Genomic DNA, 65742 nt, shown 5'->3' with positions numbered 1-65742 from the left:
GGTCTGTATTAAAGAAGTAGTATTGACATACTAAAAACTCACCACTTTCTAACTATTTTATATTATCTAGCCTCTGGAGTTTATTTACGTATATCGTATATCATATATCGTACCTGAATGGTGCACATACCACAGGCTGGTGTGCTGCTTGCATCTCTTCCTAGCTCCGCAGTCAATGGTTTCCACGGGAAGCTTGAAATAGGCCACAGCAGGGAGGCAGGGGAGGATTTACACCTCAGAAAGCAGCGAATGCTACAAATCAGGGCAGAATTTCAGAGAGCCAGTTGTTAAGCTTTTACCAGCACACCACAGGTATATATATGTATATATACACACACATACACACTTTGGTGCTTTGTACACATTTCAGGTTATACATTTGATTTTGTGTCCTATCCTCCCTTTCTGGAATTTTCAATGACATATCTGGGTATCTCTTATTTTCCCTGGGTAACGAAAGGAAGGGTGACCGCAGCTCTCATCTCCTGTTAGCGGAGGTGTTGACTCTGGTTTCATGGTTTCTCAAACAGAATCAAGGAAGGGGAGAGTTGATTTTTGAGTTCCCTGCTGAGGCCACCAGGGTCGCCCCCCTGGGAAAGGTGTGGGAGGAGACTTTCACTGATGATCTTAATTCTCAGGCTGATGTCGGATTGGTTTTAGGATCAGTGTTTCCAGGTACCTCTAAGAATCACCTGGGAAATTCTCAGGCTTGAGGCCCTGGAATGTGAATTTTAGAAAGAGGGAGGGGAATGTTCCTGGGAAATGCTGGCAAAGTGAAAAAGGCAGTTTTTGGATTCAAAACCTCTGCTTTGCCACTTTCTGTCCATTTGACCTTGGGTAAGTCACTGAAACTCACAGAGCCTCGATTTCTTTATGATTTGTGGGGGAAAATTAAAGCCACCCGGTATTCATTTTACTTTTGTAATTCACAAGCTGTCAACAACCTACAGGTCTGACATAAGGAGAAAAGGTAAATCAACTGTTATGTGTACTTACGCTACACTAAAATTCTTTTGAAAAACATAGTAGTGCTACCATTTACTAGGTAGTTACCACTAATAACAAATAACCCTAAAGTTACTGTAATTAGCCCTGTTTTACACCTGAATCTGAAATTTAGAGTTATTGAGTGACTTGTCCAAGATCGTTCAGAAAATAAGGTACAGAGCCAGAATTCCAACCCAAACTGATCACTCTCAAAATGATGTAGGCATTAGATGAGTATTTTCTTGGACTTAGATACTTCTGGAGATCAACAGGCTCCAGGGATTGTTGTAGGTGCTGAAGATACAGCCCACATGTTCATCTGCTATGCTTGTCCCTGTGGCCACAGCCCAGCCCTCCCCACTTCAGCGTGGAGCCCAGATCTCAGAGCCACCTCTTGCCTGCAGGAAACCACCACCCATCAGATGATTTTAGCTAAGTAAGCCCAGTCAGCTCCCCCAGCTTCACCATCACAGCACTGTCTGCAGGCACAGCCCTCTAGGAGCTGCGGTAAGGAGAGGCATCCTGTTAGCTCCCGTTCCTTAAAGATGGGGACTCTGGAGGGGCACCGCACCGTGCTGTATGCTCCCACGCCCATGCACAGCTTTCCCTGTGCCCAGAACTTAAACTGTTTGCAAACTAATCCAGGTTCAGTAATTAAAGACATTTTGGAAAGAGAGATAAGCATGAAGACAATGGCATTTACCCCCAATCCCAACACTCAGATCAGCGATGACTACTGTTAACACTGTAGTGGACATCATTCTAATTCTCTTTCTAATGCATAGAAATTAAGATTTTGTTACTTTTATCTTCAGTAAATGCCTCTAAAATTAACTTTGCAAGCAAGAAGAAAAGAATAACCACGACACCATTTTAGAGACAATGTGCTCACTGATTCATTAATAAACAAGTGAGGGTCTGTTATATGCCACCCATTCTTCCTGTGGCCAGGGAAACACAGTGGGCAAAAACCCATGGCCTTCCTGGAACCTGTAGCTTAGTGGGTAAGAGACACTGGGCAAGTGAACAAACACCTGTGGAAGAACCACTGGTGATGAGGGCTGTGAAGGGAAGGACGAGGTGAAGGAAGTGAGTGAATGCGGTGTGGAGCGAGACCCTGTTTACTGCCCTTCTGCAAATGTGCCCACAAATGTGGTATGAGTCAAAGTCCCTGGGCACGGGGGCCTGCTTGTCCCTTAACTCCACACAGCGATTTTGTTATTAATTGATATGGATAGATGCTCAAAGCAAGCGAAGATCTTAGAGGTGGCTTAATCCAATACCTTCACTTGATAAATGATGAAACTGGGGTCCAGGGGGTGACTTGGTTGGGTCAATGTTGCTACTTAATAATAGAACCAGGCCCAGAGGCCAGCTTTTTGACCCACAAATCCCAAATATTATTACTGTGGCTTCAGCTCCTTTTAGAGGGAAGTCTATTAAGAATGATGCTCTGTATCATTCCCATAAATGTGCCATCATCAAATATAATCAGCTATGTAGTATTTGTATTTTTCCCCTTGAGGAAAAATCTGGGGTAAAAGAAAGAACATGGGGTTTGATGTTAAATAGCATCCATAAGCCAATTGCCTCCTTTCATTAGCTGTGTGATGTGGAAAACTGACTCAATCCCTCTGAGCTGCAGTAGGTTCTTCATTAATGAAACCAGGATGCTTAGTAAACGTGGTTACTATTATTACAATGTTTAAATGCAGGAACCACTAAGGAAGAGATTATAGGACAAAAAATTGGTAGACATAGAGTGAAAATTTTTAACCTCTTAAACGCAGGGGACACAGAGTAAAACTTGGTGGTTGGGTTTTTCTTTCAACTGAACAGGGCTCTCGTTAGCAACAGAAACCCTGGCCAGTGAGTGCGTAGAGAAACACGGGTAACCAATTCTTCAGGTTGAAGGCAAGTCACTGTGGTTTTTCTATTTAAGACATGGAACCTTTCAGTTTTCTTTAGTGCCTTTTTAAAATTTTACTTTATTTATTGCATCATGAGCTACGTGGGAGTGGTTTCATTTTTACCATGTGAACTGGATTATCCCACTGCAAATCTCCCCTGGGTTCTTGGAAAAGTATCTGAAACTGATAAGAAATAGGGCATTTTAAGGAAATACCCCAAGTGCCTGTGGAATGTTTCACATCGCTAGCAGAGGCTTCAGAGAGATCTTAACTGTCTCCTCATAAAGGTCAACTTAAAGGCCTGTTTTTACCTCTCAGGGACTTACATGGAGTGTGGATAATTTAGAATACTGGAACAGACCAGACAAGCCTAATCTGCAATGTCTTGGAGCCTTTGGCTCTGAGGCTCAGGGGCAGGCTTCTCTTTTCCTTCTGGGGGGAAGTGATTTGAACCAGAAATGTGGGATCCCACATGACGAGTGGGGCCAGACTTCTTCCTGGATGGCAGTTCCCTTCCACCCAGGGGCAGGTTTCCTCTGCCTTGCAACTCTCTGGCAGGCATTTCTGCCCCCAAGAGGACAGCCTTACTGAAGCCTTAGCAGCAGTAGCATTTCACAAGGGGTGGATCAAAGAGCCAAGTTTCTCATGGCTCTGAGAGGTAGGAAGGGGGTGGTAGCCAGAGAAGAAAGAAACATGGTAAGGCAAGCTCCCTTCTTTCTTGCCTCCTAAAAGGATATTGTATGGCTGCCGCCCTCCCTTCCTCTCTTCTCCAAGACAAGGAGACACAAGTTAATATTAAATATGGCAAGAATATAAATGCCTAATTCTGTAACGGTGACTAGGTGTCTGATTTCATACACTTCTTGGGATCTAAGTTCATGGAACTCACTATGAAAGATGGGATCGCAATTAAAACATATAAATGAATGGACAAAACTCTTTGTAATCCAAGTAAAAAGTGAACATGTAAACAAACACAGCACAAAAGCGTTCTTCCGTTCTCCATGAGAAAAGCAATAGCAGGATCAGGCGAGATGTTTTTCCCGGGTAAAATAACCTCCTCAGGAAAATGCACACGGCGTTCCATGAGATCACGCACAAGCACGTAGTGAGAGCAGTGCTTCTCAGGCTTTAGCATATGGAGCAGTTTGTAAAAAAAAAAATCCCACCCCTCACTATTCTGAGTAAATCTGGGGCGCAGCCCAGACATCTGTATTTCAGAAAGCTTGCCAAAAGCTTCTAAAGTAGGACTCAGGTCCCTGGACCAACTTTGGAAAACCTAGCCTTCTAAAATGAGAAAGAACTTAGTGTGGAATATACAAAGTGAAATTCAAGAACATCAGTGCCATATGCCAAAACCCCAGGTTCACATTTTAAAACACTTGCCTGCAGACACTTTAAATCTAACTGATCCTTCATATTCTCAAAATAGCAGCAATTACTTAAGAAAAAATCACAGGGCTAAGAAAAAACAATTGTCAACAGCTACCTACTTTTACATAAAGCATCTCAAAGGTCAGTGAAGGAGATACAAAATGCTTTAATGAAGACAACCTTTTAGTTCAGAGCTCTATTTAATTCACTGAATAGAAGAGATTCTTTTGGTCCTAATAGAAATGTTTCTCCTTTACTTGTGGCCTGTTCAAAAGTCCTCGCATGTTCTGAGGTGCTTGGATTACTCTTTCTTAAAGGGTCTTTTGTAGTGTGCATTAAAAAAAAATATTGTTAATATATTACATTTCCTTCCTCTCTCTCTCTCCCTCTTCCCCTCTCTATATATATTATATATATAGATACACACAATATATACATGCACATTTATATAAATAAAACAAAATAGCATTCTTCTACAAATATTGAAACAAATATTTTTATGCTACCATTTCACTTATTCATCATGAGCAATTCATATCATCTAATAATTTTTAAGTGCTTTTTGGTGACTGCGTATTTGTCTTCCACATGACACCAGCTAGGGTGAACAGCCACCCCAGTCTGAGGACTGGTCAAGTGGATTATTGGTCATCCTCACTACTAGTCCACCTTTCCTTGCAGCCTTTTTGACCTTCGACAAGTTACTCTACCTCCCGTGTCTCCATTTCCTCACCCATAAGAAGGGAGAGCAATAGTTTATTTTATCAATTCTAAGATGAACTTTTTTTTCACATTTTAAAATCTCTGAAATTGGTGTGCACCTCACCATGGGTATGAAGAAGTGTGGTGTCCTATGTTAACTGGCAACATTCTTCTTAGTGGTGCATAAAATAATGGAGTACCTTAGACTAGATGAAATACAGTAGTAATACCTGTGTCCTTGGGTTTTGCGAGGTTTAACTGAGTTAAAAAACATAAAATGCTTGGTACAGTGATTGGCTAATAGTAACCATTTAATAACAATCTATTAGAATTCTAATTTGTGGATGGATTATCACTGATTTCTCCAGTCCCTTGTTGGATCTTTAGATTGTTTCCAATTTCCTTGCCATTTTACATTTTATTAAATATCCTTGTTTGTAAACCTTTATGTGTATCCCTAATTTTGACAGATTTCTAGAAGTGGGATTGTTAGGTCAAAAGCATGAGCTTTTTGAAGGATGGGCTAGCAATCATAGTGATCAGAAAGCCAGTCAAGCCTGGTTTAGAATCACCACCTACCCTGTGGCCTTGGTCATTTACTGAAACTTTGTCTCAGTTTTCTCTAAAACAGGGATAATAATAACATTCACAGGCATATTGAGGTTTAGATAAGGTGATGCAATTAGACACAATATAGCACTGGCACACAAGAAGTTCAAAATAAATGTAAGCTATTTGTATTGGATAAGGAGACACCCGCAGCACTGCGTGGCTTCAGCCTAGCTTTGGAAAGGGCTCATGGACTGTGGACACCACCGGTTTCAACAGTGACACCATGTGGCCATAAGACAAACTAGCAGCAGCAGGAACTAGGTGGGATCAGGAAAGATCAGATTCATCAGTTCTTTCTTCTGTCCATTTGGATGGCAGAAGTCCCTGCCTAGATTCTTGAACAGTCAAAGAGAGACAGACCTTAGGAAAGAGGTGATGTGCCCTGCTGGTCTGCAGCTGACAGCCTGAGCGACTGCTTTAAATGTTAAAGGATGCTCTCATTTATATCTCAGGCTGGTGAAATGGTTTATCCTCATTTCTACGGAAACAGAGCAAGGACAGTTTCTCTCTCTGTGTGATGTAATGGTGAGAAATCACTTTGGCAATTTTATTTGTACCATATAAATCCCAGAAAACTCTAAGTCTGGATTTTAGTGAAAGCTTGGAATTGGCATGTGGACACCTGAAATGTAATTCTTCAAAGGGCCCCTGGCTTGAACTGCTGGGGAGTTTAGAAGAGCTACAATGTGCATATTGAGCACATTGTATATATATACCTTGAAGAGCTGGCTCATCAAATGATGATTATACATATTTCATCAATTTTATGTCAGGGAACATTATGTAGATCTTAAACAATTGCACTGTTTCTACAATCTATTCATCAAGATAAAAATAAAAGAAAATATTTCAAAATAAAGCTTTTATTTTATATACATCAAGTATATAAGTGTCAACAACTATAGAGCTTCAAGTGACACAGTTGAGAAATTGCTATTGGTAGCAAAACCAAAAAAACCTAAAGGTATGGGTGAATTCAGGGAATGATCAATCTGAATTATAAGAACATTGTGTTTTATAATTATAAAGCTTTATATAATTTTTAAATAGACTTTGGTCACTTTTAAGAATTTAATAACTGGGTTAACAAAGTTACATAGACGTTCTAAAGTGTTTAAAGGTACTTACATTCCTCCCCCCATCTATACATGGCACAAAATTTAAAAGCTACAAAAAGGTTGACAATGAAAAGTCAGTCTCCCTGCCTCCCCTGATCAACAGATACCCAGTCCATCTCCTCTGAAGCAAACTGTATATCTGAAGACTAGAGACATTTTTAATTAAGATATATTTTAAATCTTTAAAATAAAATTTAGTATTAACATGTTTAAAAGTTCAAAAGGTACAAAAGTTATGGAGTAAAAAATTCCTTTCCCACACTCGTCTTCTAAGCCACCCAGTTCCATTTTCAAAGTCAACCAAGGTTACCATATTTTTTTGTGTATTTTTCCAGAAATAGTCTGAAACACACAAGCACATGTTTGCGTGTCCGTGTACACAGTATTCTATCCCTTCTTTGATTCACCTAACAATTTTAATGCTGTATCTTGAAAATAATTGTAGGTCAATAAATAAAGAGCCTCCTCATTGAGATACTTCAAATGGAGTCGAGAGGTCACCCTGGAAGGTATTCTTAAGTGCTATATAGATATCCCTTTTTAATTTTTGGTGTATTGGAATAGCTAGAAGGAAATACTTGAAACTGCTGAACTGCAACACAGTAGCCTTGATTCTTGAAGATGGTGGTGTAACTATGTAGCTTACATGGTGTGACCGTGTGATTATGAAACCTTGTGGCTCACAAACTCCCTTTATTCAGTGTAGGGACAGATGAGTAGAAAAATGGGGACAAAAAGTAAGTGAAAAATAGGGTGGGATTGTGGGGGAATGGAATGCTTTAGGTGTTCTTTTTTACTTTTACTTTTATTCCTATTTTTGTTTTTTAATATTTTGGAATAAGGAAAATGTTAAAAAATTGACTGTGGTGATGAATGCACAACTCTATGACGGTACTGTGAACAAGTGATTGTACACTGTGGATGACTGTATGGTACATGAATATATCTCAATAAAACTGAACTTTTTAAAAAAAGAGCTTCCTCATTCACTTAGGTTGTTTCTTATCTCTTGCAATAATAAATCTTCCACAAGATCTAACAAGTTTATCCATAGGATAAATTCCTAGAAGTGAAATTGATAAATCAAAGACTATATGCATTTGTAATTTTGGTTAGTATTACCAAACTGTCTGAAGGGCATTTTAAATGGTTGTTCTTCAAATAGTTCAAAGAAACTCATACACAGTTTATAAAAGGTAAACTTCAATCTCTGTCCAATTTATCTTAGTTACAAATTGGTAGAATATTAATATAAATTTACATTGTAAAATCATAATAAAAAGGCTGCTGAAGGAAGCAAATGAAAGATGACTATCAGAGCAAATTGAAAGGAAATAGGTAAGATAGTGTTGTTTTCAAGCTTAGGATTCTATGCCATATGTCAGCCCAAGTATTTTTAATTTTTGTCTATGAATTCAATGTATTACAGAGCTGCTGTATTCCTATTGCAGGAGAAATGAGTGAACTCTAACACCAAATTGCTCAAAATCTTCAGTGTGTTAGTGTATGTGTGTGTGTTTATACATGTCTTTACCTACTCTCATGATTTACTCACTCATTCTCATGTCCATCTTTCTCTCCTCCTTCTTGATAATCATCTGCTTTATACTTCTTTTCTTCTTAGCATTTCCTACCAGACTGAAATTATTTACTGACCCCTCTGTTCTCCCCTGGAGCGTAGGAACTCCTTGAGGGTAGAAACATTAGTTACTTTTCACATGAATCTTACATGACTTATAGTTCTTAGCACATAATATTAACTGAACACGTGCTTATTGAATTCTAAGTCTTTGTGATCTGACTAAAGAGAGGATTCTGGCATCCATTTCTGGCAGTTTTAGCAGAATAGAACGAGAAAAGCAAGATGTTGAATTTCTTTCCTAATGACACATAGTAAGCACTGGAATCCAGATGTCCTGGGAATGCTTTTGCATGATCTTTAGTCACTTTTCAGGGAACACCAATTTTGTGCAGCGCACTAGTTTAAGATTTGAGGAACAGGACTACAAAATTTGCTCTTTGGACTTGAACAATGAATAAATTGCTGAATATATATTATATAAATTTATGTAAATATATATTTCTGTTTACCTGACATATAAGTCGATCTTTTTACATTTGTTAGTTTATAGCATGAGAAAGGGGTCCGTAAGTTTTCCCGGCTTGTGTGCAATGAAAGGCTAGGAAAAGTCAACTGTTTCATTCATTAAGGACAATTTATACTCAGGACTCTTTCTTTATTAGTTGACACAACTGAACTGGAAGGCAATAGACACTTTTTTTGACCTTTAATCGAGCACTCAGGTATTTAATAACGGAGATTGGGAACTTTTCAGCATTAAGAGCTGTGTGCCTCAGATCAGAGGGCAAAACATCTGGGGATGTAGGGTCGGGGGAGGATGAAAATCATGGACTGGGGTAGGGTGAATGACATACTGCCCCAAAAGACGTTCTTAATCTTAATCTGCACTTCTGTGGGTGTGAACCTACTGTAAATAGGAACTTCCGAAAATGTTATTTTTAGTTAAAGTGTGACCCAAATGTTATTTTTAGGTAAAGTGTGACCCAACTAAAACAGGATGGGCCTTAATCTGCATTACTGGAGTCCTTTATAAGCAGAATAAATTCAGACACAGTCAGAGAAAGCCACTGGGAGGAGCCAGAAGTCAGAAGTCAACAGAAACCGGGAGAGCAGGCACAAGGAGAGAGAGATGGCCATGAAATGGGGGCAGAGATGCTAGCCAAGGAACCCCAAGGATTGCAGCAAGCCTGCGCCAGGATGTGGCAGACTTCGGAGAAAAAACTTGGTCTTGTTGAAGCCATAATTCTAGACTTCTAGCCTTTCAAACCATGAGCCAATAAACTCCTCGTTTAAGCCAACCCGTTGCGTGGCACTTGTCATAGCAGTGCTGGCAATCTAAGACCTGGATTGCCAATTTTACTTGGAGACAATTTGAAGGGAAAAGTAATTTAACTGTTCAGTGAGTAAGAGCATTATTCTTCTAGTGCAATGAACATGTAAATATTGTGGAGAAGGCAAAATTTCCATGATTTTAAAGATAAAGGACACAATGTCATGTAAATTGTAAGATTATGATAGTCCAGGCCTTTCACAAGTCCCAGATTACAAGTTGCTTTCCTCAGATAGTAACATTGGCCCTGCCTCCTCAGCTCACTGAGTTGCTCTTAGCCAATGTATTGAGCTTTCACCATGAAAGTCCTTGTTAAACAGTAAACTAGGATCTGAAAGGCCTTTAGCCAGGTGACCATATAATTCATTGTCCCTATTGGAACACTGTGAGGGCAAAAATTCATAATATATGGAAACCACCTGAAGGTATGGTCCCTGGAACCTTAAATCACACACGTTCACATTTTATCAAAAGACTAGCTTAACTTACAATAAGTATTTTCTGTAGCCATTGAAATATAAACACAATTCAAGAATTTACTAATTATTTTTCTACTGGCTTTCCAATCTACTTAGGATTCTCCCACACTTAATGATAAAAGGAAAATCTGCTTGTTTATTTTTAAAAAAGTGAATAAGTACGTAAGGTAATAAGTCTCTCATTTCTATGCATCTCAGCCTCTATTTCCCTCCCCAGAGGCAGGCAGTACTGATAACTTGGAGATAATCCTTCCAGACATTTCAATGCATAGACAAACAGTGGCCCACCACTCGGGAACTGTATTTCAGAGGCTTTTCCCAAAGGCTGATGAGTATCTTGGCTTAGTATACTGTCATACACTGCACCTGATTGATAATTATGGTCTGATGTCAAAATAATATTTATAATAACTAAAAAGTATAGGGCAGACAAGCTTTAACCTAATAAATCAAGGCTTTCATCTGTATCAAATACTCAGTAATATCTGGAAGTTTGGTTCTTTCTCCCCATGTCTGAGAAAATCTATGCGGGCAATTATTGATAGATAGCGATATAGAAACAGATATAGATATATAGATATATAGAGAAACCTGAGTGAACTGACCCCAACTAACCAGAACTCATAGAAAAAAATTATTTGCACTAAATTTTTCAAAGAGAGGTTAGTAACAAGAGAATAATCTGATATCCCTTGGGCATAGCTATTTATTAAATATTGAGTGGATACAAATTAATATTTATAAAATTGTGTAGAGTAAAATGAACTGTAATACAATAAACACTTGTGGCACCCCCCACAGAGCTTAAAAAATAAAACATTGCCAATATCTTTGACGTGTGCTCTATTCAATTTTTTAATGACAAAACTAACATATGGATACAGGCTTGTAAAAATGTATATAATTCAGAATTACATAGAGTTAAAATTTAATGGCTTCCTATGGCCAGCGGTAACTTCTAGACAAGGCACAATCACTTCGTAATAGGGAAAGAAATCCATAATATGTCTGTGTCTTAGTTTATATAACCAGTTACCTATTGATTGATGTTTAAGTTGTTTTCCTTTTTTTTTTTGCTTTTACAAATAATGCTGCAGTGAACATCCTTGTACATAAAACATCACACGCTTGTGCAAGTCTATCTATAAGGTAAATTCCTAGAAGTAGAAATGATGGACAAAAGGCATGAATGTGCATTTTAAATTTACAAGGATTTGCATTGACTTCCTGTTCTATAGCATTAAAAATGCTTTTCCAAGTAAATTAATTGTTTCAACTGTCTTCAGGAAATCATCACACATAAGCACCTGGACCCAAACTTTAATTTTTAAACCACGACCTAGTAGACTATGCTCCATACAAAGATGGCCTCTTTGTATGGAGCATACACAGTAGATAAGGAGAGCCTTATAATGTCAGGCCACCAGGCAGATTTTCCTGGGGTGAGCACTTTATTATTCTGATTTACTACAATTCATTCATTTAACAAATATACCACTTACCCACATCTGTCTCCATATAATCCACACTCCTACGACCACCCCCTCCATTCTCTCTCTAGACCTACTCACAGACACAGCTAAGCAAAATTCTCTTCTCTCTCCAATAACATGCTGTTCTTCCTGCTACTGCTCCATCTCTCTTCTCACCTTTATAGTAAAACTCAAAATAATTTTCCATACTTTCTGTTTTTAGTTTATCTCATTCTGTTTGCTCTTGAACCCATTCCACACAGGTTTTCACATGAATCACTCCATTAAAACTGCCCTTTTCAGGAACATTAGTGATTCCACATTTCCTGCCTCATCTTTCTTCATAGCACTTAGCATCTCTGACATAATATACATTTTACTTGTATTTATTTATTGAACATCTCTCCCCACCAACTCCATAAGAGCAGGGTTTTTTTTTCATTGCTGTATTCCCAGCATCTAGAACAGTGCCCAAGTGATAACTCAAATATTTGTTCAATAAATAGATAAATGAATTTGTTTGAGATTATATTCTAGTTGAGGGAAGACAGACAGTAAGCAATCTAAACATGTAAATATATGTTATGAGACGGTAATACATGCTGTAGAGAGGGCAGGCTAGGAGACAGGGAACACCATGCCACGGCTGGGAAGGGGGATGGATTACTCTTTCTTAAGGTGAACAGAAAATGCTTCTGTAATTAGGCAACTTTTGAACAGAGACCTGAAGGCAGTGAGGAAATAAACCATGAGAGGGTAAACTGGTCTAAGCAGAGAATACAGCAAATACGAATGTTCTGAGGTAGGAATCTGTATGGGTGTTTGAGGACTATCCAGGAGATTAGTATGGAAGGAACAGAGTAGGTGAGGCAGCCAGTGGCAGGAAACATGCTGAGAGAGGCAGTGATTGGAGGCCTGCTGCTCACATCAGGTCTTGTAAGATTTCAGCTTTTATTCTGGAGTGGGAAAGAAGCTCCTGGAGGGTTTTGAACAGTTTCTTGATCCCAACCCTACAGCAATTGTGCTGAGAATAGACTGTAGGGAGAAGGGTGGAAAGGGGCAAACCAGTTAAGAGATTATAGCAAAAAAATAGGTGACTGAATTCAGCAACATGTAAAAAGGATTTTATACCACGACAAGGTGGGATTTATCCTAGGAATGTAAGGTGGTTTAGCATCCATAAATCAATTAATATAACATACCATATTAATAGATTAAAAGACCAAAAACATATGATCATCTCAATAAATGCAGAAAAAGCATTTGACAAAATCCAACATACTTTCATGATAAAAATGCTCAAGGAACTAAGAAGAGAAAGGTACTTCTTCAATTTGATAAAGAAATCTATGAAAAGCCAACAGCTAACATTATACTTCCCAGTGAAAGTCTGAATGTTTCCTCCGTAAGATCAGAAATGAGACAAGGATATCTACACTTGCCACTTCTGTTCAACATTGTACTGGAGGATCTAGCCACGGCAATTAGGCAGAAAAAGAAATAAAAGCATTCAGATTGGAAAAGAAGAAGTAAAACTATTCCTATTATCAGATGAAATAATGTTGTATATAGAAAATCCTAAGGAATCAGTAAAAACTATTAAAACTAATAAACAAGTTCAGCAAGGTTGCAGGATACAAGATCAATATGCAAAAATGTCAATTTTATTTCTATACACTAGCAATGAACAATCTGAAAATGAAATCAAGAAAACATTTCTACTTACATTTGCATCACAAAGAAAATACTGAGGAATAAACTTAACAAAAGAAGTGCAAGACTTATTGCACTGAAAACCTAAAACTGAAAAGCATTGTTGAAAGAAATTAAAGAAGACCTAAATAAATGGAAAGACATTCCATTTAATATTAAGCTGAGCATACTCCCCAAATTGATACACAGATTCAGTGCAATCTGTATCAAAATCCCAGATGCCTTTTTTAAAATACAGAAATTGACAAGCTGCTTCTAAAATTCATATGGAAGTTCAAGGTACTCAAAATAGCAAAACCAATCTCTAAAAAGAACAAAATTGCAGGATTCACACTTCCTGATTTCAAAACTAACTACAATGCTGCTATAATCAATATAGTATGGTACTGACATAAGGAAATAGATAAAAAAAATAGAAGAGAGTCCAGAGATAAACCCACTGATTTCAATTGATTTCTGATAAGGATGCCACGATCATTGAAATGGGAAAAGGATAGTCTTTTCTACAAATGGTGCTGGAACGACTGGATATCTACATTCAAAACAATGAAATTGGATCCTTACCTCACATCATACACAAAAATTAACTCAATGAATCATAGACCTAAATTTAAGAGCTAAAACTGTTAGAAGAAAATCTATGAGTAAATCTCTGTGACAATGTGTTATCTAATGGCTTCTTAGATACACGACACCAAAAGTATAAGTGACAAGAGAAAAAAATAGATAAATTGGAGTATATCAAATTAAAAACTTTGAGCTGCAAATAATACCATCAAGAAAGTGAAAGCAACCCAACAAATGCTTTGTTGTATCTGCCAGCAAGAGCATATATCATATAAAAAGAACTCTTAGAACTCAATCATAAAAGTCTAATAACCCAATTAAATAATGGGCAAAGGATTTGATGGACATTTCTCCAAAGAAGATATACAAATATTCAATAAGCACATGAATAGATGCTTAACATCTTTAGCCATCTGGGAAATGTAAATCAAAGCCACAACGAGAAATCACTGAATACCCACTAGGATGGCTGTAATAAAAAAGATGGACAACAGAAGTGTTGACAAGGATGTGGAGTAGCGGGAACACTCAGTCATTGCTGGTGCAATGCAAAATACTGCAGTCACTTTGGAAGACAGTTTGACAGTTCCTCAAAATGTTAAACATAGAAGTACCCATATGACTCATCAATTCCATTATGAGAAAGGAAAGCATATGTCCACACAAAAACTTGTACATGAATATTCATGGCAGAATTATTCATAATAGCCCCAAAGAAGAAACAACCCAAATGTCTATCAACTGATGAATGGATAAATAAATGTGGTATATCCATATAATGGCAATAAAAAGGAATGAAGTTCTATACATCCTGCAACATGGATGAACCTTGAAAACATTATACTAAGTGAAAGAAGCCAGACATAGAAGATCAAATATTGTATGATTCCATTTATATGTTATCCCCAGAATGGAGACAAGAAAATATATTAGTGGTTGCCTTGGGCTGGACTGGGAGGAGGGGGGATTGTGTGCAGGCACAGTTAGGAGGGAATGAGGAGTGACCGCTAATGGGTACAGGTGATTTTGAAGGGATACAAATATTCTAAAATTGTGGTGATGGTTGCACAGCCTATGAATGTACTAAAAATAGTAAATTCTACACTTAAATGGGTGAATTGTGTGGTATGGGAATTATATCTCAATACAGTTATTTTTAAAAATCCTTAACACATCTAGGTGAGGGAGACCATGGTGGCTTCTACAGTGGTAGCAAAGGATGTGGCAGGAAGTAGTCGAATTCTGAATAAAAATTGAACATAAAGTCATGAATTTGCTGATAAATTGGATTTGGAGTGTAAGAAGAGAAAGACAGGGGTCAAAGACAACTTTTTCTTGAGCTGTTGGAAAGGAGTTCTTATTTGATGAGATGGGAAAGACTACTGGAAGGACGGATTTGGGGGTGGTACACAGGTGTCCTGTTTTGGTTGTGTGAAGTTGGAAGTGAGTGGAGACTTCAGGTAGACATTTGGTATAACACTGGATTTTGGAAGAAGTTTGGGAAGAAGTTTAAGCCAGAAACAACAACAACAACAAAATAGTATCTGAGGCATGAGTGTAGATAGTACAGAATAGATGGAGATAAGTTTATATAAGAAGCAGTATGGAATAAAGGTTAAAAGCAGATACTCTGGAACCTGGAAACCTAGGTTCAACTCCCATCTTGGACCCTAACTGGTTATGTAACTTTAGGAAAGTTACTTAAATTCTTTATGCCTCAGTTTACAACCACAAGTAAAATGGGGATAATAATAGTTCCTACCTCGCAAAATTGTTGTAAGGATTAAATGAGTCAATATATGTAAATCACTTAAAACAGTGCCTGGTAAAATAAGTGTTGTGTCACTTGCAATCTAAGTTCTGATCCTCCCATTCTTTCATTATTGTAATTGATAGGACACAAAAACGCACTCCGTTATCTAGTTATTTTGCGGGGGAGTAATTTTAAGTACACTGTATTCAATGCATTTTGGAATTTTTCAAAGATCCTCTTGTATCTTTTATGGAGGACAAAATAACAGCATTGGAAGTCAGACTTAAGTCATTTCTGAGCCTCATTCACATTCTTCTGTAAAATGAGAATAAAATGCGATGCGTAAGCTAAACTCTATAAAATGGGAACACGACCACTTCCCTCACAGGTAAATAGTTCTGTGAGAACGGAATGGGTCATGAACCAACTTGAGTTACTTTTTGTGACAGGAGAGACCTGGAATCCCAATTCAGTGCTCCTTCCTCACGAACTAGCGCTGTGGCTCTAATCTCACCTATTTTCAGTGAGGTGCGGCACTCATTCAGTTGGAGTCTTCATTAAGGCAACTGCGGAAGAATGGGGGTAAAGCAGTCGGAAAGCACAGGCATCTCCATTCTAGTTTCGATCCTACTATCTCCTCGCAGCGTGAACGTCTCTGGCCTAATTTGACCCTCTAGGCGTCCCATCGTCTTCTCCTCAGAGCGCATGCGTGGAACTTGGGTGACCGTCTCAGGACTTGTGCTGCTTTGACTATGGCGGCTCGCGGCGTGGGGCTCTGGACCCGTTTGCCTCTAGGTGCCCAGGCTGGAGGTCGGGTCCAGCGTCCTATCCACAGGCTTCTCAGTTACCCTGGAACTGTGGCCGCAGACCTCAAGCGAGAAGAGCAGCCTTCAGGGAACGTGGAGACAGGTGATGGCGCCGTGTTCTCGGTTTGCCCTGTAGGCCCTAGCCGCAGCAGGCGAGGGAAGGGGAACGAGACTGGGAATCGCCGGTGAGCGTGGCCTGTGAAACACCCAGGGACCTTTGGCAAGAGAACGATGCTGGGTCGCGATCGTCTCTGATCTCATTAGGGGGCCCTGAGGCCGCCGCCATCGCTGGCGGTGTAAGTGGGGTTTGTGTCGCTTCTTTCTTCTGGGCGAGTCCTGTGCTACAGTAATGAGATTCTCTAAACTAATGTGAAATCCAATTTGCTAGCGTTTTGCAATTTGGCGAAATCGTATTCCCATGCATCAGCCAGTTGCTTTATCGTTCATAGTTGTATCTGATTTCGATACCCGTAAGATGTTGCCATAGGCCGAGCGTGGTTGAGGCTTGATGAATTATCAGCATTCTTGCCTCCCTGTGCAATTTACTGTCCTTCACCTTACTTATTCTTTTGACTGTTTTGAGCAAAAATCAACCTGATATAATAGCTGTGCACCCACTGGAACACGTTGTTGTCCCGCGGGGGCTCTAAATGTATATGCTTCTTATGTATTGAGAGGAAGCCATACTGTTTACATTAGCCTGCATTTATTGAACTCCTCTGTGACCCAAGAGGTGTGTGTATAGTTACTTAAAATTCTTACAGCAATCTTACAAGAAAGTATCACTGTCTCCATTTTACAGGTGTAGAAAGAGGCTCAAAGAACTAAGTAACTTGTTCAGAGTTACAAAGCTCAGTAATTTGGACCTGGAGTCAAGTTACCAAGTAAAATGTGTGGACTTCTGCCACTTTCTGAATGTAGATTTAAGAGGTGCACTTACTTCTGGGGAACCGTTGTAAAGACAACTAAACAAGTAAAATATTTTCCCCCAAAAGATATATTAGGATTGCCCTCCTCATCAGACCATATAAAAGTTTTATATTGAGAGGGAGGGAGAAATGCTACTTCATATGACATTTTATTGATACTGATTGCATTGTATTTAATAGCAGCTGCTTCTGTTAAATATTTTTAATTAACCCAGAAAATTTGAGTAATGAGTTTTCCAAAGTAGCTATTATATAATCTAACATCTGTGTAGTGGTTTAAGGTTGAGAATATTTTCATATGCTCTTTGGGACATAAAACAATCCTATAAAGTAGGTTTGGAAGGATTATTATTACTCCGTTTTGTGGATGGGGAAACAGGCTAGTGAAAGCTTACCCAGCTATTTAGTGGCAAAATAAGAATAAATCCCAGGTCTTCTGATTCCATCACAATACTCTTCCCACTTACTACAGGTTTGTTTTTTTTTTTTCCCTTCTCCTTCTTCTTGAGGAAATGTTTCATTTTTTATCATTAGGGTAATATCACTGGGACCCATTGTGGGTCTGTAACAAAATCCTCATTTGTATTTCTTTTCCATTTTCAAAAAGAGAAGAGGGTAATTACACTTTAGTATACCGAAGTGAAGACTTGGAAGCCTAAAATTTTATAATTAGAAGGAATTTGAGAAATTTTCAATTCAGTTTTTTTTTTTTTTACTCAGTATGAGAACTCATTGCAAAACATTACTAGAAACATTTTCAAGTAACAAGGAACACACTATCTCATTGGAATAATGAAATATCTCAGCTTATTCCATTTGTGGTGAGGTGCTAATGGTTAGGAAATGTTTATAATGAACTAAAATCTATTAATTTCCCATTTTTGTCTTTTGGTCTTAGTTTTGCAGTAGCTTTCATGTGAGAGTCCTTTAGCTTGCTCTAGTAGAAGGAGGCCTGATTTCAGAATAAAAGTAGTGTACTGTTCAGGAGTCTCTTGGATGTGGGTGACACAAACTGAACTCAAATTAGCCTAAGTGGAAAAAGGAGAATGTAAGGGCCCATGAAACTAAACCAGAAAGACAAAGTAGAGCTGCTCTAGGGTCAGTTGATAGATGTGCTTAGTGTGAAGAATTGTTGGCTGTCCTTAGCTATTATTTGGTTAGCACATTATCTCAGGTTCATTCACATGGGGGAGAGGGTGGTGGGCATGGTCACCAACAACTCGATGTTCACATGCTTGCAGCATTCGCCAAAGGGAAGAAGAAAATTCCAGGGAAGAGCTTTTAATTGATTACATGCTTTAGATCCTTTGGACATTATGCTCAAAATAATCCAATAATCCTGGCTGTCTAATGGGGTGGGAGTAAGTGTAATGAATAATTTTCTACAAGCAGGGGTGTGCTGTTAGCAGAACTAGGGGAGAGGGGTAGATGCCAGGCTAAGGAGGCTTCCCAGCTTATTAGGTGTTTGACCTTGTACAGTTTCCTCATCTGAAAAATAGTGGTGATACCTGAAAGATTGTGAGGTTCAGGAGAGAGTGCACATTTGAAAGTGCTTGGAAAACTGTCAACTACTGCACAGATCATATTTGAAGATAGCTCTCATGTTCTCATTAGTTTTTTTCCAAGGTATAGATGTGGAGTTTGTGGTAATTATGTTTCATAGTTTCCAGACTCGTCAGCACTGTCACTCCTTTCTGGATGTTTTCTGGTTCGTTAATTGCCTTCATGTTCGTTATGTCCAGAACATGGACATTCCTTATGTGATCTGGCCAGTAAATGGTAAAGAAGTACTGTTATCCATGGAATTTAGATTTTAAAAAACATTTATTTTAAATGAATCCTGACATTATGTATATGTAGCCATGTGTGTGTGTGTGTACACACACACACACACACACACACACATATATATATATAGCATTCCTTTGACTCATTTTGAACTTCATCAAATCAAACTTCTAGGCTTTTTTCATATGAACTGCTGCCAGGTTCATATTCTTTTCCCCTACTTTATGCTTTTTTTTTTTTTTTTCTTAAATTCAGGACAGTATTTAGTTTTGTAAATTTTTTGTGTGTTAGTTTTTTCCTACCATGTTATACTGTCAAGACCATCGCAAATTTAAGTCTGTCATAACATATTACCACTTACTAGTTCTTCCTTTCAACTTTGTATCATTTACAGATTTGATAAGCCTTTTGTGAGCAATAAACTTAAGCTACATTCAATTTTTGTCCCTCCTTCATTACTGTATTGTGTCAACATCATTCTTACCTACTGCTGTTCAAGCCCCTCTGAGTGCTCAGTGCTTTAGATCCTTCCTCCCTTTCTTAAGCATGCTGCTCTATCTTTTATCAGCCTTTTCTATCTCAATCTCAAACTCTATTTCTGCTCTTCCCCAGCAAGCCAACTCAGGGATATACTTGCATAAATGTGCAAAGATACTGTATACAAATGACAAAGCAATATTGTTTATAGTGATGAAAAACCAGTAAACCACCTAAATATTTATCAGTAGGGGGTTGCCTAAATAAGTATGGTAAATATATACAGGAATACCTACACAACCATTAAAAGAAATGAGATAAATGTATATCAACTCACATGGAAGGATGTCCTTGATATATTACATTTTTTTAAAGCTGTTACAGACTAGAATGTATAGTATGATTTTAATAATTTCAGGTGTGTAAAAGATGTTTACTTACAGAGAGATACAAATATATATATGTTTAGATATGCTTTTAGAATGTCTGGAAAGATAAGTACCAAATGTAATGGTTGGCTATTATTAGGGGAAGAGGACTGTAAAAGGATTTATTTGATTCTGTCTTTATTTTTACAGTAAGCAGTTGGATTTCAGTCTAGACTCAGAGTAGGAGCCAGTGAATATCATCTAGGTGGTGATTACAACTAGAATGGGGGGTGGGGGTGAGGGGGTCCAGGCAGAGCTTAGAGCATAAGGAGAGAAGGAAATAGGGACTGTTTGGAAGGTCTGTCAGTGGGCTGAGATCAGAGTGAATGAAAATATTCTCTGTCCTCCTTATCGAAGACAGGTATGTTAAGTAAAGATAACACATGAATTACTTTGTTTCATAGATGTTAAAAGTAAGGTAATTCAGAGATGGGAGAGATTGATTCTTCCTTAGAAGGCGGAAGTCTTCCCCAACCTCTGCAAGATTTGGAGGAGCAGTGGGAGGCAGGAAATAAAAAGGTGGGCATTCCAGCCAGAGGAAAGAAGACACAGTTCACAGGAATGTGAGGGTGTCGTTTGTGCAGAATACTGTAAGTGAAAAGTGCAAAGGAGGAAATGGTCGAATTTGCCATTGAAGGGGAAAGGTGGGACAACTAACAACCTAAAAGTAAATTGCAGAAATTCAGTGTTTGCTTTAATTATGCTCCCATGTTGGGGAGTTTAGACTTGATCTTGAGGACATCTGGAAGGCTACTGAGAGGTTTTAAGCAGGGAAGTCAAAGATGAAAACTTTCTTTTTAAAAAGATCATTTTATAAAGATCACTTTGAGAAGGCAAGACTAGAATGAATGTGACCTGTTTAGTAGGCTCTTGCAGTGATACAGGACTTCAGTTAGGAGGGTGAAGTTAGGAATGGAGATGAGGCCATATATCTAAGAGCTGTATTTTCAGCATCAAGTACAGCCAGCATAGAAAAGATGCTCACTATGCATTTGTTCAGTTGTAAATTGTTGGGAGGATCAGAACCGAAAAGTTCTCTGGCCTGCCATAAATGAGCAGAGTTCAGGGCTCAGCCAATTCTTGCTGTCATTAGCCTACATTTCTGTCTCTTGGAGGATGTCTTGGAGTTTGCTGAAATCAAGATACAGTGTGTAAAAGTATTTCCTTGACCGATCAGTTTTATAACCTTTCAAAAGAAAATGAGGCTAAATGCCTTCACTGATTTTTATCCATCAGTTACATTTTCTGTTCTGTTTAATCTCTTGGGCATTTTCTTGAGGATATTGATATCAGGCTTGGTGGTTTATTATTTTGAGAATCTTCCATTCTAGACTTCTAAAAGATGCACTGAACACTTTAAGCCACTATCTGTAAGTTAAATATCTTGGGGAAAAGTGAATTGAAGTAATTAAGTATTTGCTTTAATTATGCTCTCAGGACTTGATTTTTTTCCCCTTATACTTAGGTCACTTGTTGATCTTTCCTTTGTGGCCAGTGGATTATTAAAATTTAATTCTTGACGATCACAGCTCTTGTTCCCTGGGGTTGTAAAACCTCTAGCCTCTGGAGTGGTTTTTAAATGAAAAAAAAAAATTACCTTCTTTTTCCTTAGAATTATCATGCATGGCAGCAACTAGGTTTTAAATTCTTTGATTTCCCTGTAGAACAGAGCTCATGATAGTTGGTAACACGGAACTTGTTTGAGCCAGATCAATACTCTTGTTAAAGAAAAACTCCTCTAATAACCACAATATAGTAAACTTCTAAGCTTATTGTCTAATTTTACTCAGGTTAGCAATAACTTCTTTAGGCTTTGGAATGTTGCAGTTTGCACAGGTTTTGTATGTGTTTGTGGAAGTATTATATGAGTAGTTGCGCTTTTAAAATTTTGTGGAACTCTTCGTTTTTAGCACAACTCATAGAATATAATGAATCAAAATAGAGAAGATGGACAGTTCTGATGATAGGTACAGGAGAATGGAAAATGCAAATTGAAAGTGGTATAACAACACTTACAAAGGAAGAGAAGAAAGATGTGATTAGGATGAAGTTGATTTTAAGTCAGATATAACATTTTTATAAACCTTAATAAAATATGCTTTACGTTTTGTATGTGTGTGTGGTGGACATGTTTTTTTCTCATTATAGGCTCTGAAGACAGGACTCCCCAAAAGAGATTCTCTGAGGTACAGAAAGAAAGACGAGAACAGGCACAGCGGACCGTTTTAATACATTGTCCAAATAAAATCAGTGAAAAAAAGTTTCTCAAGTATTTATCCCAACATGGGCCTATTAATAATCATTTCTTCTATGAAAGTTTTGTAAGTATTTGAAAAACAATCTAACTTAACATTCATGCTTTTGAAGGGTAAAGTTTCCCTCTAGTTATTTTTGCTCTGTTGCCTCTTTGCAATATGATAAAGTTAGATTTAAAAAAATTTTTTTTCTTTCCATTTTTAACTATCTGTAATGATTTTTGGGAGTGGGAGGAAGCATGAGAATAGAAATCCTTACAGCAGTATTACAGAATTATAAGTAAATTATCACTGAATGATTCCATTATTTGATTACTTTAGGTAGTCACATTGTCTTAGGGATAGAGGCCAGTAAGAGGGGATCTTTGTTTTGCCTTTTTATTTCAATTTGTTATTTCAGTGTTCTTTTTGACTTTTCTTAACTTTTATCTCTTTGAAGGGTTCCTTTTCTTACTCTGCTTCTAATGATTAAAACCTTTGCTTGTGTCTGAAGCATATCATTTGTAAATGAGAACATTAATATCTTTTAAAGTTGTAATTGTTCTAAAATATGAATGACAATGCTGTTTAAATATGTCATTGCAAAATGTGTTCTGTTTTTCTTATACTTTTGATATAGGGTCTCCATGCAGTTGTAGAATTTAGCCAAAAGGAAAGTATAGCCTCACTGCAGAATGCAACTCGCACTCCAGGCCTGGGCACAGAGGCTGTGATTCCATTCAGATCACGTTTCTTCAATTTAAAGTTGAAGAATCCATCGAACCAGACTTCTGAACAGTCATCTCTACAGTGTAGTGATCAGTCACCTCCTTCAAGCAAGAGACTTTTTGAATTACTTCATTACGCAGAAAGTGTAAGCTTATGTAGCTGTATTTCCCTAACCTTTAACAATATGAGTGCAAATATTTTATTTATATACACTCATACATATGTGTACTTGCAGATGAGACATTGTTTTATATATTATAAAAGTTCTTAGGATAAAACAGTCAACCAAAAAGATATGTTAGGTAAAAAGTGAAAGCAGTCCTTCCCTGCTCACCCCATTTGTACTCCTCAGAGGTAACCATATCCTTCTGACTTTTTTGGCCTTTGAACTCTTCAGAGTTTCTTTGTCTTTAAATATGGACATAAAATTGTGCATGCTATTCTATAAATTTTTAAGTATCTGTTTCTGGTTGTACCACTTACTGTGTTCGAATATTATTTGTATTTGTCTCAGTTTTTCTTGCTGAAAGTTGTCAAAGGTTTAGCTAGTTTAGTCCTAGTCCTTTCAAAGAATCAGCTCATGGTTTTATTTATCCAAATATCTTTTTTTAAAAAAAATTTCTAATCTTCTAAAGAATATACAGGGTTGTTATTCTAAGGAATTGCAAGATCTTGGGCCTTCATTACTTGGATCTTTGCTTATTTCTAACGTGCCTTGCCTTTTAACAAAGGTTTGTTTTTCTTTACCCATTTAGCTTAAAATGTCTGGTTTTGTAGTTGTTTTGACTCTTTTTCTAGAGCTCTTGACTTTTTTCGTTTTCCTAAAACAACATTTTATATTCTTTGCTTAAGAAAAGTAATAGTTTTAACTCTAGCCAACTTTTATTTTGCTAATGTCATTCCTCAGTACTTTATAAAGGGTGTTTTAAAAAACCTACTTTTAGGGCTGAAGAAAAAAATAGCGTATTTTCAAGGTAGGTCTCCAAAGCCATCAAATCTCTAGAAGTAAAATGACTGTTATTTTATATTACTTGTACATTGTCCATATTTCTTTGGATTTTGTTTTGGCCAGCTAGATAGACGATCAGCTGCACACTCTCTTGAGGGAATTGCAGATAACAGAAGAGAACACTAAGCTCCGATATCTTACCTGTTCTCTTGTTGAAGACATAGCGGCTGCATATTTTCCATACTGTACGGTCAGACCCTTTGGCTCCTCAGTGAACAGTTTTGGGAAACTAGGATGTGATTTGGACATGTTTTTGGATCTAGATGAACTTGGAAAACTCAACTCTCTCAAGGTAATTATATCTCTTTAGAATGCTATAATCATTTAAATATAAGAAATTAGAGAAGTAAGGGAAATCTTTGAACTGAATGAAATTATAACTTGATAAACTTAGTGAATATTGTGATTAAAGAATATGGTTTATTTGATATTGATTCTTTGGAATTAAAAAGTCTTTGTATTGGTCTAATATGTGATCATTTTTTGTGCATATTCTATATATATGCAGTAAATGTGTTTATTTGTGTTGTTCAAATCATCATTATCTTAACTAATTTTCTATCTGTGAAATAGTTACTGAAATGTTTTTAAATCTCATGATTTTTGGTTTCATTAATTAATCTTTAAAATTCTTTTGATTTTTGTTTTATTCAAACACCATGTGAGATACATAGGGGAATGTGATTTTCATATCTTCTTATTGAGTTGTTCCATTATCATTATGTTCCTCTTCATCTCTATACATTTTTCACCTTAAATTCTATTTTTTTCTCTTACTAAGATGGTCGTTTGTCTCCTATATCTTCTTCCATTTCTTTGTTTTCAGCCATTATATGTGTTGTTATATTTTGGGTGTTTCTCTTATAAATAGAAGATGACTGAATTTTATACTTTTAATCCATTTTGTGAGTCTTTGGGCTCCATATGTTTGTTTAAGGTTATTATTGATAATTTTTTTTATTTATTTTGCTATCTTTTCTATGCTTTTTCTTTGCTTTCTTTCCCTTCTTCCTTCTCTTGGATTAATTCTTTCTTTATTCCTGCCCTTCACCCTATTTTTTCTTTTGTTGTTTGGAAATCATATATTAGATTTATATTCTTTTTAATATGCGTGTCTAACCAGAGTAAAGTTAGCCAGTCTTCCTCCCAAACAATATTAGAGATGCTTTAATTTAATTACAGTTCTGTTCTGTGTTTTTATAAAACATTTGGTTTATTTATGGCTTTGTCTTTTCTTATGCATTTCAAACTAGTAATCATCTCAGTATGGAGGTCCAGTTGACATTTCAAATGTAACATTTTGAGAACAAAATGTTATTTTCATCCCCCTGCACATGTTCTTATGTTTCACATGTTAACCAGTGGCATTTTGCCCTTTCCAATATTTGCCATCTTGTTTCTGCTTCTAAGATATCTTTCTTGCCCACCCCTTTCTTTATATCCTCAAAGTTGTAGTCACACAATCCTTTATGGACTCTCACTTAAATTGTTGCAAGAACATCCTGCCTTCCACTTCTTATTCCTGTGTCATGAATTTGTTTTCCAGCCTTCAGTGTCTGCTGGACTTATCTTAAAACACAGGCTGGTTCTTCTCATGAATGTAGAATGACTCTTCTCTTTAGCATAGTATTGAAGTGATCTGTCTCTTCATTAATTGTAGTCATCATTTCTCATTATATTTCTTCACACATCCATTTTTCCAGTCACATCCATTTAATTAGCATTTCCCGCATTATAAGTCACTTTTAGAATATGCATATTGAGCCAAGAATTGTTCTGTCCCTTCAGTCACTGTTGTGATCTCCCTTCATTCCCCCCATCCTTCCTCTGCAGCTTTCAAGGCCTACTTTGGATTCTGCCTCCTTGAAGCCATCCTTGACTCTTGTTCTTCATCCCAGTAGAAATCAACCACTCCTTTCTAACAGTATCTTGCTGGTTATTTCTGTCTGTTTCCAAATTCCCTCTATGTGATGTTTGCTTAGTGGTCATTCCGACTGTATCACAAGCATGGGCAGGCCTGGAGCCACATCTGTTCCCTTTCTGATCCCGCAGTACTAGGCATAGTACCTGGCACATTTAATTTGCTCAATAAATTCTTCTTGAATTGGAACTGGCCAAGGAATAGGAAACATACCAAAATTAAATGGGTCAGTCTTCATTTGAAATCGTATTAAACTGCAGACAGGGACAGTTAAATCGTACTAGGCAAATTTAAATAAAAGATTCAACTAAATAATCAAGAAGCATGGCAATGAGTTGTAATGGTTAAAAACCTGCTTAGAGAATCCTTCACTCTTCTAAGATTATGAAAACATTCACCCATTGTCTTCTAGCACTTTTTCTGATAAAACTTTTTAGTCTTTGATCCATCTTGAATTTACTCATTTAGGGCTAAACTATGGATCCAGTTTATTATTTTTTTTTAAAGGTCAGTTGACTCATTGACTGAAAAGGAATTTTTCCTAAGTAATTTTCAGAGTTAATAGGACATTCCTATATATAGTTAAGTCTACTTAAACTGTTTTCTATTTATCTGCTGTTCTTGTGCCTCTCATACCCTGTTCTGACTAATGTGAGTTTATAGCTTACTCTATTAAAATTTAATGGCTAATTAGGAAAGGGCAAATGTGTGTTCACTGAACTCATAGACTAAGTTCTAAATATTATATTACTTAATGATATATAATATCCTGTGATGTATAAGTTAATTATAAAAATTCAGTGAATTCAAGCTAGTGCTTTAACTTGGAGAAACAAAAGGCTCAACTGAAGATCTTTAAGTATGCTCTGATTGCATGAAGAATTTTTGTTTTGTGTTTTTCTTTTTTTTCCACCCAGAAATGGTTTAGAACATCTTTTTAGAAAAGTTCATTTAAGAAATTCCTTTTTACAAAAAGCTTCCATTTACGAATGTTGTTATTATTCAGACCTCAGGTAATTTTCTGACAGAATTTCAAGTGAAAAGCGTCCCTTCTGAAAGAATTGCAACTCAGAAGATCCTGTCCGTGATTGGAGAGTGCCTGGACCAATTTGGCCCCGGGTGTGTGGGCGTGCAGAAGATCTTAAATGCTCGGTGCCCACTGGTGAGGTTCTCCCACCAAGCCTGTGGGTTTCAGTGTGATTTGACCACTAACAATAGGTACGTTATTGTTTATTGTCTTAAATGTGAATATTATAAGATATTAGCATAGTTTTTTTTTCTGCATGCCAAAGCAATGTTTTTGGACTCCTGTAGACTTTTTAATAATTTTTTTAAAATTTTGAACACTTGAATTGAAAAGTAGAAAATACTTTCTCTTACATTCTTATACCTTTTAATCTTTCGATGTTCCTAAACAAAGTGTCAGGATAGTGTGTTAAAATATTAACATAGTTAACGAACATCTTCTGAAAAGAACTATATTTCATTGTTCTTACTAGTGTAGCCTACAAAGTGGAAGTATCTATTTACAGTATTTAAATATTCTAAGTATATTTTGAAAAGCAATTTTGAGTTTGACCTCTGAATAATTGCCTCAAGGTCCAGTCAATTTTGTGTACCCGATAAAAGTGTCTTCCTGGCTTAGGTCAAAAAGTGGTCCAAACAGCTTAAGGCTGGATGGTTTTTATTCAACATATTTGCATTTTATTATCCTAGCAACCTGTTTATTTAAAAAAAAAAAATGGAGTGGGAATGACAAGTCCTTTCCTCTTCTGATTGCTTTTCCTTGGTTCTTAATAGGGAAAACGTCTCAATTTACCTCTTAACCCTACTGTTCTCTTGACGTGTGTTTGATTTTACTATATCTATTAGGTAAATAACCATAGCTAAAAGTAGATTAAGAGAGTCCAGTCTAGAGTGGTTTTGCTTAAGCTTAAGTGTTCGGTACAAGCCAAACTTTAAGTACTTCTGAATTTCTCTTTAGGGACCCTTAAAGTAAAGTCGTGATTTCAGGCCAAACTTTAATATAAAAATATATACCACACTTTCTGTCATTACTACATTTTGTTTTTAGTACATAAAATATGACTAAATTAGATTTTTCTTTGTAATAGTGTTGTCTTTTTCCTTTCAATTGTTTTAATATGCTTTTTTCAGGTTTTAAATATTCTTGCAATAATGATTCTTTGTCAGATTTCTTTCACATACAACATTGATCTTTCAGTTTAATTTAGCTTCATTTACATATCTAAAATAATCACTGTGAATTTCTCATTTACCGTAATATCCTGATGTTAAGTTTGAGTTTGCTCCTTTTACGGTATTGTATGCCCTCTGTTGGTTCTTTGAGGAATTACAAGACATATTTTTATCAGTAGGACCTTGTTTTTATTTCTGATTAATAATTCTCTAAATTTGCATTGTAACATTATGACGAGGATACATTGAAAATAAGCTCTGAAGTTTGATTTTTTTCATGACACTTTATCTTCATGGGTTTTGAGTTTTATAAAAATTAGGCTTAGATAATTTTTGTTGTTTTACAAACTACAGGAATTTTAATACTTATTCTTTCTTGATGAAGTGAGTAGACTATTTTTCTTTGTTTTTTAGGCTTATTTGTCTAAAACCAATGTGTAAGACTGAGGTGTACACATTCTCAATTAGGGATGAGATTTATCTTTTTTGATAATTATGAAAGAGCACTTATGTAGTGTGTATACTTATTATTTAGATCATGTTCAGGAACTTTGATTAAAAACTTCTAAGCTTTAGAATTACATTGTAGTTACCAACATTTAAAAGAATCTTTTAGCGGTAATGAATATTTTTGATTTTTACCATTCACATTAAGTTTCGTATTTATCTGATCATGGTGTTAATATATCCAGGTGTAAGATGTGTTTCCAGGTGAATGCTTTATTCTACCCTTGGATCATAATTTGGGGGGCTGAAAATTATTTCTCTGTTTTTTGGAAGGATTGCCTTGAAAAGTTCTGAACTTCTTTATATATATGGCGCTTTGGACTCCCGAGTAAGAGCCTTGGTGTTCAGTATCCGATGTTGGGCTCGAGCACACTCCTTAACGAGTAGTATTCCTGGTGCTTGGATCACAAATTTCTCCCTTACAATGATGGTCATCTTTTTTCTCCAGAGAAGATCACCTCCTATTCTTCCAACTCTAGATTACCTAAAAACCCTAGCAGGTAAGGCTAGAGCAGTCTTTTCTATTTTTTCATCCTGATGTTTTGAATGAATATAATTACTATGTATTTTCAAAGCCATTTGTGTTTGTTTAATAGTTGTATACTTTGTCTCTGTATTTTTAAAGCCTTATGAATCTAAAATTTAAGGTTTTTAAATTTTTTTTTTTTATTTTTCGGGACTTGAGTATTTTTGAGAGTTTGGTCTTATTTGTGTCAGTTGTCAGGGTTGTTCACAACAATCATGAGACTCTTGGAACCTCTCATTTAGTTGGCCAAATCTTGAATGACCTGGGGAAAAAAAAAAAAAAACCAAAACAAAACAAAACAAAACAAAACTCATTTCCCAGATACAGCTTTTGATTGGACATTTTCAGAGAATGACTTTCCAAATCTGAACCTATTTTTAAAGTTATACTAGAAATGTTGAAAACTGTTTCAGGATATTTTAAAGATCCTAAATGTGTTTTGTTACTTAAAAGTTTTGAAATATTTTTAAATTAGCATGCTATTTTATTTGACTTATGAATAAGTTGAAATTTTGAAGACTGCTGGAGAAGATACTAAAATATTATAATTCTGAATTATAAAAGGAAGATAGACAGTTGAGCTGTACACTCAAAAGTGTATGTATATTATTGTCATCTACCCATCCTATATATTGTTGTCAGATACGTCTTTTAAAGAACATCCCTAAATCTTCCCTGTTTAGAATAAACTTAAATGGGTGTTTATTCCCAATAGAACAAAGGTCAAACTCTTTACTTAGTTTGGTGCTTGAGGCCTTCAGTAATCTAGCCACAACCCCATTTTCTAGCTTCTTCCACTATTCCTCTTCCTATGCTCCCACATTACAGCCAATTCTCTCTTCTGTAGTGCCTTCCTTTATTATCAAAATTAGAAGTAATTTCTTCCTTTCTATAATGCTTTCTTTGTCCCATAATAGGTAAAGTAGTATGGCATTTGATTTTAGGTGATGCTTGTATTAGTTAGGGTTCTCTAGGGAAACAGAATCAGCAAGAGATAAATATAAATATAAGATTTTATAAAAGTGTCTCACGTAACTGTGGGTATGCACGAGTCCAAATTCCGTAGGGCAGGCAGCCAACTGGCAACTCCAATGAAGATGTTGGATGAACTCCTTAGGCAGGAAACTGGCAACTTCAATGAACACGTTCAATGAACTCCTCAGGAAACGCTTCACTGGTCAGCCAAAGAAGATGTGAAGGTCCTCTGTCTCGCTTAAAAGTCTTCAACTGATTGGATTAAATCCAGCTGATTGCATTCTCATTGTGAAAGACATGCCCTTCATGGATGTCATCTGTCACAGCTGCATCCAATTGGCTGATGATAAATAAACCAGCCTTCTGGTTTATTAACCAGCCACAAATGTCCTTGAAGTAACAGTTAGGCCAGTGCTTGCTTGACCAGACACCTGGGTAGAGTTGGCACATGAACCTAACCATCACAATACTGTATTTATTTGTGCACATTGTCTCATTTATTAGGTTATTTGCAGATAGCATAGCTTTTAACTTGTACTCCTTTTCCTTGTTTCCGCTCCCCAAAGCATACCTCTATATGATACAGATTTTCTTTATATGGATTGAACTAAATTGATATATAAACACAAGTTCTAATTCTAGTTGAAGTTAGTACTTGAAAAATCAATTTAGACTAGAGCAATACTTACTAACAGTGAATTTATAGATTTATGAAACTCTTCACTATGAGTGTTGGTACAGCTTGACATCAAGCTTAAGAAAAAAGCTGAATGTAAGGTTAACAGAAAGTAGGAAGTTTTCAGGGATGGGATGGTAATCAGATAGATTTCACTTTTCAAGTTGACATAAAAGGCAACATCCATGCCTGTGTTCATTTCATTCGTTGGTGTCATTCATTCAGTAAATTTTTTTGCTTGCTCATTATGTGTTAGGTGTTATGCTGGGTGCACTGGGGGATACAGGCAATGTTATCAGGTAATTCAAAATCTAGTAGAGGGGTAAGATACACATAAATGGAAAATAAGGGTAGTTCCTGATCAATAAGCAACCTGTAAATTGCACTTCCTGCTCACCTTGTGCTGTGTGCACCGGTGTTTAAGACTGCTGTCACAGAACCATCATGGGAAACCATCAAGGAACTGTTAGACATCAGTAGCTAAGAAAGAGGGAAAGCTGTTCAAAGAAGGAAGAACTGAGGCAAGTTTATGTTAGGGGCAAAACATCCTGAACATCTTCCTGTCTAGGTGTACTGCCTGTTCTTGGCAGAGTTGGGCCTTGCCTCGGAAAATTTATACTGCCTTCTTTCCTAACCTCCAAGTTGCTTCCTGTCCATCAGTCCATTTTTAGCTAACAGTGATTTTCAGAAATTCATATTTGGTGGTAATATTAGCTCCCTTCAGATCCTTCAGTAACTTCCTGAAACCTATTTTTTAATTTTCACTAATTAAGAAAAATAATATAATTCGTGGACAAATTAAAAGTATCTATGGTTTTTGTCCCAAATCTATTTTTAAATAAATTTAAATTTAGTCACATCTTACAGCATTAAAACAGGCAAAACTAATTTTAGAATTCTTTAATTTTCCACTTAAAAACACCAACCAGATTGTTTTAAAATCTTCTGTTTGTTTTCAAACATAATAACTTTTTAGGTTATTTTCTGCAAGCACTTTTCTGCACATGGCACATTGTAGGTGTGAATTGCCAATAAATGCAAATCAAAATTTGATACAATTATTGCTCCTTTTTTTTAATCGTTGGTTTTAAAGTTCTAGACATATCTTCAATTTCCTATAAAGGAATGTTAATTAGATGAAGGTGTATTAAGGATGTAGTAAAGATCATTTTAAGGAGAATTTACCAAAATAATTTTTGCTTACTTACAGGCATGTTTTTCAAAATCCATGGTTTTTATACTTCCTGACTTTAACCAGTGATCCACTATTGATGTACACATATCAATCAGTACATGGCTAAGAATAAAACAATTTTAAACAGTGAAATAATCAAAACCATCTCGGGACTCAAGGATTAATCAAATTGAGTCTTGAGGACACTTATTTGATTTCAAGTTGTGCCTCTCATTTGATACATAAATAGAAGCTCTCAGTTTGTCCTTTTTTAAAAGAAAAATATTAATATTTTATTTGTTTGCTTGTCTGTATTGATAGAAGGCAGCATGAATCCTTGCCCCCACCTTCCAGAGTTTTCTGGGGCTCTGTAAACTACTGTTTGGGACCTAGATTAAGGTGAAGCCTGAAGGCGTTATCATCTTACAGTGGACCCTTTGCCATCTGCCTTTTCATCCTCTTCTCTTACGTTCTTTCCTGGCTGTAAACCATGAGCTTCCAAACTGAACTCCTTGCTGTTCCAGAGGTGTTTCATGTTCTTTCACATCTTGGTGCTTTTGTCTGAGGCCTTCTCCTTCCCTCCCCTTTTTACGTGGAGAATCTCTACAAGATTAAGCCGGGGAGGAAAGAAGACAAACCCAGTGCAGAGGTCTCCTTGTTTGTTTGGTCTGTCCTGGCTGTCCTGGCGCACACCTGGATGGTAACAGCTGTGAAGTGTTGTACTTCCTTCATCTGCCTGCCTCCTTTAACTTGACTAAGCTTTCCCAGGGCAGGCAGTCCTATTCTCTGCATCTTCATTTTCTGCCATAGTACTGGGTCTTCGGTAGGAGTTCAATAAATAGATATCAGTTGATAGGGTAACTTTTTTTAGTTGTGGGTTCCTTTGTATTAAGCAAGATGTACCATGATGGCAACTTTCATATTTTTGCTACTCTTGAATTTCTCTATTGCTATGTGCATTCTTATAATCTCCACAATTCCCCTCTGCTCCTATGTTTCTTCTTTTCTTGTGTTTTCCATCCTTTTTGACTTTGTTATATTTATTTGTGCTTAATGCTTTTATGTAGTATTTTCCTCATAAATAGTTGTTTGGTTTTCTGTTTAGGGTTCCTAGACTTCTTTCCTATGACTAATGAGGGGTTTGAGGAAAAAGTCTGTAAGTCTGTGTAGCATCACTAGCAATGTTGACACTGAGATCCCAGCACAGAAGAGAGCTGTTAAATTCTCTGTAATCTAGAGCTCTGTTTGACCCTCTTGATATTCCCTGCCAAAGTAGGTAAGGCTTCTTTAGTGGAAGTCTGTGGCCCCACAGAGGGTAAAGAGTTAACAAGAACAACAACAGGAACAGTATACTAAGTGCTAACTCTGTGCTAGGCACCTGCCAGGCACCCCAGCAAACCCTAGGAGGTAGTGTTGTGACTATTTTTCTTTTATAGGTGAGGAAACAGTCTTTGAAGGTTATCTAAATTTCACAAGGTCACATTGTTAGAAGATCCTAGAACCAGGATTTAAACCCAAGTACTCTGCAGAGATTTTTTTTTTCTTTTAACTGAAATATAATACATGTAGACATGTGTATCAGTTTTCACAAACTGGATGCACCCATGGAACCCCCACCCAGATTGAATAACAGCACCCCAGCAGTTCCATCTGTGCTCCCTTCCACTCCCTACCCTCCCACCCCCCAGCCCCAAGGTAACTTCTAAGAGCATAGCTGATTTTATTTGTTTATGTCTCTTATGTTAAAAGAATCATAGGGTATGTGTTCTTTTGTGTCTGGCTTTCTCTCTCTCAACCTTATGTTGGAGAGATCCATCCACATTGTTAGTGTATTATTTGTAGACTGTTTGTTCCTGTTCCTGTGTAGTATTCCATTATATGAATAGGCCAAAAACATTTTTATTCTGTTTTTTATTCTATTTATTCTATCTTTATTATATTATGAATAGTTTCTACTATGAACATTCTAGCACATGTCTTTTGGTGAACATTGGTTCTCATTTCTGCAAGTTTATACTAGGAGTGGAATTTCTGAGTTAAATTCCAAAGTTAAAACTCCCACAGGCATTATATATTGTCTTTTTTATTTTATCTATTTTAAGTGTGTTTGTATAGTATCACAGTGTGCTTTTAATTTTCTTTTCCCCAATGACTGTTGGAATTGAGCACCTTTTCATATATTTATTAGCCATTTGTGTATTTTTTTGTCAAGTGTCCGTAAGTCTTTTGCCTGTTGTTCTACTGGGTTATCTGTTTTTTTCCTGATCCTTTTGTAGGTATTCTTTATATATTCTGGGTATGAGACCTTTGTCATCTATCTGTGTGTCTCTCATATATGCACATTGTGGTTGCCATTTCCCTCTTAATGGTGTTTTTGAACAGAACTGTGATTTTTTTTCTTGGTTTCATTTTTATCAAATTATGAATGCACAGAGTTTTTGGCGTAAAGAGTCTATAGTAATTCTACAGCCTTTTTAACAAAAATTTGCCCCCTGAGCCTGTGCTGTTTACTCCTTTTGCTTCTCCCTGTAGGCAACTACTTTCAGCTCTCTAAATAAAATGCTTAAATTACTATTCATTGATTTTTAGGCCTAGACTAACTTCTTTAACTTCTCTTTCTGGAAAGAGGGGGAATTAGCCCTCTTTCCTCCTGTAGCCCCCACCACACACACATCCTCATACTCTCTATATAGCTACATCATAATTTTGGTATGTACTCTTTATATTATTATGACTGAATAAATGTTATTCATACCTGATTGATGGGGTAAACTAAAATTAATTTTCTTTCCTATTCAACTTATTATATTCTTTGGAGTTAATAGTTTTTAATACTATTTTATTTCTTAACTATTATTTTTTTGCCTAGTTTTTGATGTACTTAATATTATTGAATCAAAAACTTAATACCAGTTATCTAAGTCTATTCACAAAACTTTCAGAAACATCAGATATTCTATAAATTTCATCTTCTGGGAGAAGTCGCCCTTGGAGCCTTCTGGTATGTTCTGTCTTGGTACACAGCTCTCATCCTGGGATCTCCCTTCATTGTCATCTTAGTATTATTTTTGAAGGTCCTCCAGTTGAGACCTGTGCTAGATGTTCTGTATCACATGCCATCCTTTTTCTTGGTTTGCACCCTCATTTGGGGGGAACACATCCTCCAGGAACTTCTTATAAAAAAAATGAAGATAAATTTTTGAGACCTGCATGTCTAAAAATGTCTTCTTTCAACCCTTACATTTAATAATTTGGCTGGGCATATATTCCTAGTTTGGAAACGATTTTCCTCTGCAAGGGAAGCCTTTGTTGTGTTCTGAAATTTCGCAAAGATGTGCTTTGGTCTCTTTATCCATTTTGCTATTTTCTTGGTGTGGAACCTTGCAACCTGGAGACTTGTATCCTTCAGGTCTAAGAAACTTTCCTTGACTTTTTTTATTTACTCCCCTCTGTTTTCTCTCTTCTTTCTTACAAGATCTTCTGTTATTTGAATAGTGGAACCCTTGGATTGTCATCTAATTTTCTTATCTATTTTGTTGATCTTTGTGAGGGATGTTTGTTTATTTTTTACATTTTCTTTACCTAGCTTCTGTTTTTTCTACTTTTTTTATTTTTTCATTTTATTTGTATCAGACATTGTCAGATGTCTGGTAATCTCTGATTTTTTGTTCATGTTTGAGTTAGAAATTAAAAAAGCTAATTTGAATCTCAGATGCTGTTATGCAGATACTGGAACCTTGGACTGGTCTTCTCATTTTCTTATTTATTTTTGGCTCTTTTGGGGACATAGTCTCAATTTTATCTTCCACCCTTTGTTAACTGAGCTTCGTTGTGGGGTAATTTGGCTGGGCTGTTTCTTTGGGGACTGTAGATATCTCTATCTGTAGGTCATTCCTCTTGGCTATACAGATTCCTTAAAAAGACTCAGTCATTCTGTTTTTCTGGAGGAAGAGGCCTGGCTATTGGCATTCACTGTGCCGTTGTTCACATAGAGGAATTGGTCCAGGCCTTCCACCCTCAGCTGTATATCGTATCTCCCAGTCTAGAGGTCCTTTCTTGTAAAACACTCTCCAAGACTCAATCTCTGGTTTTCTGCCAGGGAAGAAGAGATCCTGGGAGCCTTAACTGTCAAGCCTCCAGTCATACCTTGTGCTTCCAATTCCTGAGCTTCTAAGGAGTTCTGTGATGGATATCTGCTTTGTTCTTGGCTTTTTTTATTTTGCTGATTTTGGATTCAGTGTTTTCAGGTCTCCTAAGACATTGCTACTCGTCCATCTGTTCTTTAACTTGAAAAAAATTGGTTGTTCTCATCTAATCTGTTCTCCATGTCTAAAGTTTTATGTCATTTCATTGATGTTTTTGGAGGGAGTAAAAAGCAATGCTTGTGTTCATTCGTCATCTTTATCCTGGAGCATATTCTCTAAACTAGGGCATCGGTGGCCTCCTAAGAGGCCCAGTGCTATCAGCGCGATGGATGGTGGCAGGAGGTGGTAGGAGCCTGACCCCCTTGTCTGCTGACTAGTGCAAGTGATCAGTAGTGGTGAGTAGTCTGTACCGTAGATGCACAAGTGTGAAGAACAGTATCTAAGGATGAGTTACATTCTGGAGTTGGATGATTTATTATGAGGTAATAAATAAAGCCACTCTGAAGCACTTGGATATAACCCTGTGGAAGTCATTAGATTCTTCTCATGGTTATAGCTGAGTACTTGAGAGGATGTTGTTTAGATTTGAATTTTCAAAAATCACTCTGGCTGGGTGGATTAGAAGGAAGTAAAAATGCAGTTTGCCTCAAGGTCATAGCCCCACCCCACCCCCACAATATTAAATAGTTAATTAGCCTGCATGAATTAGTAGAGCAAAACCACTTACTGGCGTCTCTCATTTAATTACAACTGCCCCATGGCACATTAGAAGGTTTGGACCTGTTAATTGTTATAATAGAAACTGTTTATACTTAATTACATACCTTTTAGCTGACCAAGTTTAATTCCAATAAACTCTTATAAAATTAGGACATTTAAAGGATTTTTCACAAAAGAAAAAAAGATTAAGCCTTTATATGACCTTGGCTCATGTTGTTATCATGCCTCTTATATCCCTACAATTTTCCATTGTTTATTAAAAATGCACATGGCTGGCACAATGTTGGTTTCTGATCTTTTAACCAGAAAGATTAGCCTAAATGATTATATTGCCTATATAATCTATACTGCAATCCCTGGTGGTCCATTAATAATCACCTGTTGCTAATAGTGATCTCTTGACAAATTATGGTTGTAGGACATTAGTTCCCTGAAAAATGTGGGAAGGTTTATCGATCTGGGTGTTGACACCAATCTGAAGATGTCACTAAGTTTCTGTTAGGAGTTAGTAAAGGTGCTTACTTGGCTGTTTGTATTTCTGTGAGAACACTGTTCAGTGAATTTTATTTGTCATGTGTACTGTGCAGAAAAACAGTAATTGCTATACCATCAATTCAGATCTAAAGCTTTTTAAAGGAAACCAAATTCAATAAATACGTAACTCATTTTCAGATAGCCACATGTGGCTAGTGGCTATTGTATTGTCTTATGTAGATGTTGTCCGGGGATAGTTATAGTAGAAAATCAAGGAAGAGGGGAAAGACTTGACAGCTGAGCTTTTTAGATTTGAATGCTTTAGGGGTTTTGAAAATATAAAATTGGCCGTATCTTAAATCAGAGGATAATTATTTTTCTTCAAGTTTTAATACTTTTTGTTAAAAAGAGCAGCATTTGTAGAGATAGTCTTGGTTTTACACCATTGTACATTTCCAGAAATAAAAGACATAACAGCTCAGAGGATATTGGTATGTGTGACTGGCACTGTGCCACAAAAAATATAAACTGTTAATCATTGAAATAGTAAAACACATGCCCAGGTCCCATAAACATAGGGCTAAGTGTAACTGTATATAAGTTCTACGGTGTACTATAAATTGTATAGTAGAGCATATAAAATTTGCTACTAAAATTAACATGTTAGAATCAGGAATAATTTTTGAGAAATTATATCAGTAACCCAGGTCTCAATGAAAAATAACAAGAGCAACAAAAAATAAAATTTGAGGGAGCCTTTCTTTTTAAATTTCTCTCTGACAGGTATAGGCATTCAAAATCAAATATCATCAATCATTCAGATTATTGACTATGAACTGCTGTGTACTATTGTTAGGGAGCTAGCAGTAATGGTAAGATAGTGGGCCTTGGAGTCCCAGACTGGGACTGGGAATGGACAGCCTGCAAGTAATCAGAAAGCAACAGCTTGAGTGGTGATGGGGAAGAGAACATGAAAAGACTGGAGCACAGCTTGGAGTTGTGAAATATTTGCAGGTAGGAAGTGCTGTAGATTTGATTTTTGAAATAAGAGTGGGAGTTTGCCTTCATATTGAATGGTGGGAAGTAGATTCGAGTGGGTGAGGAATTTCATGGTGACCATATATTCATCAATAATGAGGAAAATGATTGCCTGTAAAGATATAAATACTATTAGAAAAGGTGAGTGCCTGAGTCCAGTGTGCTCTAATATTCATTGTCCTGAATTCTAGTCACACTAGAGTATAGGGTACTGCATTTTAGAAGTTACCTGAAGGTGTTAAAAACTCTTAGGGCATTTAATTTGTGTTGTGGCTGAATGGTTGAATAAATGCATAAAGAAGTGGTAAGAGTGGAAATGGAAATCTAAAATATGATTGATTAAAGATAGTGCCAAAATTCAAGTTGGTGAAAGATGGGAACATTTTCAGTTATAATTAGAAAACTGACTAAAGATATATAAAGAATCATTGGGTTTTTGATAGACAATGATTATAATTTTCTTAAGTAAATGTAATGTGAATTTCACTGTATTATAAACCAGCTTCAGATCTTTTTAAATGGGATTTTAAATCCTATTAATAGAAAATATATAGAATACTGACTAATAGAACCTATTAATCTGTAACTTTGTTTTAAGTCATAAACTACTTTTCTGAGGGTGGGAATTTCTTTAAAATATAATGTGAAATATTTTTCATTTCTGTTTTTTTAAGATGCAGAAGATAAATGTATAATAGAGGGCCACAACTGTACATTTATTAGTGACTTGAATAGAATTAAACCTTCAGAAAACACAGAAACACTAGGTAAGTGTTTTTCTTTTTTCTTTTTTGGATTGAAACAGAATTTCCTCTTACTTTCCTTGTTTTTTATTCTTGCAGAATTACTACTGAAGGAATTTTTTGAGTATTTTGGAAATTTTGCCTACAATAAAAATTCCATAAATATTCGACAGGTAAACATTCCTTTTTAATATTCTGGTATTAGGTACCTCATTTTCTATTGTACTGAAAGTTTAATTTTCAAAGCAAAATTGTTATTGCATTTAAACTCTACAGTAGTGAATATTAGTAAGGAAAATGACACCTACTGTACCTGTATGACTGGACTAAGCAGCAGCCAGGTCTTCTAGTGTTAACTCAGATCTAACATTAGATCACATCCCCTTTTCACTCTGCTGTAGTACCTCTGTTGTCACTTGTTGTAATACCACATTCTTCAAAATGTGAAATACTTCTGAAAAGTTTTCTGGAAAACATTTTGCATTCAGTTGTTTTTAAACTGGAGTTGTGTTCTGTTGGAAGAAATTGGATACAGAGTTTCAAAGATAGATTTTAGTGATTCCCTCAGGATTATTTTGGGGAAGCGAATATGTGATTTTGGTCCATCTGAGTAGCTAGAATGATAAAAATTTTTCTAAAAGCAGATACCAGTCAGAACAGAACAACAGGCCAATTTATATGTGTCGGGGACACTATGGTGGCACTCTTGCTGCAGTCTACTTTGTATAGCATTCGGTGACTTAGTTCCAAACCTGATCACATTGGCTTTGTAAAACACATCCCCAGATATTCTCCTTTGTCCTGTTTCCTTCAGCTCTCCTTTGTTCCTTCTCCTCTAACCCTCATTCTGTTTATGGAGACTTTGTTTTAAAAAAAAAGGAAAGAAAGAAAGAGAAAATGAGAGGAGGGACACAAATCTCTGGAATGCAATCTAGAAGAAAAGGTCACCAGACATACAAAGTCCTTTATCGTTTTTGTACTTTTACCCCTAGGGTCAGAGAGAGTAGACAGGCAGAGCCAGAAGTTAGAAAACATGCAGGTACTGCTCACACCTGGAGAATCTTGACCATTGGTTTATAATATTTAAGTAATATTTACGATATCATTTGAAATAGGAAAAGATTATGTAGGCTGATGGATCACTGCTGTTATGTATGTTTTAGTTTCCAAGCTTCTTAAAACAAGTACCACACAGTGGGTTGGCTTAAACAATGGAAATTTATTGGCTCATGGTTTTGAAGCTAGGAGAAAGCAAGGTGATTTTTTTTTTTTTTTTTTTTTTGGTTCTTGAGCCAGCTGCCAGTGATCCTTAGTCCTTGACTTTTCTGTCACATGGCAATGCACATGGCAGTGATATCTTTCTCCTCTGGTTTCTGATGACTTCTGGTTTCTTGCTTTTCTCATGGCTTCTCTCTCTGTGGCCTTCTTTCTGGGCCCTCCAGTAATTGGATTAAGACCCATCCTGATTCAGATGGGCCATACCTTTCCTGAAGTAACCTAGTCAAATTTACAGTAGGTTCACACCCACTGGAATGGATTAAAATTCAGAACCTGTTTTTCTGGGGTACATAACTCTAAATCAACACAGTGTAATGCTTAGCTTCAGCTTTTCTTTTGATTTCCATGAGGGTATTGACTTATCTGGCAGAATCTTGTTGGATATTTAAGAATGTAATAGAACATTGTTAGTGTTTTATAATGAGTAATGAAAAGGCTTTTGTTTCTTTTTCTCATTTCATACTTGGGAAACATTAATTACCATATTTAGTTTAAGTATTCTAATTTTGTGTGCTCCTGTTCCCACTGGCTTTTAGGTAATAGATATGTTTTTAGCAAGTCTCAAAAATAAATGTATCTTCATCTTATTTTCTGCCATTATTCTTTTACATTTTTGTTCTTTTCCAGCTCTGTCATTAGGTGAAAAGTGTTATGTTATTTTAAAATACTTTTATTGATTGACTTGGTCCAGAGACCTTTCCTCTGATCAGTGACATCATCATCCATAGCTCATAAGCCTAATTAATTTTTCTCCAGAGAATACTCATAAAAACTACAGTGGAAAAAAATCAGTCATAAATGCACACGCACATATATGCATGCACACATGCCCAGTCCCCTTAGGAAAGAAATTCTTTACTATGTAAAGTTAATGCTGGTATTTTGTGTGCTTTTGGCATTTTATTAAATTAACCAAACTGTTCTTATGTTTAAGCCCTTCATATATTTGTTTTTTTTCTGCCTTGTAATAATCTGTAGGGAAGGGAACAGAACAAACCTGAGTCTTCTCCTCTGCACATTCAGAATCCTTTTGAAAATTCTCTCAACATCAGCAAAAACGTAAATCAAAGCCAGCTGCAAAAATTTGTAGAACTGGCCAGAGAAAGTGCCTGGATTTTACAACAGGAAGATATGGATCGTCCTTCACCATCGAATCAGCCCTGGGGGCTGGCAGCCCTTCTGCTACCATCTGTAGCAAACAGTAAGGCTCTTGCCAGGAAGAAAAGGAAAAGACCTACAAGTGAGAGAATTAAAAACTTGTTAGAATCCATAAAAAGTAACAATACAGAAAATTCCACGGACACCAACGGGAAAGGAACAATCAGTACTCAGGCCTAATGGCTGCTCTTCTGCTTGAAGGACGAGTTTTAACATTTAAAGGGATCTTCAGCTTGCTGCAAGAACTGGTATGAACTTTAACAGATACGAAACTTTCATCTGATGTCATTTTTCAGGATCTGCACATTGGTCCACTTCTCTGGTCTGAAGTTCAGAGATGTTTTCCTTTTCGAGTCTGCAGTCAGATGCCCAAATCAGGCATTTGTTTAAAACTTCAACAAGGAAGGGGTGAAAAGGGAATTGGAATGTACTTTAGTTAAATAGTTAAACTATACAAAGTGAATGGTAAGAGTCCATTTTAGAATCTAACCATTGTTGATTTCCACATCATCCTCTGACTGGAAATCATTTGAAAAGACTTCTAGTTCTAAACATATGTCAACGATGAAGATAATAAAACCTCAAATTTTTGTAGGACTCTTTCGTATGCATTCTTGTGTTTATTCTTCAAACGAGTTAATGTTACTTATAAATTAAAGCAGGTTGGTTGGTACTGATTTCCATAGATGTTTATATTTTTAAAAGGTTTGAATGTGGGTATTTAGAATATCTAGATGTAACGACCAAAGCCAAATATGCAAAAATATTGATACATTATAGTTTCAACTGTTATTTAGCTACTTTGTTTTCAAAAGTAAAGAACTATTTCTACTAAAATGTGATAGTCCCAGTATTCCCTTGACTTTTCTTTTGAAACTCCCCTCTCCTCAGAGAAAAGTGATACATATTGAAATGTAATTTCCAGAATTTCCAGTTCCTTCCCTGTGGAACAACTTTTTGTTTAAGAAGCAATATAGCGTAGTGTTTGAGAACACAGACTTGAACAAGACTGGCTCTCCAGCAGGATACTCAGTTGCCTTGGGCCCCAGCTGTTTCATCTGTGCAGTGGGGATGATAATAGTGCATGTTGTGGTACAGACTGAGTGATGTACACAAGAAAGTACCTGGCACATATAAATGTTGCTTCTCTTTAGCTGTGACTTTTCAGTGTTGTATATAATTATTATTTATCCTACTCAAAATTCAGATTTAGAATTTGTATTGGTTTTAAGTCTCCCACATTTTAGGTCAGAAACTGTACTGGGCTCTGCTTGGGATATTTTGAGAGACTCACTAATATAATGAGTATGGAATAAAGTCACTTCTGTAACATGTAACTGCTGGTTGATTTCACACCTAAAACCAACAAACAGTTATCAGTGTTCTTTTCTGCAGGCAGTGTCTTTAATTAAAAGCCATTTTTTTTTTAAATTCTGTTGGGCTAGAAATCTGTATTAAGAATTAAAATGGGGTTTTAAAAAGCATAAATATTTAAAGGTTGCTAAATGAAATTTTTTTTTTTTCTATTCAGATATTCAATTGGACATTCTTTTTAAGAGGTTGATGTTAAGTCCAAAATGGTCATTTCAGCACATAAAGTTGTGTATGCTTTAGCATTTTTTTTTCTTTTTTTTTTTGTAATTTATAGGACAACTTTGACTTCGTAGGTCTCTACTTTTCAGAATAATACTTAATCATGTGATGTATTTTAATCTACAGTGATCTAATTTAATATGCAGCTTTAAGTTATAGTTAGATGAATATAGACCACAAATTTAGTGTTTTCTCTAAGTTTCTCTTTCTCAAATTTTTAAAATGTAATTTTTATTACATTATAGGGGTTATCAGCAATTCTTTGTTGTCATGTCTTAGTAAAAACCAATTGCAACAATAAAGAAAAAATAGTTGTTCAAGATTTCTCTTTTCCAGATATTATTGGGCTTTCATTCTGTAGCTTTTGTCTAGGATAATTTTTATTCAGTTTGTGAAAATAATTCTGATATGAAAGTACCTAGATCAGATTGATTTCGAGTGTCTATCATTCCAGGTTTAATAGCCTGTAATTTCTGGGATTATTACCCGTCTTCAGGAAAAATACGAGATTTGGCCAGAGACATTCTAGGAAATGAGAATTAGCCTGAGAACTTCTAGGAAAACAATGTTTACTCTTCCTTACAAACCCTTCAGTGATCAGAGAGAAGAAAAAATAAGGACACTTGAAGTGGGACTTTCTTTCTGTTGTCACTTACTCCTTGCCTTTCCTTACTTTTGTTCTAGGGCTAGAGTCAGGTGAGAGCAGAATTACATTGTTCAAAACCATTGGCCTAGAAATTACTTGGCCTTAGAAGTACACCACTATCCAACAACTTACAGCCTGATAGTGCCAGAGTAGAGAAAGGCTACATTCGCATCTATTATGTAAGTAAGCACAATGAACATCTGCAACAGAGCACAAGGAGCATCCAAGCAGCTGTAGTTTGTCCAAGTTAAAAGGTCTACTTTCCAGAGTTTGGCATTAAATTGGTGAGTAGCTGTTGTCATATCTGGGTTCAGTCCCTTCAGTAAACAATGTCGGAGTAGAACATTCAAAATGCTATATAAAGGAAGAAACCAGTTCTGACTGGGATGATCGGAAAAGGCTTCATCAAATGGGTAAGTCTTGAAGGGAGAGTAGGTAGATGGAGGGAGGGGTATAGGGGCGATCATTCTGGGAAAAGGAAACAGCTTAAATAGGAGTCAGGAAAGAGGGAAGCATGTTTGGAGAGCTGGAAGTCCAGATTGTCTGGCATGTAGTTCCCACTGTGACACAGAGCAGAAGAGGCAACTTAGAGCAAGACTGTTTAGGACTGGCCATGGGAAACCAGGGAAGTTGAGTATATTTTCAGTGATAAACAATTGAAGGCTTTTGTGCAAAGAAACAAACAAAATTAAAGCCATGCTTTTAGAGGATTAAACTGGTGATACCGTGTAATTTTTAGATCACTGCTTTTTAAGCAGATTTGACTACCATAAGTTCCCATTGTTGTGTTGCATAAAATTTGACTGATTTAATATCCACAAAGGTCCAGAAGCTGATTCTTACATACTCTGAAGAGTGTTCTTAACATTTAATAAAGAAGTAAATAAAGTTTAGGTAGTTTAAAACTATCAACAGGAAACATCAGGCCATGACTTCATATAATTTTATACGAGACTTTATTAATGAGAAATTATTTATAATTTATACTTGGAAGGGAATAAAACATGACCAGAAATCACTTCTTGCTTTGGGATAATGTTGGAAAAAAATGTTTAATGCTTGCAAGGCTTATTTTGGTTTCCATGCTGAGTTCAATTACTTGCAGATATAGATTCCAAAGAATATAAACATTACAACTTTCCTCTGGAATTCCCATGGAGCAACTCCCAGAAAATGTCTATTTGGATGGAATCTTTTAATCTGTAATATCGATGGTACAGGATGTATAAAATCCCAACAAAGTAAAAGGAAATGCACTTTTCATATTTTAATGTGAGTCTTATGTTTTATGGTGTGTGTGTGTGTGTGTGTGTGTGCATATATTCACCCACAGTTAAGTTCTCATTGGGATCAAAGATAGATTTAAGGCATTATTTACTTTCCCTGTCTACTTGTACATGAATGCATTTAAGCATTGTTTTCACAGCCAAGTTTCTAAGCTTTTAGAATTTGGTGCTGAGATATTTTAAAGAGAGTATTGGAAAGATATAACATGAAGTAATGAATATCATTAACACTATGAAGAATACATGGTATAATAAAATATCTAATTTGGGTTAGCCAAGTCTAAATTAATGGAAAATATGAATTATAGAATATTTTTGTCTGGGCTTATTTTGAAGTATGGCACATTGAATACATACTATAGTGAATGCTATCAAATAAATTGGAGCAAATAATTGAAAAATTACAAATAAAGTCTGCATTGTGTTCTGTGTCACCCAAATATTTTAACAGGTAAAAGTTGGTGGGTAGAATCAAACTCTTAAATTTCTGAAGCTTTTCCTATTATAAAGGTGCTGGTACTTGACTGCAGCTTAATGGTTAGAATTTTAACCAATTAACCTTTTGCTAAGTTTATTTGCACATGGACTTTGTAAGTAGAGTGAAATAGCATTTTAACGTGTTCTCTCTAGTTCTACACTGTCTTAAAAATTGACAGTAGAACAAAAGATGGATTATGAAGCTGACTGATAATGTCTTGCAAGGGGATTTGAAACTCAAAGCCTGATTTATTTTTCAGGCACATATCAATATAAAACTAACACATGCTCCACCTTATTGCTTTTCCTACTTAGCAATTAGGTTTGGTGATATAGAAGGGCTATTTGTTAATGATTTATGTGATAACTTCCTTTTTTTCTGGGTTCTCTAATTGAACCTACAATAAATGTCTTTGGAATTTCCCCACTTGTTTTCTTAGCATTGCCAGTTATAAAGTTCAGTTATTAGTGTTAAGTGATTTCCTTCAGCTTTATGTAGTTATTTGATTTTTTAGAAGTGAGAACTACATCACTATTCCAGTTTGCTAATGCTGCCTTTAGGCAAAATACCAGCAATGAATTGGCTTTTATAAAGGGGTTTAGTTGGTTACAGAGTTGCAGTTCTAAGGCCATAAAAGTGTCTGAACTAAAGCATGAATCAAGTGGATACCTTCACTGAAGAACGACCCATGGCGCGTGGAACACCTCTTTTAGCTGGGGAGGCACGTGGCTGGCATCTGCTGATTCCTTGCTCTGGGGTTCTAGTTTCAAAATGGCTTTTCCAAAACGTCTCTAGGTTTCTCTTAGCTTAGCATCTCTAAACCTCCTTCTGTCTGCATCCCCAAGAATCTCTAAGTGTCAGCAAGCAACACTTGGGATGTTGTTTTCTCTCTTAGCTTCTCCGGAGCAAACTCTGGGCTAGCATCTCAAAGCGATAGCAAGCAACTGTTGGTTCCAAGCATTTGACGTCTCTGTGTGTCCTGGCTTAGCATATCCCGCGGCATTTTTCTCTCTGTGCTCTCTGTGAGAGCTCCCTTTAAAGGACTCCAGTAAACTAATCAAGACCTACCCTGAATGGGTGGGATCAAATCTCCATGAAAACGTTCAATCCAGAGGTCCCCCCCAATCAAAAAGATTAATCAATCTGCCCCCACAAGATTGCATTAAAGAATGTGGCTTTCTCTGGGGGACATACTGTATACAAACTGGCACAATCGCCTTTTGCGTTTATATATATATATATATATATTTATATATATATATATATATATATATATATATATATTTTTTTTTTTTTTTTTAAGAAGAAACTGCTTACAGTAACAGTGAACACTTCATTTATCAGCTTGTTATGAGGTAAGATGGGTTCAAATAAACACATTTTTCAGATAACTGATTTCCGGGGTCTTGTCACCCCTGGGCAGATGACTGCCAAATCATCTTAATCTCATCCTCTTGGATTCATCTTCCTTGTGCACGGGACTTTGAGCTTTAATTTTTGCTCTTTACCTCCAATTCAACCTGTGTTAAATTAAGATTATTTTCCTTCTTCCTTACAATTGTCTAACCTCATGATTTGCCTTTTTGTGTTAGTGGCATCATTTTCCTCCACATAACTCAAACTCTGGGATCATTTTAGACTTTTTTTTTCTTTTCATTGATTTTATATATATATATATATTTCTGTTGTCATTAGCTTAGTTCATACCCTTATACCCTCTTTCTTAGTTTAATGTAATAATAATCTATTTAGTTCCCCAGCCTAATCTTTTCCCTTTTCTGTCTCCATGCAAACCACACTTTTTCGAAGGACTAGGACTCAATAAAGTGTGCTTTCTGGTAAATCAGCTTTAAACTATAACAGTTTGTTTACTTGTGATTCAAAATTACTTGGAATTTTACAGAGCTTTAAGGTCATTCTAAATAGCAGTAGACTTTTTGTAACATACATAAAAAATACTGACTAAAGAGTTAGATTGGTAAATAGTATAGCATTTTTCTGTAATTCTACAGCATTTTCCTAAAGGCATTAATCCTGTTTATAAACTACACTGACTTCTTGAAGTTTTCAAAGTTCTCTAATAATGATAATCCCAAAGTAACGGATAGTCATTCATCCAGTAAACATTTACCCAGCGCTTACTATGTACCAAACAGTATAGACCTCAGCTACTAACACCAAGACAGAAAGGTTCAAATAACTGGAAAAACTGATTTTTGTTCTTGAATAGAAAACCTTAATATAAGGGTAACAGTTCTGCCTAAATATATTTATCAATGTGATGCAGTCACAATTAAAATCCTATAAGAGGAACAACCAGCAAGAACTGGCAGAAACATCTCTCCCAAAGCTCCAGAGAACAGTTAAAGGACGGCAGTAACAGGTGAGCACTGTATCAAGAAAATGCTACTTAAAAGCGGTAGGATGTCCTACCATTCCCTCCCTCACCCCTCACCTGCTCAGCATGGAGCCAGCCCGTGCTTACAGCGCAGATATCCCTGGTCCTGGTTCTAGAGGCAACAGTAACCCTTGTGCACATAACAGTAACCCTTGAGCATGTATGTCTGGTGCAAACTTTCTGGTGGTGGGCTGAGGGACTTGCTATCTTAGAACTTGCCCTGTGTGTAGAAGGCAGCTCAGTGAGCTCTACTACAGAATGCTGTGGGAATGCAGTCAGTCAAGTTCCCTGCAGCAAGGGATTGCTGACTATAGGACATACATTGCAATGCCTGGGACCATGAGGAAACTTTCCTAGGGAAGTGGAGACATTCACAGCCCTGTAAATGGGGGAATTCCTGGGCCACCTGCACATGTCCAAGACAACAGGCGGTCAGAAAGGATCAAGGGGGCCCCTATCCTTTGGCTTGGAGCCATTCTCCAATCTCGTATGGATCAACCCTGAAAGAGAGCATTGGCACAGGTCAATTTGCAAAGACTGGGAACGTTGTTTTCCTTCTTTTGTCTTTGTTAGCTCCTGGTATTCAAGGCAAACTCTGTCATAATGCTAGCTGCATTCAACCTTAAAGAACAGCCACCTCAGAGTCTAAATTCTAGTTTTAATACATTAAGATATCAAAATGTCCAGGCTTCAACAGACAATTACAAAACATACAAAGAAACAGGAAATGATGGCCCATGCAAAGGTTTAAGATTAAAGCACTGAAACCAACAATGAGGAGGACCATACCTGGACATATTTGAAAATGATCCTAAATATGCCCAAATAGCAAAAGGAAAACATGGACAAAGTACCAAAGGAAATCAGGAAAGTTATAGATGACCACAAAGAGTACATTAATAGATGGCAGAGTTATGAAAAGGAACCAAACAGCGCTGAAGAATACAGTAAGAAAGAAATTTAAAATTCTATAGAGGAAACGCGCCAAGTTCCCCTCGGTGGTGGAGTGGGAAAGACCCTAGCGGCTCACGGGGTTCGTGAGCCGGACCACTTTTGCGCTCCTTTCCATCCCGGGGCGGACCCAGGCGGCCACCTCACTGGGAATGTAGTTGGTGCGGGCGCAAAGCAGGACCGAGTGGCGGCCCGGGTTCCCGCTCTTGGGAGCGGATGGTCACTCCCCCGAGGGGAGGGGAGCCGACCAGCCTTCCTTGGGTCGGGGACCCGGCGGGCTCGCGGCAGGGACTCACCTGTCGCACTCACACCCATCCCTGTTGGATTCGTCGGCGTCACCGCCGCGGACTTCGCTTTGGGACATGACCAGATACAGTTGGTGATTCCACCTTTTCCTTATAAATTAATTCTTGTCAGCTCCTTGGGATTTGAAAAGAAAATGCCTGGTGTAATACCAAATGAAAGTAATGGGCTTTCAAGAGGTAGTCCATCAAAGAAAAACAGACTTTCCTTGAAGTTTTTTCAGAAAAAGGAAACTAAGAGAGCTTTGGATTTCACAGATTCTCAAGAAAATGAAGAAAAAGCTGCTGAATATAGAGGATCTGAAATAGATCAAGTTGTTCCTGCAGCACAGTCCTCCCCCATAAACTGCGAGAAGAGAGAGAACTTGCTACCATTTGTGGGACTGAATAATCTCGGCAATACTTGTTATCTTAATAGTATACTTCAGGTATTATATTTCTGTCCTGGTTTTAAATCTGGAGTGAAGAACTTATTTAATATTATTGCAAGGAAGAAAGAAGCCCTAAAGGATGAAGCCAACCAAAAATTAGATAAGGGAAATTGCAGAGAAGATTCGTTGGCAAGTTATGAACTGATATGCAGTTTACAGTCCTTAATCATTTCAGTTGAACAGCTTCAGGCTAGTTTTCTCTTAAATCCAGAGAAATATACTGATGAACTTGCTACTCAGCCAAGACGACTGCTTAACACACTCAGGGAACTCAACCCTATGTATGAAGGATATCTACAACATGATGCACAGGAAGTATTACAGTGTATTTTGGGAAACATTCAAGAAACATGCCAACTCCTAAAAAAGGAAGAAGTGAAAAATGTGGCAGAATTATCTATTAAGGTAGAAGAAAACCCTCATGAGATAGAAGAAATGAGTATTAACAGCACAGAGATTGACAATACAAGACATTTTGAAGATTGTAAAGAAAAACTCCCAAAAGGAAATGGGAAAAGAAAAAGTGACACTGAATTTGGTAACATGAAGAAAAAAGCTAAAGTATCCAAGGAATACCAGTCATTGGAAGAGAACCAGAGGCAAACTAGATCAAAAAGAAAAGCTGCAGGTGATATGTTAGAGATTCCTTCTAAAATAATCCCCAAGAATGCTTCTGAAAATGAGAGTGCAAGGCCCTCACAAAAGAGATCAAGAGTTAAAATAAATTGGTTAAAGTCTACAACTAAGCAACCCAGCATTCTTTCTAAATTTTGTAGTCTGGGAAAAATAACAACAAACCAAGGATCCAAAGGACAATCTAAAGAAAATGAATATGATCTTGAAGAGGACTTGGGGAAGTGTGAAAATGGTAACACTTTAAAGGTTAATGGTTGTGGACTTGAATCTTCAGGGAATAATGTTAAACCCATTAATGTTAATGAAGTTAAGCCCATAAACAGAGGTGTGGAGCAAGTTGGTTTTGAGCTAGTAGAGAAATTATTTCAAGGTCAGCTGGTATTAAGAACTCGTTGCTTGGAATGTGAAAGTTTAACAGAAAGAAGAGAAGATTTTCAGGACATCAGTGTACCAGTACAAGAAGATGAGCTTTCCAAAGTAGAGGAGAGTTCTGAAATTTCTCCAGAGCCAAAAACAGAAATGAAGACACTGAGGTGGGCAATTTCACAATTTGCTTCAGTGGAGAGGATCGTTGGAGAGGATAAATATTTCTGTGAAAATTGCCATCATTATACCGAAGCCGAGCGAAGTCTGTTGTTTGACAAAATGCCTGAAGTTATAACCATTCATTTGAAGTGCTTTGCTGCTAGTGGCTTGGAGTTTGATTGTTTTGGTGGTGGACTTTCCAAGATCAACACTCCTTTATTGACACCCCTTAAATTGTCTCTAGAAGAATGGAGCACAAAGCCAACCAATGACAGCTATGGATTATTTGCAGTTGTGATGCATAGTGGTATTACAATTAGTAGTGGCCATTACACCGCTTCTGTTAAAGTCACTGATCTTAACAGTTTAGAACTAGATAAGGGAAATTTTTTGGTTGACCAAATGTGTGAAATAGGTAAGCCTGAACCATTAAGTGAGGAGGAAGCACGGGGAGTGGTTGAAAATTATGATGATGAAGTGTCAATTAGAGTCAGTGGAAATACACAGCCAAGTAAAGTTTTGAACAAAAAAAATGTAGAAGCTGTTGGACTTCTTGGAGGACAAAAGAGCAAAGCAGATTATGAGCTATACAACAAAACATCTAATCCTGATAAGGTTGCCAGTACAGCATTTGCTGAAAATAGAAATTCTGAGACTAACAGTACTAATGGGACCCATGAATCTGATAGAAACAAGGAATCCATTAACCAAGCAGGCATTAACATAAGTGGATTTGAGAACAAAATTTCATATGTAGTGCAAAGCTTAAAGGAGTATGAAGGGAAATGGTTGCTTTTTGATGATTCTGAAGTGAAAGTTACTGAAGAGAAGGACTTTTTGAATTCTCTTTCCCCTTCTACATCTCCTACATCTACTCCTTACTTGCTGTTTTATAAGAAATTGTAGAATGAGTGTATTTTCCTTGTGTATATATTAAACAGACATGGACAAACATTGGTAAATGTAATTATAGTAAAGAGTCTTTAGCTTATCTTTGGAAGCTACTGGAATTATTGGTCTTTCTAGGTTTTTATATAAATAGTGAAATTTGAATTACTGAAAACCATGTTAATTTTTAGAATTCACTTTTCTTACTAGAGACTAGTGATACATTAGCTTCTGGGAACAAACTTGTATAGATACTTAAACGAATTATCCAAAATAGAAGCATTTAAACACTTTCAAACTTACACCTATCTTTTGTGTTTCCTTTTTAAAATAAAGTGCTCGTATTTGTATTCTCCATATTTTGGAGTAATTATCCACATGATGTTTGTAGGTCCTGTGGTTTTTCAGCGAAGAAGCAGAAGCTCATTCAGTACATTTAGTTTTATAACACAGATGTGAAGCCAAAACTTTGATAGGCTGTATCAGAGGCACACAGAGTCTAGATGTGTGTATTCACAATGGTGTTCATTTTGTGCCTTGAAACACTTTTAAAGTGTCTCAGAAAACCTGGACAGTCCCCTCCTCTCTTTAGAAGAATTTTATATGTATTTATGAAGATGATTCTGTACTCTAGTAAACTAATCTTTTTGGGCATGGACTAATTTGTATCTCTTCATAGTCATATTCTGCACGATCTGTATATAATACATCAAACTTAAGAGTTGTGACCTTAAATTTAACTTTTCTTTAAAAACTGGGAGGTCAATAAAATTTGAACTGCTTAAAAAAAAAAAAAAAAAAAAAAAAAAAAAAAAAAAAAAAAAAATTCTATAGAGGGTTTCAACTGCAGATTGAAGCTGGCAAAAGAAAGAATCAGTGAACTTGAAGATAAGAAAATTAAATTCAATCTGAGAAGCAGAAAGAAAGAAAAAATAAAGAAAAGTGAACAGAGCCTGCAGTGCCTGTGGGACACCAGCAAGTGTACCAGTAACACATACACAGAAGGAGAAGAAAGGGACAGAGAGAATCTTCAAAGAAATAATGGCTGAAAACTTCCCAAATTTAATGAGAAACATGAATATACACATCCAAGATGTTCAATGAACTCCAAACAGGAAACAAACAAACAAAACCAAGAGACCCATGCCACGGCATATTATAATCTGTCTAATGTCAAAAACAGAGATTTCTAAAAACCACAAGAGAGTAACGTGTCACATATAGGCACCCTCACTAAAATTGATTTCTCATCAGAGACCGTGGAAGCCACAAGTCAGTGGGATGACATATTTAAAGATCTGAAAGCAAAAGAGTGCCACCCAAGAATTCTACATCTGGAAAAATTGTCTTTTAAAAATGATGGAGAAAGTAAGACATTCCCAGATAAACAAAACCTGAGGGAGTTTGTCACCACTAGACCAACCCTACAAGAGGTGCTAGGTTCTTCAGGTTGTAAGGAAAGGACAACAGACAATGGACCAAAGCTGCATAAAGAAATAAAGATCTTTAGTGAGGACAATGAGGTGAGTAAATATGAATGCCAGTGCTATCATATTTTTGGTTTGTAACTCCACTTTTTAATTCCTATAGAATATAAAAGGCAGATGCATAAAATGTAATGATAAATCAGTGGTTTGAACTCATATTGTATGAACATGTAATTTGTGACAAGAGTTACATAAAGGTGGGGGAATGGAAGGGTATAGGAATATGGTTTGTGTATAGTATTTAAGTCGGTTTCAGAACAAATGGGATGGTTATAGATTTAGAATGTTAAATTTAAGCACCATGATAACTATAAAGAAAATACTATAGAATATGCAAGCTCATAGAGACATAAATTTTAGTATATATAGCCATAGGTGGGGGGCAGTGGGACTGGGGAGTTAACACATAGTGGGTATAGGGGGTTTCTCCTTGGGGAAATGGGAAAGTTTTAGTAACAGAAGGTAGTGAGAATACTACAATATGATTTGCGATTTATCCCATTGAATGGTATACTTGGGAGTGGTTGAGATGGGAAAGTTTGTGTTGTATATATGTTCCCACAATTTTTTTTTTTTAAAGAGGCAATGACAATTAAATGCAGTACCTGATCCTGGATGAGATCTAGCAAGGCAGGAGAAAAGGCTCAAAGTAATATGTTGGGACATGTGGAAAAAATTGGAATATAGACTGCTAGCTTTATATATCTGTTCAGTTTCTTGAACTTGATAACTGCACTTAAGGTGGTTACTAAGTGAATATCCTTGTTTTTGGGAAATGTACATGATGTACAAAACCTACACTCAGGTGTTCAGAAATGGATTGATAAATAGGTTGGAGGGTGGATGGATGGATGGATAGATAGGTAGATAGATAGAAAGAATGATACAGCAAATGTGGCAAAATGTTAAAATTGGTGGATCTGGGTGTTGGGGGTGAGTGGTGTCAGGTATGTTGGACGTCTCTATATATAGGGTTTTGTATATTTGTAACTGTCCTGTAAGTTTGGAAGTATTTCAAAATAAAAAGCTAAAAATTTTTTTTTAATCCTATGAGAATTTTTTCTTAAGAAAAATGATGAAAGTGATCCTGAAATGTACTTAGGAAGAATAAACATATAAGAATAGCTAGAAGGCAAAATAAAAATAATTGGCAGAATAACTTATTAAAATATAAGACAAAAGTAAACAGAACAAGATGCTATGGTTCAGGATAGAACAAATCACTGGAACAGAATAGACAGTCCAGAAATAACTTGTATATGAGGGTATTTAGTAATATGATAATGGAAACATTTCAAATTAATAGAAAGAAAGATGAATTATTCAATACATTTTGTTTGGACAACTGGTAACTATCGGAGAAAATAAAAGTTTGATCCCAACCTCATTCTTATACCCAAATAAATTTCAGATAGGTCAGAACTTAAATGTGGAAGGGAAAAAGTGAAATCATAAAGCATTGAAAGAAATCATGGATGAATATTATTGTAAGTTTAGAATAGGGAAGATCTTTTCAAATATGGCATGTATTTATAAAATAAAATACTGATACATTTGCCTACTGAAAGTGGAAAGCTATGCCACAAAACAATCATAAACAAAGATAAAACTAGAAAATTTCCAATAACAAATGAAAAGGGCTAATTTTTCTAAAATATAATGAGCTCTCATAAATCAACAAGTGACAAAGACAAAGACATAGCATAGAAGAAATTAAAGTGGAAATATAAACAGTAAAGTTGATCAACTTTCCGATAATTATTTTAACTTTATTATGGGGAAATTTGAATAGACAAAAATAAATTGAAAAGTATAATGAACTTGCATAAGTCCATCAACTGTTTCAACAACTAACTCATAACAAATTGTCTTTCATTAATAACCCCATTTACGCACTCTTTCTGTTATTCTAAGCAAATTTCAGTTATTCTGTCATCTCATCTATAAAATTCAGTTTCTTTCTTTATAAGAACTTTTTTTCCTAACAAAACCATTATCATGCCTAAATGGAACAAATAAAACTAATAATTTTTTAATATCATTATTTCCAATGAGTGTTCAAGTTTCCAGTTGTCTTATGGATACCAGTTTCTTTTCCTTAAAGTCCACATGATGGATGGTATGTTTCTTAAGTCTCTGATTCTTTAGGTTTCTGCTGCATCTCTTTTTCCCTTGCCATTTATTGAAGATACTGAGTTGTTTTTCTTATGGAGTTTCCCACAATATAGATTGTGCTTACTAGGTCCATACATACGATTAAGTGCTGTGAAGTTAACATTACTTAATGATTTAAAAATATATTTTGTCAGTTTTAAATAGTTCTCAACCATTTCTTTTCAAATATTGCTTTGACTCCATTCTCCTTTATTCCTTCTAGGACTCCAGTTACATTTGTTAGACTTTTTGCTCAATCCTCTCTGTCTTTTATAGTTTTTCCTGAAGTTTGTATCCTCCTGTCTCTCTTCATTCTGGATACCTTCTTCTGACCTGTATTCCAGTTCACTACATTTTTATTCAGCTGTGTCTAATTTTTAAAATGCATTCCTTGAATTCTTACTTTCAGTTGTGTTTTTCAGTTCTAGAGTTTCCATTTTGTACCTTAAATTTTTTTTTTTTCAAATTCTCTGTCCAAATTCACAAACTTGTCTTTGATTTCCTCCTATTAAGTATTGTTATTTTAAAGTCTGTGTCTGATAACTTGATTATTTAGATACCCACTGAGTCTGTGTTTTTCATGATGACTTCTCTCCTGGTATGGCTGTTGGTGGTGGTGTGTTATTTTGTATATTGACATTGGATATGAAAAATAGTAGAGCTTATTTGAGAGAACATTATGTTATCTTTGGAAAGGATTTATTTTTGCTTTTGGAAGGTGAGTAGGGGCTCTTATGCTCCTGGATCACCTTAATCCAGTAGGGGCTTGAGGTTTTTAAGTTGGATTGAGTTACAAATGCTTGCTCATCTTTATTCCTAGATTTTAGCTAGCCCTGTGTTGTGGGAGATCCCAATCCAAAGCCGGGAGCAATTATCTGGGCCCCTTTCCCCTGGTAGGAAGTGGAGTTGAGAGTTTTTGTAAAGTTCTGCTCAGCTCTTAACCACCCACTCTGTAGTCAGTAGATGTCCATAGGGGAAAAGAAGGCCCAAATGCTCATCTCCCTTTCTTTAAGTTTACTTCTCCACAATCTTGGTCCTGTAATCTTTTGTAGCCTTGTTAACATTCTGATGCTTCAAGCAGATGTTTTCTGTTTTTCCCTGCTTTTCTAGTTGTTTTCCTTGGGACGGTTAGTCTATGTTACCTAGACTGTTACTGGAAACTGTTGAGCTCATTTTGATTCCAGCTTCTGATGCCCATATTTTTTTTTAGTCATATAGGAATGTGTAGTATTTATTTTGTTTGCTTCCTTGTAAGGAGTTTTCAAGTGATGTCCCACCAGCCAACAATTAAGTTAAATTGGGCTTTGGATGACTATGAAAGAACACCTGCTTGGAACTAATGCCTAGTTCACCACTAAGGAAATCGGTGCTGCGAATGTTGGTCTCTGCCCTGCTCTGGGAATCAGAAACTGCCAGCATTTTTTTCTGGACTGTGATTTCCTCATAGAGGATTTTTGTACATGCCAATTCATAGTTTAAATTTATACCATATGTGAATATGAGTACAAAATGCCCAAATATGAATGAGGAAAATATCTTCTTTTCCCAACCATATCGAGACACCTCAAGCAACTATGAAATTTTTCTTCCAGTTTTCCAAAATATCTATGTTGGGCTAAGACCAAGAATGAAGTATTTTAGGTCAAATGCTTCTTGAAAATTTTATAAGTTATTTAGGAGAGAATTTAGAAGTTGCCTTATTTGGACTTTAAGCGTATGTTATTATCAGTATGCCTTATTCATGAACATAAAATTTTAATGCACATACATTTTTAGATAGGTGAAAAAATTAGGTGTTTTAATATTATGAGTCAGTTATTTCTATAATGCCTGAATATTTCATGTTTGTAAGTTTCCCAGTTATGTTATCAGCCTACACTTGTTTATGCGATGGAAAGTAACAACTAAAAGTAGCTATCATTATTTTGAGTTAGTTTTTAATTTATATTTACATATTCTAACATTGCTTATTGCCAGAGACTTTGTCTTTAAATATTTAATAAAATCAATTTGAAAACTGAAAATTTGATGTTTTTATCTTTATTGCTCTAAAGACAGTGCTTCAAACTTCTTGATGCAGGATGAAAGTTGTGCTAAGCAATATTTGAATTTAAATGTGCTTTTTTTTAATTCATTTTATTGAGATATAGTCACATACCACGCAGTCATACAAAACAAAGCGTACATTCGATTGTTCACAGTACCATCACATAGTTGTGCATTCATCACCAAAATCAATCCCTGACACCTTCATCACCACACACACAAAAATAACAAGAATAGTAATTAAAGTGAAAAAGAACAACTAAAGTAAAAAAGAACACTGGGTGCCTTTGTTTGTTTTTTTCCATCCCCCATTTTTATACTCATCCATCCATAAACTAGACAAAGGGGAGTGTGGTCCATATGGCTTTCCCAATCACATTGTCATCAATCATAAGTTACATTGTTATACAATCATCTTCAAGACTCATGGGTTCTGGTTTGTAGTTTGATAGTTTCAGGTATTTACTGCTAGCTACTCCAATTCACTAGAACCTATAAAGGGTGTTATACTGTGAGTAAGAGTGCCCACCAGAGTGACCGCTCGGCTCCCATTGGAATCTCTCTGCCACTGAAGTTTATTTAATTTCCTTTCACATCCCCCTTTTGGTCAAGAAGATGTTCTCCAACCCATGACGTCAGGTCTACATTCCTCCCCGGGAGTGATATTCCACGTTGCCAGGGAGATTCACTCCCCTGGGTGTCTGATCCCATGTAGAGGGGAAAGCAGTGATTTCACCTGCCAAGTTGGCTTAGCTAGAGAGAGAAGGCCACATCTGAGCAACAACGAGGCATTCGGGAGGAGGCTCTTAGGCACAATTATAGGGAGGCCTAGCCTCTCCTTTGCAGCAACCGTCTTCCCAAGGGTAAAACCTGTGGTAGAGGGCTCAACCCATCAAACCACCAGTCCCCTATGTCTGTGAGCACATTAGCAACCATCGAGGTGGTGAAGCCCAATAACCCTGCATTCTCCACCAGCTCCTCAAGGGGCCTCTGCATATTTTTTTCATTTTTTTAATTAACTTTTTTTTAAATCAACTATATAAAAAATAAAAAAAATTTAAAAAAACATACAAGAAAAAAACCATTTCAAACAGACCATAACAAGGGAGTAAGTAAAAGACAACTAACCTAAGATAACTACTTTACTTCCAACATATTCCTACTCTACTCCAAGAAAGTAACCTAATGTAGCATCATTTCTGTGAACTTGTTCCTACTATACCCATCAGAAATTAACAGACCATAGTCATTCCTGGGCATTCCCAGAACGTTAAATTTACCCACGATAGCTTATCTGTTCTTATTGGATTATCGTTCCCCCTTCCTTAATTGCTCTCTATCACTAGTTCCCCTACATTCTACATTATAAACCATTTGTTTTACATTTTTCAGTGCTCACATTAGTGGTAGCATATAATATTTCTCTTTTTGTGTCTGCCTTATTTCGCTCAGCATTATGTCTTCAAGGTTCATCCATGTTGTCATGTTTCATGACATCATTCCTTCTTACTGCCACGTAGTATTCCATCGTGTATATATACAACATTTGATTTATCCACTCATCTGTTGAAGGACATTTGGGTTATTTCCATCTCTTAGCAATTGTGAATAATGCTGCTATGAACACTGGCATGCAGATATCTGTTTGTGTCACTGCTTTCAGATCTTCTGAGTATATACTGAGAAGTGCAATCTCTGCATTGAAGGGTAACTCTATATCTAGTTTTCTAAGGAACTGCCAGACTGACTTCCAGAGTGGTTGAACCATTATACAGTCCCACCAACAATGAATAAGAGTTCCAATTTCTCCACATCCCCTCCAGCATTTGTAGTTTCCTGTTTGTTTAATGGCAGCCATTCTAATCGGTGTTAGATGGTATCTCATTGTGGTCTTAATTTGCATCTCTCTGATAGCTAGTGAAGCTGAACATTTTTTCATGTGTTTCTTGGCCATTTGTATTTCCTCTTCAGAGAACTGTCTTTTCATATCTTTTGCCCATTTTATACTTGGGCTGTCTGTACTATTGTCATTGAGTTGTAGGATTTCTTTATATATGCAAGATATCAGTCTTTTGTCAGATACATGGTTTCCAAAAATCTTTTCCCATTGAGTTGGCTGCCTCTTTACCTTTCTGACAATAAATGTGCTTTTAAATGTTTCTTAATTCTAAAGACCTTTGTAGTTCTCATTTCCTAAGCAATATTAGCTATATTTGATCTTCTAGATGAAGAAAGATTTGACTATGATTAAATATATGAAGTACCATGCTGGAATAAATGTTATTCATAGATTAATAAAATATGTGCAGCATGATTTAGGAGAAAATATTTTAGGCCATTAAATTTACTTACATAAGCCATAGTCTGTTTTAAATTCTGTTCAACTACTTAATCTGTTTTGCTTTAAAAACAAAATTAAAATTATACTGGGAAATGTAGGGTATTTGTTTTCCAAGAGCTTCAAAAGCATACTCAACCACATATTTAGAACAATTCTGAAATATTAGTTTCAACCTTTCAACTTAATGATAGCTGTTATCATTATCTAATTTCCTTATCTGTCCTTACAAGCCATTAGCAACACTCTAGTATTTGCTCTCATTACATGCTTCTTAGAGTACCTCCTTGTTTCAAATGCAGTTCATTTCTCTGATATGGATTAAGCTGTAAAGAATCTACCACAGTGCCTGGCACATTATTTGTTCATCAATAAACATTACTTTCTTTCCCTTACCCTCTCACACTTATTATTAGCTGATGATTTTAAAGTTGTTAAGAAATAAAAATTGTACCAAGAAAAATTTAAGAGCCTGGTTTCCATTCTAAAAAGAAACTTAAAAGAAATTTAAAAGAAAGATTCAAAATTAATGCATGTTATGATGGAATTCTAATATGGTCCCTGATATTCCCACCTTTTTAGTGTATATACCTCGTATAACCCGTTCCCCTTAAGTGTGATCAGGACCTGTGAGTATGTTGAAATAGTTTCTCCCTTGACTAGGTTACATCATATGGCAAAAGTGCTGTTTTATAATGATTCTTATCTTTCAGTTATATGATAGAATACTCATTTTTAGCAGATTGGAGAGAGAAAGTCCTCCTGGCTTTGAGGAGAAAAGCTGCCATATTGTGAGAAAGCCACATGACTAGGACACAAGGGCAGCCTCTAAGAGCTGAAAGCGACCCCACTGACAGCTGGCAAGAACACAGGGACCTCAGATCTCTAGCCAAAAAGGAGACTCTTGAGATAAATGTATGAGCTTGGAGGACACTTCTGAGCCTCAGATGAGATCACGCCCTGGCCTACATCTTGATTTTAGCCTTGTGAGACCCTGAGCAGAGGACCTAGTTAAGCTATGTTCTGACTCCCAAGCCACAGAGACTATGAAAAAAAAAAAAAGCCATTAAGTTTTAAGTGTTTTAAGCCACTAAGTTTGTGGTAATTTGTTATACAGTACTAGAAAATGAATACACATGGGAAAACCTTTTTCTCTGTTAAAGTTAAATAAATCATTGTTTATTCATTTTACACACATTCAGAGGTGGCAGTAAAGGAGGAAGTTTGAATAAGTGAAATCATCAGCAGACAGCCAAGGATTACAAGACGTGGTAGGCTGGATAATGCCCCCTAAATAGGTACATGACCTAGTCCCCAGGACCTGTAAATATATCACCTTACATGGCTAAACGGGTTTTGCAGATGTGATTACATTAAAGGCCTTGAGCTGGGAAGGTTAGCCTGGATTATCCAGATGGGCCCAATGTAATAAAAAATGTCCTTATAAGAGGAAGACAGGAGGGTCATAGAGAGGCAAAGAGACATGGTGGTGAAGCAGAGGCAAATGAGAGAGAGAGACTTGTTGATAATACACTGATGGCTTCGAAGATAGAGAAAAGGGCCATGCCCAAGGAGTCCAGGTGTTCTATAGAAGCTGGAAAAGGCAAGTAAATGTATTCTTCCCTAAAGCCTCCAAAAAAGAACACAGCCCTGACAACATCTCGACTTGGGGACTTCTGACCTCCAGAAACGTAATATAACAAATGTGTGTTGTTTTAAGCCACTAAATTTGTGGTAATTTGTTACAGCAGCAATAGGGAAATATTACAGTAGATATCTGAGCCTCTTACCTGAAAGAGAGGGACCAAAACAAAGCAACTTGTAGCACATAGAAACTATGCAAGAGGGGAAAAAACGAGCAAACAAACAAACAAAAACCACACAAATAAAAACTTTCCCTAGAATATTTGGAAAGACAAGTGAATATATGCATCCATGAAAGAACAGGATGACACACAAAATGCTCAATGCCTCCGGTTGACTTTAGGCTCCACAGAAACAGGAAGTGCAGGCTATAACAGAGTTGTAAACAGCAAGGCTAAGATTGATGAAGTGCCCAATACACAGCCAGACTACAAAGACTAGGAGAGTACTTTTTTTTTTTTTTTCACTTCATGTATTTAAAGAAATCTCTGTCAAATGACTAGTTGACCATAAAGCCAACAGGATAGAGATTTCAGTGGCAATAACAACAAAATCCACTCTCTTTACAAAAATAGTTTTTAAAAGTCACTAAACAAACAACTACAATTCATGAAAAGCAGAACAGTAAGCCTCAAGGAGAAAGAAGAATCTGATTTCCAGAGTTGCCACATGTAATATTTGAAACGTCCAGTTTTCTACAAAAATTATGAGGTATACAAAGAAACAGAAAGTATGGTTTGTTCATAGGTTAAAAAAATTAACAGAAACTGTCTATGAGAAACCAAAGACATTGCACTTATTAGACAAATACTTTAAATCAACTGTCTTAGATAATGCTCAAAGAGATAAAAGAAGCCATGGGCAAAGAACTAAAGGAAACCAGGGGCATGATGTGTCACAAAATAGAGAATATCAATAAGGAAATAGATTTTTAAAACAGTAAATGAATAGAAATTTTGGAGCTAAAAATACAATAGCTGAAATAAAAAATTCTCTAAAAGGGTTTGTGCTGGTTTGAATCTGTTAGGTACCCCAGAAAAGACTATGTTCTTTTAATCCATTCTTGTGGGGCAGACCTATCGTTGGGTGGGACACTTTGATTAGGTTGTTTCCATGGAGATGTGATCCCACCCATTCAAGGTGGGCCTTAATCCCCTTGCAGGAGTCCTCCATGAAGGGGTAAAAGACAGATGAAACTCAGAGAGCTCAGAGAAGCCATAAGAGACAGAAGCTCAGAGATATTTTGTAGAAAGCCACTGAAACCAGAAGCTAAATGCAGGAGACAAGGACCAGCAGACTCTGGTCATGTGCCTTCCCATGTGACAGAGGAACCCCAGTTGCCATCAGCCTTTCTTCAAGGAAGGGATCGTCCTGTTGATGCCTTAATTGGGACATTTTCATGGCCTTAGAACTGTACACTTGTGAACTAATAAACCCCCATTGTAAAAGCCAATCCATTTCTGGTATATTGCATTCCAGCAGTTAGTCATACAACAGTCTTGAGCCATACAAAATGGTCATTGAGCAGGCAGAATAAAGAATCAGTGAACTTGAAGATAAGTCAACTGAGATTATCTAATCTAAGGAGTGTACCAATCAAGTGTACCAATATACACATAATGGGTGTCCCAGAAGAAGAGGTGAGACAGAAAGGGGCAGAAAAAGTATATGAGAAGTAATGGACCCAAACATCCCAACTGAATTTCAAAGAAATGAATCTACACATCCAAGAAGTTCAATAAACTCCAAATTAGATACTCAAAGACACATTATAGTGACACCAAGACACATTATAATCAAATCTTAAAAGCCAAAGTCAGAGAGTCTGGAAAGCAGCAAGAGATAAGCAACTTGTATGTACAAGGGCTCTTCAATAAGATTAATAGCCAATTACTCATCAAAAATGATAGAGGCCAGAAGGCAGTGGGATGACATATTTAAGGTGCTGAAAAAAAAATTCCTTTCAAACAAGAATTCTATATCTGGGAAAACTGTACTCCAAAAAAAAAAAAGGAGAAATTACAACATTCTCGAATAAGCTAAAACTGAGACATTTCATCACTAGTAGATCTGCCATACAGGAAATGCTAAAGGGAGTCCTTCAGGCTAAAAGGAAAAGATGCTAGACAACAACTCAAAGCAAAACAAAAACAAAAACAAAAACAAAAAACAAAAAAAACAGTGAAGATAACTACATAGGTAAATATAAAAGCTAGTATTAACATATTTTGATTTCTAATTTTTTCTATGTGATTTAAAAGACAAATGCATTAAACAATAATTGTAAATATGTTAATGGGCACACAATGTATAAAGATATACTTTGTGACAATAATAGCTTACAGCATAAAGTGTGTCAGATCTGTATAGGAACAGAGGTTTTGTATACTATTGAAGCTAAGCTGGTATTAATTCAAACTAGATTGTTATGAATTTAAGATGTTGATTTTAATCCCTAGGGTTAAAACTAAGAAATAACTTAAAAATATATGAAGAAATAAAAGAGAAGGAATCAAAACAGTATTCTAGAACAACAAACACAAAGAAGATAATAAGAGGACTTTAGGAACAAAAAAGTATGACATATAGAAAATAAAGAACAAAATGAGAGAAATAAGTCCTTTATCAGTAGTTCCTTCAAAAAAATTGGATTAAATGCTTCAATTAAAAGAGATTGGTAGAATGATTTAAAAAAAAAAAACATGATCCCACTGTAAGATGTGTACAAGAGACTACGTAGATTCAAAGACAAATTGGTTGAAAGTGAAAGGTTGAAACAGATGTTCCATGCAAATAGTAACTAAAGAGAGCTATATTAATATCAGACAAAATAGACTTTAAGTAAAAAATTGTTACAAGACAAAGAAGGAAATTATAAAGTAATACAGAGTCAATTCATAAAGATATAACAATTAACTATAAACATAAATGCACCTCAAAAAAGATCCCAAAAATATAAAGCAAAAATTGGCAGAATTGAAGGGAGAAATAGTTCTACAGAAAGACTCGGAGATTTAATATCCTACTTTCAATAATGGATGGAACCACAAGGCAGAAGATCAGTAAGGGAATAGAGAACTTGCATAATGCTATAAGCTAATGAGACCTAAGAGACATATGTAGAACTTTCTACTACCAACAACAGAAAACATATTCTTCTCAAGTGCACATGGAAGATTCTCCAAGACAATATGTTAGGCAGCAAGACAAATCTCAATACACTTAAAAAGATTGAAATCATACAATGTATCTTCTCAGACCACAATGGAATCAAACTAGAAATCAAGAACAGAAGGAAAACTGGAAAATTCAGAAATGTGGAGATTAAACAACACACTCTTAACCAGTCAGTCAAGGGGAAATCACAAGGGTTATTAGAAAATACTTTGAGATGAATGAAAATAAAAGCCCAACATCACAAAACTTATAGGATTCAATGACAGCAGTGCTGAGAGGGAAATCCTAACTGTAAATGCCTATGTTAAAAAAGAAGAAAAATCTCAGCATCTTTAACCTAATTTATGCCCTAAGAAACTAGAAAAAGAAGAGCAAACTTAACCAAAAGGTAGCAGAAGGGAAGAAATAATAAAGATTAAATAGAGATAAATTATTAAATAGACAATAGGGGAAACATAGAATCAATGAAACCAAATGTTGGTTGTTTGATAAGATCAATAAAATAACAAACCTTTAGTTAGACTGACAAAGAAAAACAAAAAAGCAGAAGACTCAAATTACTAATCTCAGAAATGATGGTACATTACTACCAACAGTATAGGAATAAAAAGGATTATAAAAGAATACTATGACAAATTATGTACTGTGATGGTTTAGAAGCTGTTATGTACCCAAGAAAAAGCCATGTTCTTTTAATCCATTCCTATGGGTGCAGACCTATTGTGGGTGGGACTTTTTGGTTAGCTTATTTCAACTGAGATGTGATCTACCCCCTTCAACATAGATCTTAATCCTTTTACTGGAGTCCTTTATGAGCGTATACAAGAGAGAAAAAGCCCAGAGATATAATTCAGAGAAACACCCAGAGAAGTTTGGAAAGAAAAAGCCCCTAGAGGAGTGAGAGGGGAAGCCACTGAAGTCAGAGGCTGAAAGCAATGAAACCTGGGAGTGAAGGACCAGCACACACTGGCCAGGTGTCTTCCCATGTGACACAGGTGTCCCAGGTGCCGGCAACCTTTTTTGGGGAGAAGGTATCATCTTGTTGATGCCTTAACCTGGACATTTTCATGGCCGTAGAACTGTAAATTTGAAAGCTAATAAATGCCCACTGTAAAAGCCAAACCATTTCTGGTATATTGCATTCCAGCAGCTTTACCAAACTGAAACATATGCTAACATACTAGATAAATGGACAAATTTCTAGAAACACACAAGCTACCAAAGGTGAC

At 36.3% G+C, this 65742-nt stretch overlaps 2 protein-coding genes across 3 annotated transcripts; both read left to right on the top strand.

The window, feature by feature from the left end:
- The first annotated feature begins 16326 nt into the window (after nucleotides 1–16326).
- On the top strand, nucleotides 16327–43463 carry LOC119535571 (mitochondrial poly(A) polymerase). 2 transcript variants are annotated; one of them, XM_037837963.1, is made up of 9 exons: nucleotides 16327–16508; nucleotides 22176–22348; nucleotides 22902–23135; nucleotides 24067–24291; nucleotides 26927–27138; nucleotides 28900–29126; nucleotides 39029–39121; nucleotides 39197–39270; nucleotides 41354–43463. In XM_037837963.1, the coding sequence occupies exons 1-9, from the start codon at nucleotides 16352–16354 to the stop codon at nucleotides 41711–41713; spliced, it is 1755 nt and encodes a 584-aa protein (XP_037693891.1). In that variant the 5' UTR covers nucleotides 16327–16351; the 3' UTR covers nucleotides 41714–43463. The 2 variants fall into 2 exon arrangements, with proteins under 2 accessions (XP_037693891.1, XP_037693890.1); XM_037837962.1 differs by having other exon boundaries at nucleotides 39029–39270.
- A 5496-nt stretch (nucleotides 43464–48959) lies between these two features.
- LOC119534807 (ubiquitin carboxyl-terminal hydrolase 1-like) lies at nucleotides 48960–52406 on the top strand. The gene has a single exon (XM_037837365.1). It carries the CDS (start codon nucleotides 49325–49327, stop codon nucleotides 51683–51685), a length of 2361 nt encoding a protein of 786 aa, XP_037693293.1. The 5' UTR covers nucleotides 48960–49324; the 3' UTR covers nucleotides 51686–52406.
- The last annotated feature ends 13336 nt before the right edge of the window (nucleotides 52407–65742 follow it).

This window comes from Choloepus didactylus, chromosome 5, assembly GCF_015220235.1.
Source record: "Choloepus didactylus isolate mChoDid1 chromosome 5, mChoDid1.pri, whole genome shotgun sequence".
NCBI classification, from domain to species: Eukaryota; Metazoa; Chordata; class Mammalia; order Pilosa; family Megalonychidae; genus Choloepus; species Choloepus didactylus.
The sequence above is the reverse complement of the archived record's forward strand: the minus strand, read 5'-3'. Positions and strand labels throughout refer to the sequence as shown.

What these genes read in the sequence shown, in the direction of transcription:
- LOC119534807 (XM_037837365.1), top strand. Translation starts at nt 49,325, where the DNA reads ATGCCTGGTGTAATACCAAATGAAAGTAATGGGCTTTCAAGAGGTAGT.
- LOC119535571 (XM_037837962.1), top strand. Translation starts at nt 16,352, where the DNA reads ATGGCGGCTCGCGGCGTGGGGCTCTGGACCCGTTTGCCTCTAGGTGCC. An exon ending in ATTTCTTCTATGAAAGTTTT is followed by an intron (nt 22,349 to 22,901) that starts GTAAGTATTTGA and finishes CTTTTGATATAG; the next exon opens with GGTCTCCATGCAGTTGTAGA. An exon ending in GATTTGACCACTAACAATAG is followed by an intron (nt 27,139 to 28,899) that starts GTACGTTATTGT and finishes GTTTTTTGGAAG; the next exon opens with GATTGCCTTGAAAAGTTCTG.